Here is a 60,948-nt window from a genome sequence, read left to right on the forward strand (position 1 = left end):
AGGGGGGGAGCCGAATGTAGGAGGTGTGTGTGTCTGTGTGTGTGTCTGTGTGTGTGTAGGGGAATGTAAGGACTTGTTGGAGCTATATATGTTTCTAACGAGTGCCTCATATATTTTGTAATCTTTTTACTTAGTTTCATAAAACCAAATCCTTGTATTTGTTGCTGTGTGCAGCCTGAACATCGGCTCCTGTGAACTGATCTTTAAAAACTCGGCTACGAGATCAAACATCCAACTCCAGTAAAATAAAGCACAAGCATCTCAAATACCCAATTCATGCTGTGTTTGCTTTATTGCCGCTGCCAAAAAAGGTTTGACGTAACGGAGCAGAACTCCCGCTGCAGCCCGTCGCCAGACTCGCTCGTCCACCCGCTCCCTCTCCTTGCTTATGGCGAGGATTCCTCCGCATGTGATGTCAGTGTTCCTCGGGAGGTGAGAGGAGCGGGCGTGTTTACATCGCTCGCCGTACACAGCGCGTGGGCGTTAACAAACAAGGGCCTCTCCGGAAAAACCCAGACACCTAACCCTCGTGTGTGTTTACTCACGCCACTGTCAAACATCCACATCCCCGTCCAAACAGTGTCGGAGGGAAAAACCGCATCATCCCGCTCTGTTTTGGATTAGCATGGCGGCCTCTTCCTCTCCGAGAGCAGCGAGCGGAGAAGAGCCCAAAAACATCCAGAGTAATCAATCTGATGAGCAGCGGCTTACAGGGAGGACACGGGGGTAAACATCTTCTAAACTCTGCTGGATTCCCGTCTCATCTCCATCTCACTTTATTTCTCGTAGTTCGAGTTCCGAACCACAAACACCGACGTGCCGGACATGTCACAGTTTGTTTTTTCGAGCCGAGACACAGGAATATTTCTCCGAGTGGCGCCCGGCTCTCGTAAATGTTTTAACAAACGCTCTCTCTGTCGAGTCCGAGTTCCCGAACCCATGCGGTGCTATTTATAATCCATTCACGCTATATGTACAGTTTATGCTTTTACCAGATAATCCTGTGTTTGTAAAGAGCGAGTACACAGAAAAGTCACACATGGAAATACGAGTCTCCTGGTCTCGGTTTTAACAAGACTCCCTGTTTTTAATGGGCATATCCTGGTGTTAAATATCTGTAATGTGCTTTGCCTGGCTGTGACCACGCTCGGACATAAACATGCTATTCTTGCTCTGCCTATAATTGTTCTATTAATAACACCCATAATGTCTGAGTCTGGTTCTGCGTGGCAGCGTGCGGCAGCATTTATTGTGTGCAAACGCGACCTGTTTCCAGCTGCCACACGTAGTTAACATCTGGTTCCACCTCGGCCGGTCACAGGTCTGCAGGCGCTCGGCAGGCGGAGGGCAGACGGCTGCTGGTGCCACCGGTTTCCCTCGTGGTCACGGGGTCGCTGCTGCAGATCTGGCGCCCGAATCTTTACGATGAGGATGAAGAACCGGGGCGAGCAGAGAACAGGAGCCGGTCACCTCCAGAACCATCGAGTCCAGTTTGAGACCTTTAAGTATCACACAGGCCTCAGATACAGAAACACGTCTTCTGTTCCTGTGGCGTTGATGCTCATTCAGGAGCCTGGAGCTCAGATCATAACTCAGATATAGAGTCCGAGTCGTATAGATCCAACGTTTATTAAAACTACACCTGAGAGCCGAAGCTGTATTAATGCTTCATTTGATCCATCCCTGCAACACATCTCTCTAGGTCAGTGGTTCTCAGTCCTTTGCTCTTCAAGACCCTTTAACTCACACAAATTAGACCACAAACCCGTGTTTGGCAAGATGTTGGGTTTTAAATGTTTTATTACAGGACGTAAGCATGAAACTCAACTCACTTCCAGACGCATAACTCACTGCAGGAATTGAAAAAAATCGTTCCTTAGTTCATGTCCTATACCTCCACAAACTGTCATGGAAAAAGGTTGAGAGGTTTTTGAGTAATTTTGCAAACACCACTGTGGCGCTTAGGAAAGAGTGCCGGACGTCCACTAACCAGAAGTTCGGCGGTTCAATTCCTGTCTCCCAGGCCTACATGCACTGTATGAATCTGTGTGTGAATGGTTGGAGTGGTCATCAAGAGTAGAAAAGCACTTTATAAATACAGAACATTTACTATTTGCACCTTTATGATCCGTCAGTCTTGTAAATCCTCAGATTCCCTGAAGGTTCTTCTCAGACATGGAGGGTAAATGAAATTGTAATTGTATTCAAACCTTAATGTCCAAAATAAACTCATCACGACACAGGGAGACAAGGTGATGACATTCATCAGACGCATGTTGTAAGAAGTAGATTTTTCCCTCAGTCGTGACCGGTGAATTTCATTTAATCTCATTTATCTCAATGGGTTTATTGTTATTTTGAAATAAGATATAATCGAATGCATCCCTGGCTGAGGACTGAATCCTGCATACCTCATGTTATTAGGTTCAGGCCACTAAACTCCAAAAATGGACATGACTCAGCCTCTGATTTGACTTCATGACATTTAACAAAAAACTACAATCCTTTCTTAACCTGGATAAAGACGTTAGACTCATTTATTACACATTTATTATGTTGTTGTTGCCAAAAGTGAAGGAATTATCTTTTCGGGAGAGAGAATCCACAAAATGATACGAAACATGTTTGCAAACTATGAATTAATTTAATATTTGTACTTTTTTAATAATAAAAACATAAAAACTAAAAGTGCTGCCAAACTGGCTTCAACCATGAACTGGATCATGAGTTCTGAATGTTTGCTAATATGAGATTTCAGTTTTCGGACTTAATTCATTTATAAAAGTTTCAAAAAACATGTTTTCACTTTGTCAAAACTCACAATTTGATGACACACAATGTGTGCTGCAGTGACGAAGACGAGGGATCATGGGAAAATTAACCTCTGACAATAATATAAAGGTGAAGAGGCAAATCTGTCTATTTATTATAGATCAAATCCCTCATGGGCGTTTATATGCAAAATAGAGATGCTCTCTTTCTCAAAGTGAATAAAGATGGACGACGTGTCTCCCAAATTAAGATAAGTCTAAGGGGGAGGAGCCACAGTATCAAGGTCCTGCTGATGCATGCTCTTGACCAATCACAAGCCAGTCTCAGCTGTCTGTCATGATGTTTGTCCCAGTTTTTATATGATCAAATAACTAAATAAACCCAGAAATGAATACTTACATCTTACATCATACATTAGTGTATCTGCTAACATGGAGAAATAACTGCAGCCAACCACCAGGGGGCAATCAATACACCTTGGCTTCACTTGTGATAATAATATCCTTATTTACAACGTGCGAACATGCACAAAGACGAGAGAATAATGTGACAAAATGCTTCCTGGCCCATTAGCATCGTCTGTAAACCGCTGTTTCCTTTACGAACACGTGTTCATCACATGTTTCACACGTGACGAAGGCTGCGACTCGTCTTCATCAGCGTGAATCACCTCACGTGGTCTCAGGCGAGGAAACGCCGGAGGATAAAAGTGAAAGGTTGTGAGATGTAACAAACAGTGGAGCTTCATGTTGGTCAAAACAACACGTGTGTGTGTGTTGTTCCCTCTGTGCAGCAGCTGCTAGTCCCCCCCCCCCCCCCCCCCCGGTAAAACAACAACACAACAACACAAAGCAACATTCTCAGGTGTTTTCACTCTCGTTAGCGCTGCTGATTACAAGGTTCTGAATAAAGTACAATTACTGGAAAATGTGCCCGGACCAGAGGGAAGGAGACGCTGGTTCATTCAGACGTAAATCAAGACACCGATGCTTTTCAAGACAGGTGAACAATCGCGGAAGACAAAGGGAATGTTTTTCTTTATTCTGACACAATGATGGGAAGTGTTGTACATCGCAAAAACCACACACGCAAACATCCAGTGGTTATCTCCTGAGAAGCTGGGAAGAGGAAACCCAGAAGGTTCCAGGCTGGCGTCCTCACGGAGGTTTCTGGTGTCCGTTGATCGGGCTTCCTTCCTGAGGACAGACAAAAAGAAAGAGAGAGGGAAGTTGACCAAAGACAATAAATATAAAGTGAGAGAAAACACCTTCAGGATAAGAAATGTCCAGAGTGAGATGTTCATGCATTTTAATACCACAATAATAAGATTAAGTTATAGAGTAGAATGTGTATAAAGATGTTTATAACGATATCCAATTTTGCTGATACGCTTGCTCGACCAATCACGGGTCAGTCTTAGCCCTCGATTATGATGTTTTACCTTTCGTTAGATCTTTCAGCTTTTTAATGTTTTCATAACCAGATATTTGTTATTAGAGATGAGCCAAAATGTCGTCCAGACGGAAAACACCTGCAGACATTATCACTGTTTGTGTTTTGTGTGGAGAGACGTTCTGTAAACAGTGTCCATGAACTGGAGCTGGAGTCTCGGCCCAGATATCCACCGATGAGCTCAGAGTTTGATATTCAGATAAATAAATCATTGCTCTTCATGCACCAGGTCCAGTTCTTCCTCCCTCATATGTGTGAGCACGTAGCACCAGACCAAACTGTAGCTGAAACAAGTTCAAGTTTAAAAAATCCTCAAACTTTCCAACCAGATTCAACCCAAGTTTTTTGATTGAAGCTTCACAAACGTGATTCGATCTGCGAATCACAGAATGTTTCCAGTGCGATTCGGTTCCGTGTGGTTTTTATTTCTCTGGTCTCAGAACCAATCTTCTATCTACACGCTGTGAGTTTGCCGTTTGTGTAAATCATGTCGGAGCCACTAATGTGTTTTATCACGGCTGTTTCCTTCACGTCTCCGGCAGGCCCTGCTCCTCCAGCTGAATTTCCTCCCTCTCTCCGCTCAGAGGGAAAGAAAAGAGAGAGAGAAAACTCTGCATCATCTGCACTCAATCAGAATAATTATCCCAAGAAATGCAGAGCAGAGCCTGTGAGAGGTGAACCCCCCCCCCTCCAGTCAGTGTTAGTCATGTGTCTGCTGCTCTGGAGGAGTCGGAGGACGGGTTGGGACGAAGCCCTCAGCCAGACAGACAGACAGAGAGAGAGAGACAGACAGACAGACAGACAGACAGACAGACAGACAGACAGACAGACAGACAGACAGACAGACAGACAGACAGACAGACAGACAGACAGACAGACAGACAGAGAGACGGACGGACGGACGGACGGACGGACGGACGGACGGACTTGTCTCTGGGCCAAAGGTTTAACAGACTGAACCGGGTTAAACCATCTCCGTGTTTGGGGTTCCCTTGTATTTGTCTGTAAAGAGCCTGTTCATTTAAGATGAGAGGTTCTTCCTCGGTGGATTAAAGCTCCCGGGCTGAACAAGACATTCGGTCCCTCCTGGATCTTCATCACACAAATAGGCAACATGACAAAGATCAGGTTAAAAAACTGAGCTCTTCGTGTACCCACTAAATAAATCATGTTAATCCATTCTTCATGTTTATTTATTTAATGTTTTAACGGATGAATAACTTTATTTTCTGATTATGTAAGGACCAGGTTGAACTAAACCAATTTTCACTAGAGTGTAAAAGTTCATATGTTTATTTCTTATGTCCCTGTGAACCTAAGAGTTGCTTCCTGCAGCGAGAACAGATGTTTTCTTCTGGTTTTACTTTCAGTCTCTTTACTGAACCTTTTGGTCCGAGGACGTCATCGTTTATTCACTCGGTCTGATTCCAGAAACAGTTTTTTGGAGATTTTGCCACAGTTTTCAGACACTTTCATACATTCTTGGTTAGGTTCAGATCTTTGGACTTTTCTCTTTAGACTCAACCAAAATAACAGAATGTGTGAAAGTTTCCTCTGACCACGGACCAGACCAATCCTCCAACATTTAGTCCGACCAAAAGGTGAACTGGGTTAAACCAAATCTTCAGACACATCTTTTTACCACGGCTGTTTCCTCAAGTGTTTTGTGTATATGTGTGTTCTTTATATATATATAATTCATTTGTATTTTATTTCATCTTTCTTGTTTCTATTGTTTTATGATAATTGTCGTGATTATTTGCTTTCATATGCTCAGCACTTTGTGTTGGATTTCATACATTAATTGAATCAGTTACATACATATTTTCATAATAAACCAAACACCTGGATGAATTCAAACATTAAACCTGATAATGGAACAGGCCACAGGTCAGAGAACCACTGGAGTCATTAGAAAACATCCTCTGGGGACCATGAACATCTGTATAAAGCTTTATGACTAAAATCCACTAAATAATGAGCAGAATGGTTTTAGCCTGAGCCCCCTGGTGGCCGTTAGATGATGCTGCGTGTTCTTCCATCGTTCACGCTCCTCCACACTTTCTGTGCACAGCTGCAGGACACTTGCACGTCCTGGTTACAAAACGCAGCAGATAGACAAAATAAAAAACACCAATGGGACATCAGTGCTGTCGGAGCTGAAGAGTTTTGACAACTCCGGCACCAGAAGCAGCCACGGTGGACCAGCGGCTGGGCCACCGTGAATATTAGATCTCTGATAGTTTTCCCCCCGAGAGCTGCAGTTTACTGTGGATTTTTAAAAACACTGAGTCGATCCCTGTAAAATCCGAAGATGACAACCAACTAAAGGTCCAACCTGTGTTTATGATCAGCAGCAATTTGTGTAACGTTCCTACACCTCCTGCAAAAAGTCGTATCAAGCTTTTTTTAATGGAAAAGGAATCAATTTTTGAGCATTAGAGTTTTAATAAGTGTTCATGTTGTGAAATGCTTTTAAATGGTTAATTTCAGTCATAGATCAGCATTTGTTTCTTATTCTGAAATGTTTGAAGTGTTGTGATCATTTATACCACATGGGTTTCCTGAAAAGGTCTGTAAAAAACATTAACATAAACATAATGTTGATGAAATGATTGATAATCCATTAATTTCTCCAAGGATTTTGAAGGTTTGTTGCTTTCCCTTCGTTGTATATTGTCGTACATTGCATATATTTTGGTTTCAGTACCTTGAGCGGTTGGGAGATTCTCCTCATTTCATAGACTAAACAAGAAAATAACAGGCAGATTATTAAATAATGGAAATAACCACAGTCCCACTTCACATGTGAGAGATCTGAAGAAATCAGAATTTGTTATGGCTCCATATTTGTTTGCCAAAGAGTTTTTAAGTGAGCGTACGTCCACCTCAGATCCTCTTTCCTTTAAAGAGCCCGCAGCTGAAAGAAAAAACCCACTTAGACACAATCATCAAAGATGCACTGACGACTGCGAAGATGAACTCTCTGATGAATCGCTAATATTTCACCCTTGAGGTTTGCACGTGTTTCCTGCACAAAGATTTCCCCGAGACTGAATTGGGGCAGAGAGGTTTTAAATAAGCTTCATGCTGCAGAGAGGAAACAGAAGTAATGAAACGACCCTTCAGATGTTAAATGTTGAGTAAAGACATTAAAATGATACCTGGTTGAAGAGCTCCTCATACAACGTGTGGGACTTCTCCCCCGGAGACTCCAGCTCTGTCCCCTCGTCTGCGTCCCACGATGAGACGCTGCTTCAAGAGAAAAGAGACGTTAGCACTCACGTGTCTGGACATTTTCCTGAGTTTGTCTTTCACATAATGAAGAAGGGAGCAGGAGATTCTCCGGGTCAGACTTAGAAAAATGCCTGGAACGAGGGGGTGGAGCCTGGGAAGAGCAGCTTTTTGACAACTTTATTGCCAATTTGTTTTGCCAAAGGATGCCAGTGTTTTATTTGTTTCTTTGCCCTGTGAACCGAAGGCGAATGTTTGACTACTTGTGACCTGCTGTCGTTTCTTACCCCTCGCAGCTCTCTGTGTCCTGTAGGGGGCAGCACAGGCTCCGTTTGGGACGGACACCGCGTGACCTCGAGGTCAGTTTCTTTATTTTCTTCTGCAGCTTGTTGACCTGCTGCAGGAGACTGTCTCTCTCCTCCATCAGAGTCTGTTTGAACCTGCACACACACACACACACAGACACACACAGACACACACACACGTCTCTTAATGCACCTTCAAAGCTCCGACTCACCGAGCGATTAAAAGACGATAAAACCTGATTTAAAGAGCGATGGATTTCCTTCTCCTATAACTCGAGCAGAATGTTGACCTCAGATGTTCCTGATGCTCGATGAACAACAGCAGCGTTCAGACTGTAAACACTGAGCGGTGAAATACGGCTGATTGAACTACAAAGGAAGCTGGGAAAATAAAATCTGATCACATTGAATCTGAGAAAGGTCTTTTATTAGATCGGCCTTCAAAGAAATGTTTATTGCAGCGACTGTGCAAAGGGGAATTCTGATATTTACTGGGGAGATTTAAAATAGGTCGTTTTAGCAAAAAACTTCTTCTGCTTACGTGAACATAAAACTCGTGGTCCATAAAAAGAACGAGTATCCAACGTGCACAGAATAAAAATAGCACATTACCTTTCTAACGGTTAATTTAAGAAGAAAATCTGTTCAGTTCACTTATTGTTCTAGATTAATATGAAGGGTGAAAACAACATGAATAAACTGATAAAAGTGGAGGTGATGAAAATGCACATGAAGTGAAAAATTTATTATCAAGTGATTTGATTAATCCAAAGGTTTTGTGGATGATGAATGTGGAAACACAGCCCAGTTGATTATCAGAGCAAATACAGTTTAAAATAAAATTGTAATAAGTTTATCAAATCAAATGACAACATGTTATTCCATTATTCAATTCACAAGCATTTTCAACACCTCCATTTTTTCATTTAGAAGCTTTTTCATCACACTTATCTTGTGTTTAGTCACTTCCAGCCTCAAGGCTACTTTCCTTAAAAGATAAACTTTGTGTTGTGAAGGATAAATGATGAAATGTGAAAAATGATGTAACATGGTTTTGTTTTCATCTTATCACAACAGTTTTAATCAAATCTGCTTTAAATTAATCAAATTGTTTGACAATTCATCACTTAATGTTTCATTTCACTTCATTTTTCATTTCACATTCATCACTTTCCCCTAAATGGTGACTGATATCAACGTTTACCAACCCACTGTCACACAGTTAAGATCAGTGAGAAGTTAATTAACTGTAATTTTAATTCTATTTGCTTTTAATTGCTTCTTCTTCATTCTGACTATGTGCTGTTGTAAATGTGAATTTCCCCGGTGAGGGATGAATAAAGTTTTATCTTATCTCAGTGGTCGGATGTAACAAAGTACATTTACTTCACTACTCTACTTTCGTACTTTCTTCCTGTATCGATACTTTATTTAAGTAGATTAATATTCTGGTATTTTCACTCCACCACATATATCACTTTCTAATCCACGACTTTCTTACAAACCATTGCATGTTCACATTTTTTTTATAATCATTTCAAGACTGATGAATAATTAGAGGAGAAATAATCCTGCAGCATCACAGGTGAAGAAACACCTGTATATTTAAAAGCAAGTCATTTGTGTGGTACTTTTACTTTTTCCTGAGTACATGTCTATTTGTACTTTTACTAAGGTCAAATCTTTGAGTCTAACCTCCACCCCTGCTTCCAAATAGATATCAATAAGTAATGTTCTTCATGTTGTTCTCATCATAAAGAGAAGATGTCCTGTGCTCAGGTTCTTGTTGTGATTGGTGAGAAAGAACAAACCTCTTGACACAACACATCCAGTGTCGCTGCTGCTCACACAGCCACTCGAACTGCTCGGCTGTCTCCTGCAGTTTCCTCAGACCTCTCTCGTTCTCCTGCTGCAGCTCTCCAACCTGTGAATAAACAGGTCAGAGTCACTTCATCTCATCCACAACCAGGAAGTGACAACAGGAACAAGCAGGAGGTGAAATGTTCTGCACAAATCAGAAATCAAAACCTCCGACCCTCCTTGCTCTCATCTGGAGAGACGAGCAAACGCAGAGGAGTGGGACTTCATCTCCAGCTCCCAGGACTTCTCACAATCACTCACATCCTCCATCCACCGCAAATAAATGTTCTCATTAAGTTTCTCTGTCTGTCGCTCGGCTGGGTTTTTGTTCTCTTGGACTCTCACCGAGGAGATAATTGTGGAGCTGGATTGTTCTGCTGTCTGATGGAGCGGTTGAAGCAGAGGCCAGTGAGGGAGTGAGGCCTCTGAAGCCAAGTGTGAATTAGAAGGAGAAGAAAGTCCTGACAGGTACGGAGGAATGTCTCACTGATGCCCGGAGCCAACACACACTCACAGGAACCCGGCGCCAGCAGAATCTGAATTAGTGAGCTCTCCGGGGTGCGTGTAGCTTTTTTAAATTTGGCTCCGGTGTGTAAATTGGAACCTTGAGGTTTTATGTTTCATGAAGGTAATTATTCAAAGTCCAGCGGTGGCTGTTATTCACTGTGTTTCTCTGGCCCTCGGCCACGTTGACCAGAATGAGCCCGAGACGGAGAGGACAGTGTTGATCCATTACTGGAGCCGAGAGGAGCAGCTGCATCATCTCAGGAGGAGCTGACGAGGAGGAAAACTCCTTTTAAAACCATTAAGACTGCAGAAGTGTTCACTGGGAGGAGGAGGAGGAGGAGGAGGAGGAGGAGGAGGAGGAGGAGGAGGAGGAGGAGGAGGAGGAGGAGGAGGAGGAGGAGGAAAACTGTGTTCATTGGGAGGAGGAGGAGGAGGAGGAGGAGGAGGAGGAGGAGGAGGAGGAGGAGCAAAACTGTGTTCATTGGTAGGAGGAGGAGGAGGAGGAGGAGGAGGAGGAGGAGGAGGAGGAGGAGGAGGAGGAGGAGGAGGAGGAGGAGGAGGAGGAGGAGGAGGAGGAGGAAAACTGTGTTCACTGGGAGGAGGAGGAGGAGGAGGAGGAGGAGGAGGAGGAGGAGGAGGAGGAGGAGGAGGAGGAGGAGGAGGAGGAGGAGGAGAGTCGGATCCTGACACCTGCTGGACAGACATCACATCACATCTTTGTCTCAGAATTTAATCTATTTATTCCTGTTTGTTGTTTACGGTTGTTTTGTGGGATTTATGAAAGTGACGGCTGTGATACTGCAATGTGAATACATTATTTTTATTATTATATTATTATTTCATTTATTTTCTATTCTACTAATTTGTAACATCCATCCATCCATACCCCTTTCTTTCTTCCACTCTTTCTTTCTTTCTCTCTCCTAAGGTAATAAAGGTAGATTTTTTTTACGTACTTGTACTTTTAAAGTTAACTCAGTACTTCTTCGAACACTGCAAGGTTAAATTAAAAAAACTACCACTCTCCCACCACTGAAACCATCCACCGTACTGTTTGTTCTTCCACTGACAGACGTCATGATCACTTTAAAATCTTGGAATCAATGTGTATCAATCAATTAGTATGTGATCAAAAACAATTATCAATGTTTAAGTTAGAAAACAACCTGAAGAAGCTCTCCTGCTTCCCTCACCTCCTTCTGATGAGCTCTGCTCCGATCCTCCAGCTCCTCTCTCAGAGACGTGCTGACGTCTCTCTGCTCCTCCAGCTCCAGCGTCTTACTGTTCAGGACAGAAACACAAAGATCTCACGTGTGGACGGAGTCAGGACGAGGTTTACAAGCTGCTTAACACAGAAGTTATTCAGGTTTATAAAGCGATACACAGCTTTTATTTATAATCTGTTATTCTGTTACATTGTCTGCAGAGGAAACTCCACTTTTTCACCATTAATACAAACAGTAATTAGTCAAATGCATAAATAATTAGGAGAATTTGAAGCTGTCACTACATCTGTTTGCTTCCTGGATCGATCTTAACCAAAAACAGGTGCTTCTTCCACAGACGTGTCCATTAATCTGAAGCTTTATCTCCAGAACCCACAGGAGAAGAAAGTGAGATTTATTTGTGAAGATTGCATTAAGTATTTGATGTTTCTCAACTTTTTCTTCCTTCTTCTCGCTGCTCAGCTGCTGCGACGCTGAATCACCATCATGTGACTCTGGGGTTTTATTAAGTTGTTGAGCTTAAAGTTGTCTCCGCTTCACTTGGCTCAAGGTTACTCCCGATTGTCATCAAGCAAGTAAGGTTTTCTTATTGTTATTATTAACTTGGATGTTTCTATTCTCAGTCTGCGGCCTTATCTTTAATGTCACTGTTCATTTTTACATCAATAACATGTGTGTGGGTCAAATTATAGTATAATTGAATTTTCGATGAAATGACAATATCAGATGACTTGATAAAACTCTTAACTTTTATGTTTATAAGCTGCAACATGTGGATTATTTAATTCTCCATCTCCAGCACCTTGTTAGATGCTGTGGTCCTACCTGTGCAGCTCCGCCTGGAGGCCCTCCTTCAGTGCGGCCCTGCGCTGGGCCTCTCCATGCATCTCCGCCCTGAGACCCTCGGCCACCGCAGCCTCGTGCTGGGCCTCCCGGTTGAGCTCCTCCACCAGGCCCCCCAGCTTCACCTCGGAGCTCTGCAGACACAGCAGGTCCGAGCCGACCTGCCGCAGCAGCTCCACGTCCCGGCAGCTCTCCTCCACCAGGAGGACCACACGCTGCTGCAGCAGGTGCACCAGGTCCTGCACGACAGACACACACTGATACTACACAGATCCTCGTCTGATCACATTTCTATAAGCGTTCATACTTTCTGAAGCATCTTCTTCTATAAGTTCTGTTCTTATGACGACTTCATGCTTGCACTTGTTTCCATGAGACATTTTATAGCTCTGCATTCCTTCTAGTTCTCTTTTCCCTGCAGAACTGTATTATTCCAATGGAGCAATGTTCTCATTGCAGCTTGCACGCAAACATAAATGGCACAATACCAACCGTGCATCATTATCTTAAACGTTAGGATAATAGCATTATTATCTTGCTCAGGCAAATCTAAATGTAGGTCAAAGTGTTTGTGACAAGCCTGAACCTGAAACCAAATCCAATCTCTGGGGGGAAAGTGAGTGAGTCGCTAAGAAACACAACAGCGGTTTGTAGAAGAGTTGAAAATACTCATAAAGTCCCAGAATCAAGGAGTTCCCAATCTGGAAGGACAAAACTAAACAAGCAACATTTTGAAAATACGTAGATCCTGTGAAATATTCGTCTAAAAAGCATTAAAATGAAACAGCCTGAGAAACCAGAACAAGTCGCTCTTTAGTCAAACTGCTCGAACCTAAACAACTTGTGTGGAGCAGCCAAAAAACCCAGAGAAAGTCCTGGTGGCCGCTGCCAAAACCTCGGCTTTTACCGAATGTTAACACTGGCATTTACTGCTCGCCCCCGGTTCCAGTGTAATTACTGTAATTGTGGCCTCGGTGGCCCATTGGCCGTGTACATTTAAATTATGGGACTGTAATGAGGTTAAACACCACAAGGTTAAATGACACAAGTAAAAATAATGGCTCTGTGTTGCTCTGGGCTTCAGGTGAGTGTTTCCCAACAAGAGTCTAATTGCTGCAGCGACGTTAGAGGAGGAATTAGAGTTTAATGTTGTTGTTGGGAAACATTTTGATATCGATTAAAGTAAAATACTCTGACTGGCGTCTGAACCCAGTTTATACAAACTAGCCTGTTTTACTCTAGTTTTAAATTGTGGAACTTCTAGTTTAATTGTTTTAAGAGCCTGACCAATTAATCGGTTGGTTGATTTGAGCCTTTCACAGACACATCAGGTATGGTTGAGGCTGGAATCGTGTGCAAAAAACTCTGAGCTTCACAGGAGTGGTGGAAGATATGATTACTATTGAAAGGTTAGAACAAGGGTTAAAACAAGATAGTCAGCAGATAGAAGTAACTTTTTTCTTTTACATCTTTATAAAACGTACACTTACTGACTGATTTCTGAATCTTTTTTATTTTCCAATATCTGCATCAACCCCAAAAATCCACATTGTTTAGACTCTTATTTATATAAATGTTGCACTGTGAGTGAAGGACAATATATCATTTTAATCTTGTTTTTCCATTGAGTCTGTGATGTTTTTGGCTTCATGCATTTGTAAAGAGTCAAACCTGATTCAAGGATCAATCCAGACTTGTGTTAATGTCTCTGGACTTTATAAACATTAAGAGAGTTCCTCTGCAGGTTGATCTGTGAGGTTTCTTTCCACAGATCAGCTCCTGGTCTCACCTGCTGCTGGTGGATCCTCCCGCTGAGCTGGTCCTGTCTCATCCTCAGCTCCACGTTCAGCTGCTCCTGGTGGAAGAGTCGAGCCGTCGCAGCCTCCAGGTCGTTCTGCAGCCTCCTCTCTCTCTCTCTGGACACCAGGAACTCCCGGTCGAGGATTCCTGCAGCCGCACAGAACACCAGACCCGAGTCAGGAGGGACAACAACCACAGAACATCTGCTTTACACTTGGAAACGTGAGTTACAGGTACAAGATATCATGTTTTTGAGAGGCTCACCACTTTAGATTAGTCAATTTCAATTTTGATTTTGTTTATATAGTATGTTTAACATATGTTTGGGCAAATTATTTAAGCTCAATTATTCCAAAACACTACTAATCAAATACTTCTATAGGAGTTGTAGAGACAGATGGTGATAAATCTTCCCGTCGTGATTCCTCTGATGATTTAAGAGGCTCGATATTATCCAATGAGTGTACAAGTACATAGACGTTTTAATGGTTTAACAGATCTTAATGTTCAGCTCTAGATATCACAGGTACTAACACGTTCTGGTCTTAGCTCTTGACGCCTTTAGAACATATCGTTCAACATTCAGAGACGGGAAGTTATTCTTTTATTAAACTGACGCCTGACTTCTCGTTTACTGTGGTGATGTTATAAAAGGTTATTGTCACTTTCCATGGGATCATTCTGTTTTAGTTTCCCATCAACCATTGTTTTATTAAAGCAATAAATACAGACACACAGAGTTTTACTGTCTGTAAATCACATTTTCACTTTCAAGTCAAGACTTTGAACCAAGTCAAGTTTACTGTTCAACATCTTAGTACTTCTGGTATTTTCTATAAGTGGATCATGAAACTAATTTTAAACATTAACACGTTCAAATATCTAGTTAATAGCAGTGATGTCACTTTTAGATACAACACAATAAACGGTATATTACAAAACGTGTTTTTTAAAACCTTTTCTCTGTAGATATTCATCAGTCATTATGAAAGTGTAACTGAGTTTTGTGCTTTTCCTAATTAATCATTAAACTACCTCCAGTAAAATTAAAGAAATACAGGTTAAATAACAACAGAAATAAATCCTGCTGCTGCTCAGACTGTTTAAAGTCAATTCTGTCGGTGGATGTTGCACACAAGGTGTTTCTGTTATTGACAAAGTCGCTGTAACACAAATACAAACCAACAACACAACAAACTACAAACTCCATTATGATTATTTCACTTTCATTAAGTGCAGAGTACTGTTCAGACTGCAGTATAGTTTCACCTGGGTGTTCCTAATAAACTGACAGAGTGTAAAAACCACAGTGGCACGTAACACAAAGGTAAGCAGATTAAAACATTAACATGATCTTCTCTAAAAAGTGCAAATGTAAAAAACTACATTAAAACATCAGAATAAAAACTATGAACGTGGGTGTTTCATGTGCACGTGGGTCCATCTGACTGTAAGAACACAAATACTACACAGGTATACTATTAAATGTAGATATGATGGTATGGTGGTAGATAAACAGTGTGTGACTTCCTGACGTACCTTTATCATGAGCCAGGCGCGTGCACTTGGCCGTCAGATACTGGATCTGACTGAAGTCCTCGTCCCGCTGGGCGCTGAAAAACTTCCTCATGCTCATGTGTCTCCGAGCCGCTGTCCTCTCTCTAAAACCTCGTCCACCTTCCCATGATCCTCAGGGCCGGGTTGGACTGTCCCCCAGGTTCAGATAAGACCCCAACGTTTCCTGCAATATTTAACTCTCCCTATGCATGAAGACTTGGACCTGGAGCACGACCACAGAGGGCAAGTTAATCCAAGCTGCTGTTGTCATAACACAGAGGTGAGCTGCTGCTGCTGGTCTGTGTCTCTGTGTGTGTGTGTGTGTGTGTGTGTGTGTGTGTGTGTGTTCAGGCCTGAACTGTCCCTGCTGCTTGAATAAGAAGGAGACTCATGACTCATGCACTTATTGTCGGCTTCTTATACGTGAAGTTTCTGTATTAAAACTCTTCCCCGAGGCGGCGAGTGCTGCAGGAAGGAGTTGGTGCAGGTCAGACATGTTGGGTCTCGCAGGCCGGTGGCTTCACTGCTGCTGCCTCAGGTCTGTTCTGTCTTATTCTGTGTGTTCTACATAGAGGACGGCATCACTGGCATGTGCCCTCAGGCTATATGTGTGTGTGTGTTCGATCCAGATCCTGAGCTAATACTCCACATGAGTAAAAAATGATAAATCCGTGTTGTTGTTGGCGCTGGACGGTGTTTGTTGACCTGTGGTGGTGATTCTCTTGTTATTTCTGATACCTGCTATTACATTCCCCGTCAGCAGAGGGAGACAAATTAACTTTATTACTCTGGTTTCTGTCAAATAACAGATAAATCCCAGTAAAACTACCTGTCAGTTAAAGTGACAAAACACAGGCTGCATTTCATTTAAACAATAATAAAAAATACTAGTTATTACATTTAGATTATTTCAGTAAATTCTTAAACCATCTTTTATGACAATAAGAAACTTTATCCAACTTTTTTCATGAGTTACACCTGTTCATTCTATTTTGATTTATTTGTATGTTAAAATATGGTCATTTCCTTTTTAAATTATTGCCTGATCTGTGTGGATGCAGCAGCAAGATTGATATTTAATTGTGTTATACTTTGTGAAATGACAATTAAATAAATTATAATTGTATGTCAAAATTGCAGTATCATGACACATGAAACCGGCTTCCCCTCAATATAAGCTTGTTTACACCCGACACAATGAGATGTTTTGACCGTGAACAAACCACGCTGTGATATCAGTTCATCACCCTGTACAACACACTGCTCCATATACACTTACGTCACATCATATGTGATATGTGTTAATATAAACCATATTGATATTATATATCATTTTATACAATAATATTGTCTTTTGCACACTCTGTCTACATATTCTTACTCATATATATATTATATTATCTATTGTAGTCAAATACTTATATTTATACCTCTACTATATATCATATCATATTATATCATACTCTCTGTATATTCTTGGTATATATAAGTCTATATACACATATTTATACATGTGTACATGTTATAATTATTATTATTATATTACTATTATTATTATTATAAATACTGTTGCTGACATTACTATATACTGCTATTATATTGGTATAATTACTATCATATATAAAAATATATTATGTTATATTATATACTATATATATACTGTACTATTTTTATATACTGTCTAACAATAACATTACCATCATATCATCAGTACTTTTACCATCATCTTGCCACTGCACCTTATCTACCTATTTATCTTGTGTTTGTTTTTTATTCTTTCTACCTCAATATTTTTTATTTTATTCTATTGTATTGTATTTTATTTTATTTTATTGTATTCAAATATACCAGCTGCTATGACGACTTAATTTCCCTTCGGGGATAAATAAAGTAATCTATCTATCAATCTATCTATCTATCTATCTATCTATCTATCTATTAATTTCCCTTCGGGGATGAATAAAGTAATCCATCCATCCATCTATCTATCTATCTATTTGCTGTGAAGTCGAGTGAGGAGCCGCAGAGCGAATGTAGTCAGTCAAACGAGAGGATGTTCAGAAATGGCGTTTATTTAAAAAAGAAAAGAAAAGAAAAAGGAAAAACCACCCTGTTGGCTTCTGCTTCATTAACACAAAAGTTGTAAATAGAAAATGGCAAAGCTTCCGTTCAAATAAATAAATACAGCATCCTCCCGAATGTGTGAGAGGAACAAATCTGTGCTCAGAACAGAAACACAGAGAGGAACTCAGAAAGAATTCAGAAACGAAACAGGAAGTCAGAGAACGTAGCTTTAAAGGAAACTATCTGGAGTCACCCTGCTCACAGACGGGCTCACCGACCACCAGGGGGCCAACCTACTGTTAAGAGCTTTTTCTTTTAGATTCTAAGTGGTGTCACATAAATAATAAAAAACATGCACAAATCAATGTCAGTAGTTTTCAACATTTAAATACTGGTTGTTTTCAACAGAAATCAAAAAACCCGCCATTTTAATACAATCAATGCCTTCGCTGAGGTTGTGATCTCTGGAAGAATCAGGTGCCACACAGGAAGTGGTGCCACACAGGAAGTGGTGCCACACAGGAAGTGGTGCCACACGGCGTGGACGGCGAGCGCCGGTTCATCGAGCTAAGAAGCAGCCGTCAGGTCAGAGTGGGAGTTGTGGGTTCCAAATCATTCTCTCCTCGGAAAGAGTTTTTAGTTTAACATATTTTTAACAAATTTTCATTTTGTTCCTCTTGATAAAACAGATAAAATCTTTTTTATGCTGAATGACATGAAACTTACGTTGTAGTTAAGGTAGTTTGTAGTAAAAGTTAAATACACTTATTAACCACAACATATAAAACAGATTTAACTTTTAATGTTGTGGCTCGTTGGTAATTGTACTAAAACAACTTCTAGATAAATAATGGTTTACTCTAAAACCACAAATTTCAGTTTTAACATTTTAATTTCTGTGTGAATTAAACAGATAAGTTAACACATTATAACTTAAGGGATTTGAGTTTGAGAGTTTTTAACTTGAATCGCTTCCCGGCTCCTTCTCAGACTCAAAGTGAATAAACCTCCTGTATTTAATCTGATTTTCAACGACACCTTTAAAGCAAGTTTTGTAAAATGAATGAGTGCTTTTAAAATCATAGAAAGGGGTTTTTAACATTTGAGATGTTACAGTAACTGTGGAACAGAATCAGTGAAAACTATGAGCATCTTCAACACAATACAAAACTTCCATTGGAAATCTGCTGTGTGTGGAAACCCAACTACAAAAATATAATATAGAGCTGCAACGATTAATCACTTAATTGAGCAAATGTCTTGGTGATCGATTCATCGTTCGACATTTATCAAGCAAATTTCTGAAATGTGAGAATTTGCTGATTTTCTTTGTCTAAAATGAAAGTCGATTAAAGATTTGACGTCACCTTGTGCTCTGTGGTTTGAAAGTAGATGTTTTATGGACCAATTTATTAATCAACTGATCGAAAAATTAATCTGCAAAATGAATAAGTTGCAGCCCAAAGTGACAAAGACTTATTGAAAAGGACAAAATAATAAAAAAAGAAATGCTAACTCTTTATCTTCCAGAGAACACGTTTCCAAACAACAGAAAATAAAAGTCTAACATGTTCGACGCTTAATTCAATTAAACATAACGACACCGACCTGATCCCACAAGTGATTTAACAAACCGACGTACACATTTCCTTCACACAGAACGAGGAAATAAAACCAAAAACTTGAAAATAAAAAAAAGAAATAATTGAAACGTAACTTTTGTTTTTAATCCGGGGGGAAATGCTGGTGAGAGGAAAAAGCGACAGAATGAACTCAGAATCTGGATCTAATATTTTAAATCAATGACATGGCGTCTGGATTCTTTTATTTTGAAGGAGTCCAGGCAGGGGAGTCACATTTAAAAGCTTAAGGGCTGCTAGCGGCTGACCAGGCTGTCTTTATAAGTCGCCCAGGTCTTACCGCTGCTTGGCCGCTGGCCTCCAGCTTATCCTACGCTAGCTGGCAGATACTACTGGCTTCTACGTGCTCTCTTGACACTGCGAGGTTGACTCAGGCGTTTGGGGAACTGAGCGCTATCAGATGCAACGAATGAATAAGCAGCCTGCATCCTGTCGGCACCGGGGGAAATCACAGAGTCAGTTAAATTTGATCTGTGCAGTGGCCTGTTTGAATATAATCCTCTTCTCTGAGCTGAGAGGGAACAAACAAACCGCCTCTTTGTGTCATGTCACGAGAAACCGAGAGAACGATCACATGTTAAATTTACATTTTAAAAAGGTCTGAAGGTTGTGTGTGAATAAAAAGACAGAGTTTCCAAACGTCTCCATTTAAGCGGCTCTAGAACTCCGGGGCAGTGAGGACAGCAGGATCGCCTGCAGCTGAGTTCAGGTGTGGTAGTGGAAACTCATGCTTCTCTATATGGAACAAAAAACAAGCTTATTCACAGTATTTTCAGCGAATCAACTAGATTAGAAGCCAGATAATGACCCTGTCCTTTTGGTGAGATCATATTTTAGTGTCCTAGACGTTCAATTTGTTCTTTGTTTCACAGATAACGTAATATTGTTCAACGTTGCTCAAAAACGAAAAAAAGCAGAAGCACAGATGGAGAAAAACGCACAGAAGTCAGAGAGCAAAATTCAAAATGTGGAAGGATTTAAAATCTCTGTCAGTTTTCCATCCCACTGTAACGTCAGTTCAACAAGATGCAGGCAGTAAAAGAAAAGAAAAGAAAAGAAAAACAGCGTATTGCACTGGTTTGGTGTGAGTCTATTGATGGGTGGTGGTCATCATATAAATAACAACAACGGTAATACCATAATAATAATAATAATAATAACGCTAATAAAAACAGTTCAGACTAAGGTCCCCTCCCCCCCCTGTTCCCCTCCCTCCGCTGCATTACCACTGCTGCCAGCTGAAGTCGTCGTTGGATCCGAAGACGAGGAAGAAGCCCAGGATGGTGCCGAAGATCACCATGTTCCCCGTTAGCACGAGCGCACACGCCCCCCAGGCGATCTGTGAACCAACGCCACAGGAAGTCGGTCATTAACGAGATCCAGGTCAAAACCAACCGCACCAGTTAACAGAAGAAATGCAATTCCAGCCACCAGTGACAAATGGTTTAAAGTTAAAGCTATAAAGCTATATCTTGGTAAAACAAAGAAAACGGAGGAGGGGCCACAAAGCTCCGACTACAGCGACTTACGACTTCAGCTCTGGCGAAGACGACGGGCAGGCCGAAGGCTGAGATGACGATGCCCGTCGTGAGGAAGATGGCGAGCTCTTTGCAGGCGTTACTGGCCGAGTCTGTGTCGTCAATCACCCGCCGCGAGATGCAGTACGGGATCGGAGCCAGGATGTAGAAGAAGAGGAGGAACAAAGGCCAGTATTTACTGCAGACGGGGAAAAAAGAGGAAGAAATTAATTCCCACAAGGTTTAAACTGACACGATGTAGGAGATATGGTGCTTTTTGATGCCGATACGTCAATATTTATACAAAAAATATAAGATATAGCAATGGAAATTGGATTGTTTTAAATATATACTCGATTTAAGGTGCAAACTTGTGTAAAAACTGAATTCGAATAAGCTGCACTATCAATAATAAATAATGAAAAAGCAAGTCCTCCATATGGACCAGCCTGTATTATTAACATGTTGAAATTGGCAGATGATATCAGTGAGGCTCCACTGATCATAAACACGTATTGCTTCTTCTCCTCCAGGCTGCTGCAAATACACAAAGCCTTTGTTTGAATTCCACTGATCGATCAGATCCCAGTGCATCAAAGGCTGGATTACAAGCTGACTGTCAAGAGGCTCCTGAGAGACTCAGCGGTAGTTTAATGATGATTTGTGGTAATTGTATAAACTGTTAATTTCTCCTCCATTTACATCAGGACCCAAAGCTAAGTTGCTGTGAGGCTGTGATTCTTAATAACTGAGCTGAGACCTGGAACATTCAGTGTTATAAAATATAATCTGGCAAAGGCAAATATCCATCATCTGTCCATCAACAATGAAAAACCTCTCTGCCACTCGCAGCAGCTTATTTCCACTCAGGGTTTGTTCTGCTTCATCAACCAGAGGAACAAATTATACAGCTTCTGTGTGTCGCTGGTTTTATAACAGGTGAGTTGAAGGAACATCCCATAATATCTCAGTAAGTTTCATTTGACATGAAAACCAAATAGACTCAGGTTTCACTTTCACTCTTCTCTTTCTGTCAACACACACTTCCCTCTTCCCGCTTCTTCCTGATGCTGCTATTCATCGGGAATTAACTTAATTCATGATCAATGTTGTGTTGTGTTGTTGTGTTTGTTGTGTGTGTGTGTTGCTGGCACTTACTCGTACACAGGGAGGGCACATCCCAGCATGAGGAACATGAGACCGATGGCCCCTCCGAAGGACAGACTGATGAGAGCTGCAGGACAGACAGAGGGAAGACATCATCATCATCATCATCATCATCATCATCATCATCATCATCATGAGGGACAAAGCAACACACACCATCTGTCTGATTCATGTGTGGCCCCCAGGACCCCCCAGACCCCCCCCCCCCTCCTGGACCACCCACCCCCCCATTAGCAGCAGCAGGACCCCTGAGGAGCATCATGTGAGGAATCAGCTGATGTTCACAGCTTCACCAGCAGAGGAAACCACAGTGATGATGATGATGATGATGCTCACAGTGATTTAATCCACTTGCATCAATCACAGCGTCACAATCACACACACAAACACACACAGACACACACAGACACACACACTGCTGTGACACACTCCTGTTAAACACTGTTTCTCACACACTAAACACTGATTAAAGGAGCAGCTCGTATGAATGTGTGTAATTGTTGATAACCATGCTAATTGGTAAGCTAGTGCTAGCATCATGCTAACGCTATGACGCTATGGCCCCGGCAGCATCATAGCATCATGCTAATGCTATATGCTGCTAGCTAGCTTAACACAAAAACCCGGTTAGCTCGCTTAACGTGCAGAACGCGCCGGTTCGTGTACGTGTTGGTTCTAACGGAGCTGCTGGAACCCTGGACCCGGGTTAAGAGGGGTTTATCCCGGGTGAATGAAAGGGAATCGAACCTTTAATCCCGGCCATGGCTGCTGGAGACGAGCTGGAGACACAGTGACAACACTTCCCCCTCCGGTCCGCCGTGCTGCCTTCAGGGGCCGCCTCCTGCAGCGGAGATATCAACACTCTACACACAGACACGGTCATACACACGCTATAGAGATATTATAACAAGAATATAATAACTTTATTTGTGTAGCACTTAATCTAAACTAGGTGACAAAATGCTTCACAAAATTAAATCCATGGCATAAAAAAGAAATCATTATAATAAAAGGTATTCAGTTTAGTTCAATTTTAAAGGCAAGATTATAACATAATAAGGTCAAGACTTTATATTTTAAAAAGAAACACAACAGTTTCCACATTGATATGAGCTATATTTGCCATGTATGTGTAAACAATACACAAGCAGACATGCAATTAACATTACACTATAAGAAACTAGCGACGTAAACATAATCTACTATGTGCAAATAGAGTTAAACTGAACAAGACAGAAGTGCAACAGGAAACAAGATGTGCAAGGTTGGATTTAAAACCTTTAATACAACTTAGATATGGTGGAAATGAGACCAGAAGACAATAGTGCAAAGACGTTCTAACAAATAACGTACAGGTTACTTATACTGTATGAATGAGGTATATGAATCATATGGTGGTAGTTTGCAAATATGCTCTCACAATGTACAGGATGTATGTATACAGAAAAGGTAGATGAATCTTATGAAAGTAGATAATTTGTATAATGTACAGTATTTACAGCTCACTTTGATTTATTTTGCCAAAATATGTACATACGTGTAAACCTGAAGTTAATAGGAATAGAATTAAAAGGCTAAGGCACATGGATATTTTCTGCCAGTTACTCTGGACTCCAAACCACATTCTGACTTTTTTCACTTTCCATATTCTTTTTTATTATTGTAACGTTATTGTTCTGATAATGATGATCGGAGCTGCATTTTTACGGTATCTCATTGTGTCAATGAACGCACCGTAAATCTGCGACAAAGGAAAATAAAAACTTTATATTTAAAAAATGTCAACTTCATAAATAACTTTTAAGAAAAACCTCATGAACTCTCTTCAAACTTCTATTTGCGTGTTTGAATTTATTTACAATTAAAAAAGATTTATCTCGCTGAACCGGAAGTGAACCCGGTTCTACTTCCGCTCGTCCCAGAACGTCACACGGGCCAAGATGGCGAGCGGAGGAGTGTCCGTGGCTTCGCTGTGGACCGAAGTGAACCGCTGCGGGCAGAATGGAGACTACACCCGGGCCCTGAAGGCTCTGACAAAAAGTAAGGAGCCTTTGGTGATCATGTGGCCATCGAGCAGTGTCGGAGCTGTGGCCAGGCAGCGGGCGAACCGGGCTTTTCTCCGGGCAAGCAAGCGGGCTGCACTGGGCCAGCTGTTAGCATGTGGCTAGGCTAACCGCAGCTTTCCTGCAAGACCTCTCAAACCTCGACTTGTGGATCGAACTTCTCCCCTGAGCTGCACACGTCAGAGTCCCAGTGACCTTTTAAACTGGTTCCTGTGGGTTTATTGTTTTTAGAAGGTTTAATGCTCTGCCTCGGATCACCTCCTCCGTGCTCCTCTGACCACTGACGTGTCCCTAGCCGGGATGCTAGCTCCTCAAGGCTGGCAGCTGATCCGCTTCCAGTGAGCTGCTCTAGTCTGGAGGAACCTTTAAACTTCTCTTTATCCTGGTTTAATGCAGTTAAACTAGTATTTAGTCAATTAGATGAGAAAGGAAAACCGAGCAAAGCCTCAACTCTATTTTAAACTCACTTTCTTTCCTTCTTTGCATCTGAGGAAACATGGAAAAGGATTAAAACAACAAACAAAGTGTTTTATCCTCTAATCAAATCATGCTTCTTATAAAGATTCCTATTGATATTATACAAATATATTACAACTGACTGTTTTGTAAAAGTAAGCAATAGAAGTATAGATAAAGTTCTTTGGTGAATTCTAAATAAACACGAGGTAACACTTGTGCAAAGAGTATTCAAGTGATTGATGTAGAAGAGTATGATAAATAACCAGTATAGACCAGTATATCCACATTTACCCAGGAAGGTTAAACACGGTGCAAAACTTTGTGTCAGATTTCTGAAACTTATATTTCATTTATATCTTTAACTCCATCTAGACCAGATCCCGCCTGCAGTTAAATCACCTTTTTCTGTTTTCACAAATGAAATGTTTTAAAAAATCAGAATCACTGAAGTGGTGCAAAAACTGGAGAAGAACTAAAGTGATGTATGTTTGGAGAGCATTGAATCAGTGTTGTTGTTCTTCCTTAACATGCATCACTGAGTGTGTTGTAATGTGTGTTTTATCTTCTGTCACAGTTTTGCAGGATAACAGGGAAGATGTGACGGCTCTTCAGTGTAAAATCGTTTGCCTTACTCAGAACGGCAGCTTCAAAGAGGCTCTGAATGTCATGAACACTCACACAAAGATGCTCGGCAGGTAAACAACAACCACTTATTTCACTTGACATTAACTTCTCCCTCTTGTGTTTGGTCAACATTAATTCCTGCTGTAATTAGAGCTTAACGCTGATTTGACATCATTTCATCACTGAGATCATTTTTTATTTTCTCTTGTCCGTCAGTGAGGTGGTGTTTGAGAAGGCGTACTGCGAGTACCGGCTGAACCGAGTGGAAAACGCCTTGAAGACCATTGAAAATGCTCCGGAACAAACTGACAAGCTGAAGGAGCTTTATGGTCAAGTGGTGAGGATTCCTGACCAGTAGCATAGATATAATATTCCTGGAGGCTGGATGTGTAGTGTTAGATATTTTGTGGAAAGGAAAACATATACTCTCAGGTTTTTACTTTGTCTCTTCCTCTCCTAGTTGTACAGACTGGAGCGCTACAACGATTGCAAGTCCGTCTACACAGATCTGATCAGGAACTCCCAGGATGAGTACGAGGAGGAGAGGAAGACCAACCTGGCTGCTGTTCTGGCTGCAATGAGTCAGTGGGAGAAGGCCCCTCTGGTAAACAACACACTGACAATACTTTTTGCATTGTTGATCACATCTGGGCTGATGTTTTAGTTTATATACTGATTCTCTTACAGCATTTCTATTGCCTCACTTTATGTATTTTAACTGTGCATTAATTTGAGATGTGTTTCCCCCTCTGCAGGAAGATCTCGGTCTCCCAGAGTCGACCTATGAGCTGTGTTACAACACTGCCTGCGCTCTGATTGGCCAAGGACAGCTGGTGGAGGCTTTTAATAAATTACAACAGGCAGAAGGTCGGTCACAGCCATCGGACCTTTTATCATCAAGTCCTTTTCAGTCCTGTTGAGAATTAATATTAAATTCTTGTTGTTGTTTTTTCTTCAGAGCTTTGCAGAGTCTCGCTGGCAGATGATTCTGTAAGTGGCATGACTTTGTTTTTTTGAAATATGTTTGTTTCAATTATCAAATTGGACTTGTATTCTGGCCTTGATAAGCTTTGGGAAAGTCACAGACATTTCTGAAAGGGATTAATCCTGTCAATAACAAATTTAGTCATGAGGGTGAGAGAGTTTGAGTTCTCCCCAGAATAATCACTTGTCGTTCCTGGTTTGTTCGCTTGCAGGATGTAACTGAAGAGGACATTGAGTCGGAGTTGGCCGTCATTCATTCTCAGATGGCTTACATCATTCAGTTACAAGGTCGGACAGATGAGGCGCTGCAGCTCTACAACCAGGTCATCAAGCTCAAGTAAGGATGTGTGAGGAATATAGAGGAGAAGAAAGAAACTAGGGTTGAAATGATGTTGTCGGAGTGAAGTTTGAATGTTTGTTGTGACGGTACAGATCAAGATCTAAAGGAAATGGTTTCAGAAGCCATTCAAAAGGCTGTATCAGAGTTTTAATTTTAATGTGTGATTGTTTGATGTATTTCCAGACCGTCAGACGTGGGGCTGCTCGCTGTGACTGCCAACAATATTATCACGATAAACAAGGTGGGTGGACTGCGAGCCTGCCAATGTCTGTGTTTAATGAGCTTTAATCAGCATCGAGACATAACAGGAAACCTCATTACTTCATTCTTAACCAGGCTCATCAAGCCTGATTCCAACTGGAGCAAGAGATGTTTTCATTAACGCTCTGTCTGTTCCCTCAGGACCAAAACGTGTTCGACTCGAAGAAGAAGGTGAAACTCACCAACACTGAGGGGGTCGAGTACAAGTTGGCGAAGAAGCAGCTCCAGGCCATCGACTTCAACAAAGCTCTGCTGGCCATGTACACAAATCAGGTACGGTGATGGAAACATAAACCCCAGATGTGACTCAGAGGAAACTAACGGTGATGACTGACGTTGCTGTTTGTCGTTAACAGGCCGACCAGTGCAGGAAGCTCTCCTCCAATCTCCAGTCTCAGAACCCAGGTCACCCTCGACCGGTCCTCATCCAGGTCGCTCAGCTGTGCAGAGAGAAGCAGCACAGCCGAGCCATCGAGCTGCTCCAGGTACCAATGAGTTCATGTCTCATTCCCACACTTTAAAACACCCTGTCAATGACTTTAACTCTATTTACCAAATTAAGCTAATTTAGCTGTTGTGCCTGATGTCTGTGGCTCTATAAATGTTGAGATCTATTAAATGTAAAACATGATCAACTCCCAGCTCTTTATGGTTCCATTCATCCGCAGCTGCTACAATCAAGTGTGTTTGTCTAAAGTGGGATTCTACACAGCAATGATGAAAGTGTTTTTCATAACGTTGTCACTATTGTATGTGTGCATTCAGTGATTTGTATTTCCACACATCTTAAACTGCCTCTTCCTGTTTTCCAGCAATTCTCTGATCAGCATCCAGAGAGTGCATCTGGCATCAAACTGACAATGGCACAACTATATTTAGTACAAGGTACTGTTGTGTTTTTATTTGGTTCATGATTGGAAGCGTTCGGACAAATTCTAATGTCTTTGCATAGGAAGTAATTCTCCATATATTAAAGCTCTCAGGAGCTGAATTTGAGTCGTAACACTTTGTTTAAATTACTTGTTTTGGTCCTCAGGTCATGTGACAAAAGCCTGCGATGTCCTGAGGTCCATTGAAGAGTTCAAGCACAAATCAGGGATGGTAAGTCTTCAAAAGAAAACAACATTGTGCATTTAAGTCATTAGGTAGTGTTGATTTCATACTTTTAACTGTGTAAAGTAATTTCTCATCACATTGACTCTACCTGTGCCTGTCACTCCTCAGATTTCAGCTCTAGTCACGATGTACTCCCATGAAGAAGACATCGACAGCGCTATTGACGTCTTCAAACAAGCAATTGAGCATTTCCAGTCTGAACAGGTATTGTATTGACAAATGTATTTAAAAAAACTAATAACCACTTATAGTCTTAACTGTGTGTGTGTTAAGACAATCTGATGATAGTTCCTGAACATGTTTCCACTGGTTAATGTTCCTGTTCTTTGTCTTGCTTCCTCCGCAGCCGGGATCTGCTTCCCACTTGGCTCTCGTACGAGAAGCTGCCAACTTCAAACTGAAGTACGGACGGAAGAAAGAAGCCATTAGTGATCTGGAGCAGCTGTGGAAGTGAGTCACAGCATGAGGGGATTAGCAGAGTTACACATGACGTGCATCTCAGAGGATCTCTCTCAGCTGCTGATTTATCAAACTTGATATTACTTCATGCTAACAAATATTGTTTTTTTTCTCTTTAAACAGCCAGAACACCAAGGACATCCACACGTTGGCACAACTCATCTCAGCTTATTCCCTGGTGGACACAGACAAAGCCAAATCGTATCCTTTTCACCTACATTTGATTATTATTCTAGTAGTGGATCAACAGAAATAATGAACAAGCATTTTTGTCTTAATTAATAGTTTAATCTTACTGCTGTTATTGGCTCTGGAAAAACTAGCAAAATGTTCTACCATTTTTGACATTTTAGAGGAATAACAATCAGTTGTTTGACCAAGTAAATATCTGGCAGATAAAATTATACAAGAAAAAGTTCTTTAAAGCCCCAGAAGACCAAACGACAGATGGTTGATCTAGAATCTGGAACGATGGAGTGCAGGTGAAGTGTCAGAACAACAATGTTTCCTTAGCATTCCTCTCCAGCCTTAGCAAACACCTTCCCTCCGCCGAGGCCATGTCTCTCAACGTGGACGTGGACGAGCTGGAAAACTCACACGGGGCCACGTATGTCAGGAAAAAAGCCGCTAAAGCTCCGGGAGAAAATCTTCTTAAAGAACAAGGGTGAGGCCTCCAAGTCGGATTCATGATTTTCACATTTCTTATATTATTTTTATAGAAGCTGTTGATTTAACCTACATGTCTGCATTTCCTTTACAGCCAAGCTGAGATCAAGAAAAAGAGGAAGAAGAAGAAAGGTACATTGTCACTAGTTACCTTATATTTTATAAAGTCCTCTTATTGAGGTAATCTTTACAACACTAAGTAACGTTTACTCAGCAACAGCGCCCCCTGCTGCCACACATGGTGCTTTACTCTGTCTGAGCAATAAAGCATAATGACGCATACTCTCATTTCAGGCAAACTACCCAAGAACTGCGACCCTAAAGCAACCCCCGACCTCGAGAGGTGGATGCCCATGAGGGAGCGCACCTACTACAGAGGCAAGAAGAAGGGAAAGAAGAAGGAGCAGATCGGAAAGGGAACACAGGGAGCGACGGCAGGAGCTTCAGCCGAGCTGTGAGTATGAGCATGTGCACGTCACCTGAGAGACAAAGAGCCGTCTGGGGGCAATTTCCTGTAATTTGAACCTTGTGATCAACTCTTCTAATGGAGGAAAAGCTGCAGGAATTGTCCTTTTTATTTCTCTGCCAATGAATCCTCAGTGGAGACCTCCAGCTGCTGTGCAGGAGAAACTGCACATGTGGTCTCTCGGCCAAAATAAAGTCGGTCTAATGAAAAGTCCATCTGTTAGAATGAATGTCTAACTGCTTTAACACGAGATGTTAAGATATCGGCTTTCAATTCGTCTCTTTATGAGTTTTAATCTCACACAGGAATTGTAGAATTGGGTTTTTTGTAAGAATCCATAAATCATAACTTTTCTATGTCGATGTAGAAGAGTTTTGTTGAAACAGTTGATGAATCAGTTAGATGTTTTACTTTGAGAACAATCTGTGACACCATTGGTTTTCTCTCTCCGCTCCAGGGACGCCAGTAAGACGGCCACCAGCCCCCCCACCTCCCCCAGACCAGGGTCTGCGTCCGGCTCCACCTCAGCCGCCGCCGCCGCCAGCAACGTGGTCCCGCCGCGGCAGCAGAAACCTGCCGCCCCGGGGGCCACACGCAAGAAGGCACCACAGAAGAAGAAGAAGAGCGGGAAAGGAGGCTGGTAGAAGGAAGGAAGAGAGAGCCACGGGATATATCGACCTCCGTGTGGCCGACAAATCACCAAGAGATCATAAACTCTCTTTTTTTTAATGTTTCAACTTTCATTTAAGTTTTGTTGTTGCCGTTCATTTAAATGTCTCAAACCAAAACTTCCCCTTTTTCACTGAATGTTTAAAGGACAGCGTCTCTAAAATGAACTTTTAGTTGCTCTTCAAAAGCGGAGATTTCTCTCAAGTTCATGAACTTTGAGGTGAGACGAGAATGATTAAAAGAAAACCTCCTCAGTCTGTTTCCTCAAGTTTTCCTCCTCTGGAGAAGTCTGATATGAAGCCGGCTCCTCCAACCGAGCTTGAATATTTTTTATATCAAATCATGCATCTTTCTCCCCTTTAACATGTTTCACAGACGCGTCTTCCACATGTGAGGTTGCTGTTTGCAATCAGCCACAATGTTGAACGTGTGCATTTACATCCAATAATTAAAACAAGAAACTGGAAAACACGGATGAGTTTAAGGACCTTTTTTGGAAATACGCTGCTTTTACGATGTAACTTGAAGTTCTGATTTGGGAGAATTGTCTTTTAATATTTTGTGGTCGGACGTCACACTCTGCCTCATCTCTGAAATTGTCCCTTTACTTTCAGTCGACCATCGACCTCTGAGCATTGGATGAAATGTTAAAGAGTATTTATTTTTTGAATTCCTGTGTTGGTCTTAATTCAAGCGAGAGAGAATTTTAACTCTTGAGTTTAATTCTGTCGAATGCATGTTTTAGGAAATGAGGAAGGAGACTATTTTGGCCAAACAGGTTTCCAGTTTTGTTAAATCTTAATAAAACTATTAACAGCAACACAAAGACCTTGTGTGTTACTTGTGACGGTGCTATTGTTGACGTTGGCAGGAGAGAAGATTTTAATGATCAGGTTTGTATTTCTAGTTTTTCTTTTAGCTTATAAATATTGTTTAGCTTATGGATCCAGCCATTAGAATAGAATCAAGGGATATAAAGGCAGTAATATTGCATTCAAGTATCACATTAAGAGTAGTTTCTATAATGTCAAAATAATGAACGATGCATATAATCTACTTATTAAGACTAAAACAGGATAATATTTAGTTTATGACCAGCTCTTATTAGCTAATGTTCAGTTTTTGTGTGCAGGGTTTTTCTCAAACCAAACATTCTCATTAAGGATTTCCTTTAATCGTATTTATAAACAGATAAATAAATGTAAGAATATATAAATAAAATAGTGTAGAAATCCGAATGAATAGATGTAGAAAAACATAATAAAATGTATATACACATTTATGTATACATTGAGAAATGCATGAATTAATTTCTAATTAGATAAATGAACATCCAAATTCATGGATTTTTTTCATTTATCAATTCATTTAAACTTATATTTATATAAATATATGTATTGTTATATTTAGATATGGTCTTTTTCATCCTTCAGTGGAGACGTTCGGTGACATGTGGACAAACAATGTCCGCAGCAGTTCTCTTGATTAATTAATTGATCTGATTAGCCCCGCCCACTCCTAGACCCAGCTCTCAGCTGATTGGCTGAACTTGCCCCTCACCTGTCTGGACTCTCCTCCCCTCATGTGGTTCTTAGCCGAGCTCCTCCTCTGATGATCTGCAGCTGCTGAGTTGTGAGCTGTTGTGGACACGATGCCTCGTCTTCCTCCCATCTACACCGACTTCTTCTTCCCCCCCCTGACGGAGGACGTGGAGGAGCTGCTCGCTCGCTTCCAGCAGGCCGACTCGGTGAGGTACGAGGTGTTCTCAGCCATCTGGAGGAGCATGGGCCTCTCTGATGTCTTCCTGGGCTGCCCAGGTGTGGGTGAGAAGAAGAGGTTCAGCAGAGTGACACTAGCCACAGCCGTGAAGTACTTCCTGTCTCCGTACAGCTACCAGATCCGAGTGGGAGGCCTGTACCTGATGTTCGGGTTCTACCACACGCAGCCCGCTGTTCCTCCTGTGAAGATCCGACTGGCCCTGCAGGACTGGGACCAGGTTCAGAAGTTCTTCAAGGATTCTGTGGAAGCTGGGCATCACGATGTGCTTTACGTCTACAAGAAGCTGGTGTCCATCAAAGCCATACACTACACGGCCATGCCTCATCTCCTCTCCTTCATAAAGCAGAGGAAGCCGAAGAAGGAGCCGGTGTGTGCAGAGTTCCTGGGGAGGGCCACGGCCGTGCAGGAGCTCGTCTCCCCAGAGTTCCTGGAGGAGATGACCAACGTCCAGGCCCAGTATGAGAAGCTGAAGGAGGCCACGGTGGAGGTCAGCAGCCAGGTCACCATGACCCAGCAGGACTTCGCCTCCCACCTGAAGGACACCTTGTCAGAGTTCCTCACGTGGCAGCAGAAGATGTTCTCGCAAAACGGCAAAGACAAGATCTCTGGAGACGAGGAGGAGGAGGAGACAGCAGAGGAGGAGTGCAGCAGCAGGGCCAGGCTCCTGAGCTCCATCAAGAACAAGAGCTACAGCGGCGTCCAGGAGGTGACCAAGGGCCGGAGGCACCGCCAGACCCAGGTGGTGGACTCCTCCAGGTCCAGGGCGGAGCACGGCCAGGAGACGGGGGCCGGCCACAAGAAGAGACCCCCGTCCCTGAGGGCCCGGACCAGGCAGAACCTCAAGGTGGAGCCCGAGGAGTACAAGCTCAACGCCTGGCTCCTCACTGCTCCGGAGAAGCCGACCGAGGACCGGTGAAGAGGAGACGACCAAAGGAGGGATGGACGGGTTTCATAATCTGTTCTCACAGGTTCAACTGGGCTTGGTTCATTTAAAATAAAGAGTTTACTTTTCTATAGAGCTGGATTTGACTTGATTTGTTTGTTCAGTTATTGTGTAAAATATATTGTATTGGGATCCTTTTCATTTCTAAATAAATGTACTGATCTGCTGATGTTTCTCAAATTCCTATTTAGTTTTAATGTGGAATGACATCACTTTGATAAGTCTTATTTAAAAAAACAAAGAATAAATGAGAGATAAAAATCCTTTTCTGTATTTGAAAGTATTATAAATGGAATATCTGAAGATGACGTTTGATCTAAAATAATAACTCAGTTTTGTAACAGTGGAAAAACAGTGATTAAAATATAATAAAGTGTATTCAGGCCTTCAATGTTGTATAAAGTTGTCTTGATTTAAAAGCTTTAATATCACGTTAAAACAATTCAAATCTGAAATAACAAAAGGGAGTAGAAATGTTTAATTTCCTTTATTTTTAATTTAATGTCTTTATTTGATTTTCCAAGAAAGCTTATATCAGTGTAGTTGAACATCCACCATCTCTAAAGATAGTAGAAACATTTATATTGATTAATATGAATATAGATTTTGAGTCCAGTTGATATGATGGTGAAGGGGGAAGCTCTCGCCCCCTGGTGGTCAGCCTGAGGCAGCGCATCAACAAAACGCGGGTAAACAGACCGGAAATGGTTTCCCTTCAGCTTCCGGTTCGTTAATCCACTTGTTGAGGAGCTGATCCGCAGCAGGAGGCGAATTTCAAACTTCCCCCGGAACAATGTCCGCCTGAGTCCGAGCAGCCAAGCCGCCTGTCGAGCACCATGGTCGGCTGGAGAGAGGCCGGAGCCCTCGGTGCCTCCGCGGCTGTAGCGGGGGGCGTCGCGTTCCTGATCTGGAAATACACGTCCTTCCCCGGGCAGGAGACGCCTGAAGCCCGGGGAGGAGGTGGTGGAGGAGGTGGTGGAGGACAGGAGGGAGAAGACAGGAAGGAGGTGGATGGAGAGAGGAGCAGGAGGAGGAAGGAGGAAGAGGAGGTGATGAAGGTGACCGAACATGTCTCTGCAGCAGCTGCTCCTCCGCCTGTTGCTGCGGTCAAACCCCCAGAAACACCCCAGGTAAGAGGCGTGTTCCCCGGGCTCCAGCTGCTGGCGACCCCGGCTGGAGGCTGGAGGATGATGGAGGGTTTAGTGTTCTGTGGAAATATTAAAATCATATAATAAATATAAAATAATCTGTCATGTAACAGGGGCGGATTGGGGCCCTGGGCACTGACATGTAAAAGCCCTCCCACCAACCATGTTGTGTCTCTTTCTATTGGGATTGTGTCTTTGTGTTCATTTTGTTTTTGGTTATTATGTGTCTTGTTTTTTGTTTTTGTCGGTTCTTCAGTCATATGTTTTTAAAACTAAGCGTATGGATCCAGCCATTAGAATAGAATCAAGGGATATAAAGGCAGTAACAATGCATGTTGTGTGTCCTTGTTTTTATGTTGTGTGTCCTTGTGATTCTACCGATCTCTGTATTTGTTTTGTGTGTCGTTATACTCATTGTGTGTCACCTCTGAGTCATTCTCTGTCTCTTTGCAATCGTTTTACTTCTCTTTGTGTTATAATAATCCACTTTTACTTCTATTTTTGAACAGATTTGTGTCTCCGTGACTCATCCATGCCACCAAATAACAAATACTGTCAAGAGCAACCTTCAATTTAGAATATTCAGCTTAACTTCACCTGTCATAAGGACTGATATTGAATTTAAAGGTTGTAGAAAATCATTTCTAAACTAATAAATAGCTGCTTGGTATTCTGGGAAATGTAGGAAATCACCCAAGAAATTAGCAATTCACCTCATAGCCATATAACGTCAATACATAATAGACATGATTTGTAGTTTTTGAGTTAATAGAAATTTCTAAATTGTCTCTGAGCAGGAAACAGTTCAGAATATATATATATATATATATATATATATATATATATATATATATATATATATATATATATTAACTTGTGTGGTCTCTGGTTGACAAAGCTTAATCCCTTAGTATCATGTAAGCGTTGTGTTTTTTAAACATTCAAACGATACCCAGGATTTATCTGACGTGTACTGTTCTGTGTGTGTGTTTTTGTGTGTGTGTCTGTCCACAGCCCAGGCCGAAGGGGACCCAGGTTCTGGTTCTGGGTCTGGACGGAGCCGGTAAAACCAGTTTGCTTCACTGCCTGAGCACCGGCAGCCTGGAGCAGGACATGCAGCCGACTCAGGGCTTCAACGCCGTGTCCATCAACAGAGAGGACCTGCACATCGAGTTCTTAGAGAGTGAGTCACACAACACGACATGTTAAAGTCGTTAAAGCCACATGATTCAAATGACTCAATAGTGATTGTGTTGATCTGTTGTGTGTCTGTTGTGTGTTTCTCAGTCGGAGGTAAAGAGGACCTGCGGCCGTACTGGCAGAAATACATGTCCAAGGCTCTGCTGCTGGTGTTCGTGGTCGACTCCTCCCAGCCAGAGCACTTCCCGGTTGCTAGGGAACATCTACACGCGCTGCTGACCTCTGACCCCTGCCTGCCGTTGATGGTGCTGGCCAACAAACAGGTGAGTGTGACAGAAACCACTCGAGATGCTTTTCAATTAAAAGCCTGTGAGCGTCTGTGTTCGGTTTGAAATCTGTTAACGCAGCTTCACTTTGAATTCAGATGATTTTTATTCAGATGAGATATGATTAATTATCGATTAACGTTCTGATGATAGATCAATAACTTAAAAATGTTTATCAATAGATGGTAAATCACAGTTTCCCAGGGTCTGTGGTGTCTTCTGTGAATTTTCATTTAGCTTTTTCTTCAAAACCCAAAATATATTCAGTTTGATTTTTATAAAAACTTTAATTTCCAGAACATATTTGGGGCGTTTTTATATTAGAAATTACTTCTACAATGTCCTGCTGTGTTCTTCATAGGTAAAAGAGCAATATGGAAAATGTCTGTACTAGGGCTGTGCAATTAATCAAATTTTAATCGTGATTTCGATCTCCAAACTCACATAATCGAGTTGAAACCATTTATTTGGCATTTTTTTTAAAGAGATGGGGACATTTAATAATGAGAGGAAAATCTGGGAAATTTAAACTCCAGGATAACAGAAGGGAATTCCAAAGTATGGGATGACTATTTGATCATTTATATAATATAAAATATGTCATTCATATCGTTTAAAGTCATTTTTCAGAGTGTTTCCTGGCACGATTCTCAGTTACAAAGTGTTTTTTACCGAGAGAAATACTGAATAAATGCAAAAATCATGTTTTGAAAACTCAAAAGTAATCGTTTGAATAATCGTAATTTCAATATTTTCCAAAATAATCATGATCAGAATCTGCTCATGTGTCAGAACACGGCTGTAGAAAGTGGTTTCCTCTGTCTTCACCAGAATCTAAGACTCAGATGAAGAATCCCCTTATTCCTTAATAACATATGCACCTCTTGTTCCCAGGACCTCCCGGGCGCCTGCAGCATCACCGACCTCCACGACGCTCTGTCGCTGTCCGAGATCGGCGAGCGCAAGCTGTTCCTCATCGGGACCCACGTGAGGAGGGGGGAGGCGGAGCTAAGCTCGGGGGTGCAGGACGCCCGGGACCTGATCGTCCAGATGGTCAGCGAGAGCAGATAAGACACGTCGGTCACAGCTCCTTTGTGGTCTTCACTTCATCCTGTGTTTTCTTTGCACTTCTTCACTTTATTGTTTTATTCACGACACCAGCTTTGGCTGAAAGTCTTTTTTTTATTTATTTGTGAGAAAATTTAAAACGTTTTGTTTTGGTACGTTAGAATAAGGATTAAAGAAAACACGCTTTTTATTTCACAGTCACCGAATCACCAGATCTGAAGACTGTAATCATTTAGAACTCGTCTCTTCGGTTCAGTCTGTTCACGATGAGACACGAGCATCATGTGCGGCCTTCAGTGATTTCATTTCACTCTAGAGTTTAAAGCTTTATCACCAGCAAAGTTAGTTCACATCACGGTTTTTATTTTATTTTGAGTGAATGCAAACAAACACATAGAAAGCACAGCTGTAAGAAAAGGTTATTTTTCTAATTTCATAATCTACATAATATCCATACCTCAACATTGACTCCTTCAGACCTGGTGTTAACTTCTGTCCTGAGGCCATACCAGGTCTGAACGGGACCTAAAAGAAGCTGAACTGGGAAGAGAATAAACATATCAGGCTCCGACACCAACTGAATATTACATTAATCTACTATTTGGTCATAATTGAATCTGTGCTGTTGCCAACATTTCAAAGCAAAGCACAAAATCTGAAGAAAAGTGCAGAGACATGATGTCTGGGTCTTTAAATTTCCATTTTTCTAACACCGACCCTCCACTGGAGCTGCAGACACAATAAATATTAATATCTAAAAGCATAATTTCAACAGGAAACCACCAATTGTTTAATATCTAAATAAAACAGATGATAAACGGAGCAGGTAGACATTATATTGTGATTTTAATCAACGACGTAACCAAACCGACGTGATATTGTTTCTCACTGGAGCGTCCATGTTGGTTTACAGCTTTAAAATCACTGTGACTGTTACGATACGACGTCATTTCCCTGTTTGAACTTTGTCTTAATCTTAAAAAAGGGAACTGACTTTTTCAATAAGAGAAATTAAACCACAGGTGTTTTGCTTTATTTTTTTTTTGAGGGGGAGGGGTAAGCTTTATGTTACCACTCAGCTTTTGACTCATTATCTTTGTCTTATTTCTTATTTCATTTGATGAAATCAAAGTTGAAATCACTTTGGGATAACGCCTTCATGTGTAACACTGTTTGAAGAATGTAAAACGTTTTTAACAGCATATCCAAAGTTTTTCAAAACCAAACCATGTCCAGTTGAAAGTTAAAAAGTTGAAAGTATTTTGTGTGATACGGTTCCTCCCAGTTTGATGTAGATTTTACCAGAAGAATTTTGGAAAGTTACACATTTTTCTGATCTGCAGATTCCGAGCTCGTTCAGTTTAAAATCTAATAACAGACGCTACATAAAAGTCTCAGCTTTAATTTGACTTCACTGTTTAATACTTCCTGCACAGTTCTGTCCTCATATACTTATTCATATATACTTAAATATATATTCAAATAATAAAAGTTCTTGTTACAGTTTAAGAAGATTTATTTTGTCACTAAATGATACACTAATAATCGTTGCTCTGTGTTTTGCGTACATTTGAAACCCTAAACATTTGCCACTATGTGTTAAACTCCTACACAGTTATTTCCTTATTAATATAAACCTTTTCAAATTAAAACAGAGACTTGCTGCTTTAATATCATGTCCAATATATATTTCAAACTGAACGTGCAGAAGCTCAGAACCTTGAAGATCAAAAATTGTGTAACGTTCCAAACGCTTTCTCATGGTCCGGACTGTTTGTACTGTTTTTCACATTTAAATAAAATATTTCAAGTAATTGTCTGTGGAGTTTTCTTTGTAGTTTGTAGTTATTGAGCAGATCACACGCACAGGGACAGTCTCTATATTTCCCATCAGCCCACACAAGCAGTGACATCATGTGGTTAAAACTAAAACACAGTTAAATCTGAGAATGCAGATAAATTACAAACATCTGGAATCTGATCAGAACACACAGCTGCTGCCGACATGTCCACCGACCTCCTATCACTGTCTTCATGTTTGAATCCTTGAGGAGGAGGAGGAGGAGAGGAGGAGGAGTCACGGCCGGTGAAACCGTCCAGACTCCAGTTTCAAGGAGGCCTCAGGTGTGGCGCTGCTTACAAAGGACCCTGGTTGCCATAGCAACAGCAGGAGATCAGTGTGACACCATCGACAGGAAACAGGTCGACTGAGGCTGCGAGTTGAGATGGTGTCTGAACAACAAGGTGAACACAACAGCTCAGTCTGCAGATGTGTGTTGTCTCTTGTTTTCAGTCTCATGTGTTGTTGTTGTTGTTTGCAGGAGTCCGGTCCAGATTCGGTCCGTCCACCAGGTGACGTAACTTCACTCTTTATCCAGTTAACTCTTTCTGATGCAGCCGGTCGATCTGAGCTGGAAGATGAATGCTGATGTTTCTAGATCTGTTATTATCATCCCTGTAAATTCATGTTTCTCTATATGTAGAGATTAGTGACTGAAGTGACATTTAGACAAAAAGGAAAGACGTTAGTGAATATGGTGGGAAATGGGTCATTTGATGAGTGATGCTCGTGCAATAGTATTTTGAGAATGATATAATAATGATCATCATTTTATTTGTAAAGCAATTTTCAAAACAGCCGCTACAAAGAAGAACAAATCAAAATGACTGAAAGTAAATATCAGCAAACAAACAGTCCATTTAAAATGCAAAACAACAAATCAAATAATACAACCTAATTTAAAATCAAGACAAGTTTAATAGCACATTTAAAAGTACTGGTAGAAACATGAAAGTAATGGATTACACAACGTTTTGAGAGATTTACAAACTGTGACATTTCAAGTCTGAGTTCAACCGGTGAAGCTTAAAGACTTTTACTTGATGGAAACAGGATTAAAACATTTCAGGTCGAAATAGGATCAGGGAAGAAAATGATACAGTAATAAAACACATCAAATCATTCATAAAATAGTGATAAAATAATAAATCAGACAAAACCTGTATGTAATAAAATGATGCACTAGGATCAAATATGTTGAGATGTTACAGACACTAATAATAATAACAATAAACACAAGGTGCTTCAGAAGTTAATAATTAAAAATTGATATCAAAACATTGTGAAGATTCCTCAGCGATGGAGCACAGATTAATAAAGAGATGCAGTGACTCCACTGAGTCACGAGGAGTCACTGGACGGATTCATGATAATAAAAACAACGTGACTCCAGCGTTGTGGCCTCTTCAGTCACCGGATCTCGACCCTGAGTTCTCTCCATCTCCTCCAGACGAGGGAACATCTTCAGGAAGACTCGTGTTTCCATCCCTTTGAAATGAAAAGCTGCTGCAGTGAAAGTTAACGACTCAGATCCAGTTGTTTGATTAGTGGTCACGCTGAGGTTGAACGCTGAAGAGAAGCAGGATCAGGTTCTTTGGAGGTTGCAGCTCTGCCAGAAAGTTGAAAAAACCCTGGACAGAAACAAGGAAACCCGCAGAGTGATTACATGTTTCCTCCTCTGAGCCCAAAGTGCCTGAATATACACTTGTGTGCGACGCTGATTTGTGTCCTCTGTGAATACTTGTTTTCTCTTCTGCAGGATCTTGGAGCTGGCGCGGCACAAAACCTCAAAAACAATCTGGGCTACGACTCCTTGGTGAGGAGCTCGAGTCGTGCAAACGTCTGGAACTCTTTCCTGCTCGAGTAAAAACAAACAGAACAGGAAGAGGCACAATGGCCTCTGTTCCGCTCACGTTTGTTCTTTTGCAGTTTCTCGGCCTCTGCTGCTGCATCACATAAGATCTAATGTTCATTGATCTGCTGTGAAACTTGAGTCTTTGAGTTTCTCAGTGAAGTTTCCCCCAAAAACCACGTGATTAAACTCAGATGTTTGTTTGTTTACAGATGTTATGTTTGAGTACTGAACAGAGGTCACGTTTGATTGACAGCACCATTGTCTCATTTTAAATTAAACGACATTTAAATTCAAAATGAGCTTAATTTGGTCAATAAGTCTTAGTTTTATCTTCCCAGTGACAATATTTCAGTGTAAAGCAAAACTACAATTGACCTTAATTCATAGTTACATGACATTTAAACAGAAACTTACACATTTAAACCAAAATGGAACAAATCGATGCTTTAAACATCTGCATTGCAGCGTCTTGCAGTCAAATTGTATATATGTGTTGGTCCCATAGTCTGTATACAACAAAAATATGTATAAAAACCCAAACCCATGCATTAATACATATACTCGTCTTACTTTCATTTATTATATCAATGTATATGTCAACCAGTAAATAACAAGATGTGTCTGTACAGCGAGAAACACAGTTTACATTATTTGTCCACTAGAGAGCACTGACTGGTGTGTTTGGACAGTTCTCAGTTTATTAGGAACACTTTGCTAAAAGTAGTGTTTTATTTAATACGACAAAAACGATGTAATATGTTCAGTTTGTGTGGATTGACACTGAAGTGATTGTTTGACAAAATATAATATTAGGAACAGCTGTCAGAATAATACACAACTTTTTTAATTTTACCTCAACACTTTCTTTATATGTTTATGTTTTCAGAATTGATTTTAAATAATAACCCTGCTATCTGTCTTAACTAGTTTTATTATAATAATAATAATCATAAAATAAGTTTTTTTTAAATGAAATTTAAACACAAACTTTCATATTCAAACCCAATGTTTACATTTTTTAACCTTGAGCAGTGAACAAAACGATGCTTTTAAAATCTGCATTGCAGCGTCTTGTATTCAAATTATATATATATGTTGGTCCCATAGTCTGTATACAACAAATATATATACATATACATTTGCCCACTTGGAGAAAGTTTTGTTTTCTTAATCCCAGCTTCTCATCGTTGTCTCTATGGATCAGTGAGAAGCTGAGTTGGGGAAACCAGGAGCCGGTTTGGCCCGTCGGCGCTCCGGCGCTCGGATTCTTTCCAAGTGCAAGAACCCAAAACCTGGCCGAGCACAGGAGACGCCTCTCAGCAAGGGACGAACCCGGGAGGTAACTGGAGCCGGGCTTATTGATGACTCTATCAAAAACTCATGAGCATGGGGGTGGTGTTGTTTGTGTACACAAGCTCTTTACTGATTTGCTGCGTTGGCATATCAGGGGAAATGTTTGCAAAGCCAAAGGGACTAATAACCTCCAAGTCGATGCAGGAAACTGTAAAGTGATGATCCCATTCCCCCCCATCACCCCTGAGAGCTGGAGATGTGCTGCTGCTGGAGGTAGTTACTTTTATTTTGATACCGCCTAAGTGTTTCCTGACTCAGCTGTCAGATTAAAAGCCCAGCAGCAGTGTAACTCAATCAGAAGCCCACACAGGAAGTGCAGCTCCCGGGGAAATGATAATAAATCTGATGATAATAGAGTTTTATTGACGATGGCAGTGATCACCTGCTGGTTCCATCACCAGAGATTCACTCTGTGAAATATAAACAGCACAAACAAACTCGACCTTCTGACCTGGGGAAAAATGTATTTACAGGTTTGTTAATCACATCAGATCATTCTGTGCATGTCTAATCAAATTGTTCTGCAGATGAACTTCCTGCTACACTATTTATTTCAATTTAAATGTCACAATATTATCGGTGTAATTTCCTCAAGATCAGAAATGTGATCATATGTGAGGACGACTTTATTCTGGAGGGCTGCAAAGAAATAGTTTCATTATCAGTTAATGATCTGTGTTATTTTTATATGAATCAAATACTTTATTACACATTAAAGAGTTAAAATCCCAAAGATTCAAAAATGTTAATGATCTATCTACATATTTGTCTGTGTCCATAGGTTCCTGCTGAAGATTTACTTTATATTATATAATTACATTTCTGTAGTTTTTATCAAGTTTTTGAGTCAAAGTAACACAAATAACGTGTTGTTAGGATCAATAAATTGTTCTTTTTAGTCTTTATGGGTTAATTCAACAATAAGATAAGATTCTATTTATCAGTAAACGTATTCTTTACAGTTGGAATTGGTCCGAGAGGATTTTGCACTTTCCCTATTTGAAACGAAAAGGAATGAATGTACATGTTTGTGTGGTTGTAGATCATTTTCCAGTCGTGCGTCAGTGAAGCTCTGACATTAATCCATTGTCTGCCCCCCCCTCCTTCCTTCTGCTGGGAGACATTGTTTTGTCCCAGTCTCTCTCAACACAACCCACGATAATCGACTTGGTAACAGCTTCCGTTTTCCTGCAGGAAGGACGAGGAGGCGAAGACCCAGCGTCCTTCCTCCAAGACGTCCCAGTACCAGAGCTCCGTCCGCCTGTCGACTCCCAGAGGCCGGAGGAGCCACAGCTCCCAGGAGGCGCGGTAACAGACCAGTAGAGTAACAGACCAGTAGAGTAACAGACCAGTAGAGTAACAGACCAGTAGAGTAACAGACCAGTAGAGTAACAGACCTCATTAGATAAACCACAACCAGTAAAGTAACAGACCAGTAGAGTAACAGACCAGTAGAGTAACAGACCAGTAGAGTAACAGACCAGTAGAGTAACAGACCAGTAGAGTAACAGACAAGTAGAGTAACAGACCAGTAGAGTAACAGACCAGTAGAGTAACAGACCAGTAGAGTAACAGACCTCATTAGATAAACCACAACCAGTAGAGTAACAGACCAGTAGAGTAACAGACCAGTAGGGTAACAGACCAGTAGAGTAACAGACCAGTAGAGTAACAGACCAGTAGAGTAACAGACCAGTAGAGTAACAGACCAGTGGAGTAACAGACCAGTAGAGTAACAGACCAGTAGAGTAACAGACCAGTAGAGTAACAGACCAGTGGAGTAACAGACCAGTAGAGTAACAGACCAGTAGAGTAACAGACCAGTAGAGTAACAGACAAGTAGAGTAACAGACCAGTAGAGTAACAGACCATTAGAGTAACAGACCAGTAGAGTAACAGACCATTAGAGTAACAGACCAGTAGAGTAACAGACCAGTAGAGTAACAGACCTCATGAGATCAACCACAACCAGTAAAGTAACAGACCAGTAGAGTAACAGACCAGTAGAGTAACAGACCAGTAGAGTAACAGACCAGTAGAGTAACAGACCAGTAGAGTAACAGACTAGTAGAGTAACAGACCAGTAAAGTAACAGACCAGTAGAGTAACAGACCAGTAGAGTAACAGACCAGTAGAGTAACAGACCAGTGGAGTAACAGACCAGTAGAGTAACAGACCAGTAGAGTAACAGACCAGTAGAGTAACAGACTAGTAGAGTAACAGACCAGTAAAGTAACAGACCAGTAGAGTAACAGACCAGTAGAGTAACAGACCAGTAGAGTAACAGACCAGTGGAGTAACAGACCAGTAGAGTAACAGACCAGTAGAGTAACAGACCTCATGAGATCAACCACAACCAGTAAAGTAACAGACCAGTAGAGTAACAGACCAGTAGAGTAACAGACCAGTAGAGTAACAGACCAGTAGAGTAACAGACCAGTAGAGTAACAGACTAGTAGAGTAACAGACCAGTAAAGTAACAGACCAGTAGAGTAACAGACCAGTAGAGTAACAGACCAGTAGAGTAACAGACCAGTGGAGTAACAGACCAGTAGAGTAACAGACCAGTAGAGTAACAGACCTCATTAGATCAACCACAACCTGTGAAGTTAAACCCAGTTGAATCTGTGTTTTTAGTTATTTATATTAGAGCTGCAGAGACCAGTGAGTTATTGATTTGGGTGATTTTCTAATTCAGAGACATTTAATTTGAAACTGAGATTGATTTGGTCAATAAGTCTTAGTTTCATCTTCCCACTGACGATATTTCAGTGAAAAGCAAATCTAAATTTGACTTCAATTATCAGTAACATGACATTTAAACACAAACTTTCACATTTAGACCAAATTTTTTAACCTTGAGCAGTGAACAAAAAGATGCTTTTAACATCTGCATTGTAGCGTCTTGTATTCAAATTGTATATATGTTTTGGTCCCATAGTCTGTATACAACAAATATATATATAAAAAGCAAAACCAATGCATCAATACATATTAACGTCCTACCTTCATTATATCAATGTATATGTCAACCAGTAACTAACAAGATGTCTTTGCACAGCGAGAAACACAGTTTACATTATTTGTCCACTAGAGAGCACTGAGTGGTGTGTTTGGACAGTTCTCAGTTTATTAGGAACAGCTAGGATGTAATATGTTCAGTTTGTGCTGATACACAGTGAAGTGATTGTTTGACAAAATATTGGGAACAGCTGTCATAATAATACAGAACTTTTTAAATTAGACTTTTAACTCTACACTTTCTCTATAGGTTTATGTTTTCAGAATTGATATTTGCTGATGTTATTTGTTTTAAATAACTTTTGCTATTTGTCTTAACATTTTGCTAACAACTCAAAAGAAGGAAGGAAGGACCTTTAGCTTTAACTAGTGTTTGAATATTTAGTCAAGTAATCAATTTGTCATTTGTGAGAACATTAATTATATAAATCATAGAAGAGGTTCCTTTTAAAAAGCCTTTTATGTGAGTCTTTTCTGTATTTCAGTTTTATATGATCCCAAATGGAACATCTTTGATTTCAGACCACACACACACAGACCCTGGAATTTAGGATTTTGAATCAAATCACTGCTAAATAAAGAAATATGAACTGTTTGTTCTGCAGCTTCATGTCTCGTATCTGTTTTAAAGATAAAGTCCACATCCAACTCTCCACCAAACCTCCACATCTCCAGCCTTTAGCCGCCGTCGTCCAGAAACCAACTGCAGAGTAACAAACGTATCATAAAGTAAAATATGAGAAGAGGCTGATGTCCAACACTAACGTCTCCCCTCGGTGTGAGGTAGCCAGGATTGGGACATGTGTTATTTCAGTGTCAGACTGTGGGAGAGCGAGGAGCGGAGACAATAGAGCTCATTGTCCCGGGCTCAGGACCCCTGGGACCCCTGGGACGCCTCAGACAGCCGCGGAAGTCTTTTTATAAAATCAGAAACACGCTGCAGCAGCCGCAGAACATCGTGCTGTCGAGCATGTGCAGACTGAGACTCGTCCAGGGTTTAGATCCTGAGCTCAACACACACACACATCAATATCTGCTGCTGCTGCTGCTGGGATCTGAATATGATGCTGATGTTTTGACATCCTGCACAAAAAACAATAATAGTCACAAGCAAAGAAACAACACATCAGAAAAAAGGGAAATAAAGAAATGAATCAGAAAAACTTGAGACAGAACAAACCACAAACATCAGACACTTCTGAAACAGATTAGAGAAACCCTTTCAAATCGGAGGTCCACACATTCTTCACTCAAGTAGAATCCAGATGTGTTAGAAATGTCTTTAACTAGAAGAAAGAAGAAGAAGAATGACAGTGTAGATACAGATGGGAAACTGTAAGGCAGAGTGGTTATTATAATAATGATAATAAATGATATATATATATATCACCCTTTACAACACAGCGACGAGATGCTTTATAAGTTGAAACAGTTAAAAACAACAATTTGAAAGTAATTTGATTACACACAAAATAAAAAATGTTACAGAGGAGATGAGAGGAAATGTATGAAGCAAAGATCCAGAATCAAACCAGAGACGTCTTATTCAGGATTTTTGTAGAATGGTAGTTTGGTTGGAAGCTCCATGAAGAGCAGAGTAAGATGTAGATGATTGACCACAGATGTTTTCTTTATCATAAATACTCTAGAGACAGAGATATACATCAATTATACATGATTCTGATGTTGCTCTGTTGTTTTCCTCTCTGTCCTCAGATGAAACCTTAAGTTCAGACGTGTCTCCTGCATGTGGATCCCTGTCTGTCTGAAAGTTGACTTGTGTGTCTCTCTGGTCGTCTGTCCCTCAGGTCTCCTCACGCTCCTCAGTGTGAGATCAACTGTCCGATCTGGCACGTTGATCCCAGAGTGAAAACTGCAGCGATCGCACCTCGACTGCTGCGGCTCGCCGGCGCCAAACAGAACCACCCGGAGTTCCAGAGCAACAGAGAGGCGAGAACCTTTACTCTGAAAAAAACACAGAGGAAATGTTGTGTTGTTGTTGTTGTTGTTGCTGTTGTTGTTGAAGACATATTCTGAGGCAGAACACATGTTTTTATTGTACTGTTCCAATGCTGGTTTCAGATTTACTGAGTTTTATTTTAATGGAATAAAACACCTTTATTGTTTGGAACGGATGCTCTTGATTATTTTATCTTTAGATACATTAAAAAACACTACCACTTGTTTCCAGGTGCCAATACATTAGACAGCCTAACCTCTTTTAATCTTTAAGTTTTTCATTTATTGACTATGCTTTAATATTTTTGTCTTTAAATGCTTCTTGTTGAATGTTATCTTGTTTTTATTTCTCCTATGCTCCTGTAAAAAGATAATTTTCCTTCTTAATTCATTCATTCTAATTTAAAGGAGTTTAAGTCTGAAGTCCCTCTGTTTGCTCCACAGAGCGTCTGGTCCACCGTGTCCTCAGCGTCCAGAGGAGCTCGAGTCTCTCAGCGACTCGTCCAGCTGTCACTGCCCCGACTGAGAAGGAGCAACGTCTGCAGCGAACTGGGACGTCCGGAGGAGTCGGTCTGGACGGTGAGATCAACTCGCTGACATCTTCATAAGCAACGATCCTGTGTCTCTGGTTGCTGTGTTTTCAAAAGACGCCAGTTAGATATCATTAGAAAGATCAAAATTCAGGAACTTCAGGCTCTTACTTTTTGGGAACTGTGCCTCACGAAGTTTCTCAACATGAACAAACACAAAAAACAGTTTAAATCGTCCTGTGTGTTCAACATAAGAAACAAAGGAAGATGTTTTCCAATAATTTTCAACATGACAAATTGTTCATTGAATTAATCGTAGAACTTTCAACCTAATGACTGTTTGATGCTTCCTCTGCTTTCCAGCAGATTTTAAAACATGAGTTTTGGTTCATTACTTTCTGACTTTTCTGCCCAAACTTCCTTCAAACTTTGCTGAAGTTAGAGTCGATACATTTTCAACCTCAGGGCCAAACCTCTGATTTCTGATCTCAGGTGTCAAGGGCAGCGAGAAGAGCGACGCCAAGTTCTCGAGTTGAAATGCTGGCGACACCGAAGGAACTGTCCAAAGACTACATCGCTCCACGAGAGGCAGAGTGGAGAAGAAACTACGTCCTGTTCCCCTGAACCTCCGTCAGCATCACAACCAAGTCTCTGATACTGCTACTTCTGAAACTTATTCAATGGGATTGATGGAAAGTAGAAGTTAGGATGAAGAAAGAGGCTTTGAAATGAATCTGCAAACATTCATAGATCTTGATGAGTCTTTAACCTGTCTGAAGATCTGCAGATTCAATTTTGGTCAAATTCTTTAGAGCTTTTGTTCCAGCCTGAGTCGTATGTTTATAAATGTGCAATGTTTCCAGACTCTGAGCGAACTCCCAGAGAAATAAATTCAGCCTTTTATCGGTGAAAAAACACTGGAAGTGACATTTTGTGGATTGTTGCATTTGCTCATTAAGATGAAATTGTAACCACAGCCACCGAAATACCAGAATTCCTCTTTGAACCACAAACCAAGAGAGAGGCCCTTCACCTCGGTGCAAACCCAAAAGACGAGGAAAGGAAACAGACTTAAAGTAAATAATAAGAAAAGGAAATTCTGAAGAAAACATTTAAATTCTCCAAGGATTTGAAAATGTGTTGAAATTCTCAGTGTGAGGGATCTGGAAGAGAAACGTGTCGGAGATCGATTCCCGACGGTTGCGTGTGTGTCTCCGCTCGTGTGATGATGTCATCGCCGGGCGCTGGAGCCATTAAACCGGTTATTTCTGGATTGCGACATCGTGATTTATGAACGATTGCTGCTTTAAATCTCCGATGTTTTGGCAGAATCGGTGAAAGATGTCAGAAGTAAAAAGCTGATGTCGTGATCCAGGAGGTTTTTCCTTTGCAGTGAAGCTGGATTTCATGTTTATATCACAACCATGTGTGTTTGGATGCTTGTCCCAGCGCTGGTTTTGAATCCACTGTGTATTTTAACCATAACCGAACCACTAAATAAAACCTTTGTGAATTTCAACACCTGCTTTTGATTTGGGACAGATGTGCACAAAGAGAGGTTCACGTTGAAGATGACATCAGTCGAACCCATTCAGAAGCTCACCCTCTCTCCTCTGAAAGGTCGCGACCCCGTGGAAAGAACCACAGTCTGGCCTCAGTCCAGCTGACAAAGGGGTTGTGGGGCCTCGGTCTGGGAATCCACTGTAAAACCCAGTGTTTCCATAAGAAGCGGTCACGGCTGATGTGTGCAGAGGTGGAGGCGCGGTGCAGTAATCAGGGTTGGAGCCCTGCGGGCGGGGGGGGGGGTGGAGACCAGCGCAGGTCTGTGGTGCGGCTGGAGGCCGAGGAGCAGACAGGCATCTGAGGAGGAGGCTGAACCCAAGTCCTGCTGGGAGGATGATCTGGGATTAACCTGCTGTGATCGGGAACCTGTGAGGAGGAGGAAGAGGAGGAGGAGGAGGAAGAGGAGGAGGAGGAGGAGGAGGAAGAGGAGGAAGAGGAGGAGGAGGAGGAGGAGGAGGAGGAGGAGGAGGAGGAGGAGGAGGAGGAGGAGGAGGAGGAGGAGGAGGAGGGAATATGAAGAGAAGAGTTTTAACTTCAGATTGACTTCAAGATAAAGTTCTTTGAGTCCTGACAAATGTGGATGTGTCTCCATTGTGTTACAAACACTTTGAGGTTTGTCTCTTTAGAAATGTGAGTTTCTGTCATGAATAATCAGAATTTTGATAATGATTCAAGTTACATATCAAACCAACATTCTAATATTCTCATTGAATATTAATATTAGCCTCTTTTCTGTGTTTGATATGACTTCTGATCGAATATTGGCTTCACAAAACAGACAATTTGAAAATGTCATGGGCGCTACAGCAACTTGTGATTCTGACAAGTGATTAATAAAAACAAAAAGTCATTCCCTCTGAATATTATTGAATCCAGATGTTGTTTTGTTACGTCCACACCCATGTGTATATCAGATCAGCAGTAACCATGTCTGTTTGCTCATCTTCACACAGGATGTTTCCTTTATCTCACACCTTCTGCTCACACAGGAAACGGTTGAATCATGTTTATGATGTGTATGGTTCAATATGAGAGTTCATAGCTGAGGTTGCTCTTGTTTTTTTATTCCTTCCTGCTCTAAGTGCTACGGCAACAGTTCATTGATCAAGAGCCAACTGTCATTTAAATCAAATAAACCCGGTTATGATCCGTCTCACTGTTTGATTCGTTTTCAAGAGTTCAAGCAAAACACTACACAACTCTTTTACCTTCAGGAACAACCTCTGTTGCTCCACAAAAGTTACAAACTCTCTTCACTTGATCCCTGGTTTCATTTTTCATTTGCATGGAGCGACTCTGCAAACAAACCGTGTGAGGGCGGAGTGACAGGAGCTCGTTGGTGAATGTTCCCGAGATGTGAGAAAACGTTGCTGCAGTGGGTTTGGACTCGAGTCAGTTGTAAATAAATAAAGTTTGCAGAGCGAAGTCCTTTATTTATTTAACCACCATTTGTGCAGCATACGGTAAAAACCACAGCTTTAATTTGCCGTTGCTTCAGTTTATTTGTGCGTGTAAATGTTTTCGAAACAGGAGAAACAGAAGAGGGAGAAGTTTGGAGGCTCCAGAGTTTCAGTTGGAAAGTAAAACCCAGTTCGTTAAAGAGGTTTTTACTGGTTTCATTGGCACAGTTAGTTTGTGTCTTTCTCACATGAAGCTGGATCTGAATTCATGAAAACTAATCAAAGGTAGAAAACTGTCGACTCCAATAAAGTGTGTTTAGCCTTTAGGACCATGGTGTATATGGAGATTTATCTGTATATCTTTATGAATCCTCACGCTGCAACTAATGATAATTTCAACTATTAATTAGTTTGCCAATCATTATCATTTATTTATGTATTTTGATGCACCATGCTGAGTTATCTATTCTCGTTTTTTCCCCAACTTTCCTCTTTTTTCTCATGTTTTTCTAGATTTTTATAATCTTGCACCATCTTGAAATGACAAATCTTCAAACTTAAATTGATCTTCATTAGAGTTAGACTTTTTAAATTATCAGAAAATCGATTGATTGTCTTTTCTGAAAGGCTAAAAATGCAAAAATCTAAACTTGCAAAGATTTCAGAAGAATTTATTTTGGCTTCTTTGTATAAATCCATTATCAACATTACTGGCTAATACTTTTTGCAGTCGATCAACAGTTTGTTTCAGTTCTAATGTGCACAGAAAGCTGCAGATACTTTATGAACAGAGTTGAAGAACTTGTAAGAATCAATGACAAACACAAACAGTTCCAGGTGAACAGACTTAAAGTCAAAGGACGATTATGAGCGGAAGTGAGTAAAGTAAAGATCTAGTTGTGCTCCTGTGGTTAACCGGTGATGAGATGATCGGTGTCCCAGCAGAAAGTCAAGCAGCTGAAAGTCAAGCAGCAGAATCCTGGCAGCTCCTGGACGACAGATTCCTCACAGCGCTGCAGAGTTTTCTTAGCAACACACAAAACAAGACTCCAATTCAAATTCTGCACACACGCTCAGCATCACACACCCGGGACGTCCTCTCACTGGAGGGACTCCAGGACGGACGGCTGAGGAACAGTGTCCACGTCAAGCTTCATCAGTGAGGAAGAGGAGGCCTCTGTGACCCCTGACCCTTAACACTTTTAATTACCTGTATTGTACTTAAGGTTAAGGTCTTATAAAGTCACAGTAATAAGATGTTATATAAGCTGTAATAACATAATCTTTCTGCTCTTTTCACAAACTAAACCATAAAGGAATAACAGTGTGTGTAAGGATTGTGTGTTTTGTTATTTCTACACAAAATCTTAAACGCAAATGTCAGTGAACATGTGTGTCAATACGTGCGTGTGTGTGTGCGCGTGCGTGTGTGTGTTTGTGTGTGTGAGTGTGAGTGTGAGTGTGAGTGTGAGTGTGAGTGTGAGTGTGAGTGTGAGTGTGAGTGTGAGTGTGAGTGTCTGTGTGTGTGTGTGTGTGTGTGTGTGTGTGTGTGCAGCTGATGCCTGTTAAATGGCAGCGTGTGTAACGAGCGGCTGATCAACCTGTTGGATCAGTGTTGGTTTCGGTTGAGCTGGTTGTGAGGGCGTTCCCACCATCTCTCTCTCTCTCTCTTTCTCTCTCTCTCCCACCTTCCTCTGTGTCTTAGTGGAAAGTATGACATGAGTAATGCAGATGTTGATTAAGTAGAATAGCTTCAGTATCAGACTGACTTTACTCAGTTGTTGAATAAATTAAATCACAAAATCAGGATTGCAAAGGATTCTAGAGATCCTGAAGGTCGGAGGTGAAGAGGTCACCTTCCTCTGAACTCTGTCTGGAGGCCACAGCGTCAGACCGCTGCTCTACATCACAGTTTGTGCACCAACAAACATTTGGACATCCCAGTTTAGGATGTTGACCTTGAAGTTGACCTCTGGCCGCTCGTTCCTCAGCCCCCAGCTGGTCAGTGAGGGGAAGTGCAGCGCTGGTCTCTGTCTGTGATCACATCCTCACGAGTCGGAGCAACAGACGCTTCCCTCTCTGGACCTGGACTCGTGTCTGTATTCCTTCCAGGTTGTTGTCAGAGCTCAGAGACGTTTAGCAGATGAATTATTCTCCAGTTCTCTGGAACGCACGAGCATCTCTTTCTCCTTCTGGCTTCGGCTCCGGTGTCTGGACTCGGCTCAGGACTCTGGTTTCCTGCTGGAACCTTTTCTGGAGCTCAGCCTGCAGCCGCCTGTCTGCCTCCTTGACTCCAACTCCAGTGAATTCCAGTCTAATTCATCCAATCCTCTTTTATAAAGTACTTTGTTTGACTACTACTGCTATGTTTGACTAATTTCTGAAAAGAAAACTCTTAAATGATGTCACCTCAGTACTTTGATATGCTCCGATTTGTTTCAGTAATAATAATAAGACTTTTCTTAATCTGACTAAATGCTTTACGATGAACAATGAGAATAAGGACAGAAAACAAGCAGAGGAAACAGAACAATTAAATAAATAGATTAAATTAATTAAATAAAGAGGATGAGTCCGTGTAGAGTCATCATGACAAGCAAACAAATTTAATTGAAGCTTGACACTTTACAGTTTAACCATGAACTTCATCATAAATATGCATAATTGCAAATATCATAAACTATTATGTTGTCTCTCATGTTAACGCTAAAAGAAAAAAAAACAAGTACAGCCAGATATATTGATATGTTAATATAAATAAAGATATATGAACTCTGGAAACTCTCTTATCAGCCTCGGTTTCTAATAACTCAACCGGGTTCTGCTCGATAAATGTAAAAATATGAAGAACTTCTTGTTTTGATGGACTGATTTATATTTAAGAGATGATCACAACCGTTCTGCAGAGGACAAAGGGACAATGTAATGACATCACCCGCCCCCCCCCCCCCTGTCCTCTCTCTCCTGAAAACCTTCCAGATTCGTCTCTGGAAGTTTTCCTGGATCCCGGCAGCAGATTCCAGCTGCGTCTATTGTAGCTGCAGCGCTTCCTCACTTCCTCCAGCGCCGCTCGCCGCTGACGGACATGCGTGTAAACAAAGCCTGAAAACAAAAAGCTCAACCCCCCCACCCCGCCCCCCCACCCACCACCACCACCCTTTCTAAAACCTCATCCCGCCTTTGTGTAGCTCGGCTTCCTCCCTGTACTCGGACCTGGGATGTTCAGTTTTCCTCAAAGCACACTTCAGTCGGTTTAACTTATAATAACAATAATGTTTATTTCTGTAAACATGGCGGTTAGATCGTTGGCAACAACACACAAACACCTTCACATTCTGTAAGTTAAAAGAGCTTCATGGGTACAAAAGAGAGAGGTGGACGCGAGGAGGAGGAGGGGAGCGAGGAAGAGGAGGGGAGGTCTTCTGGTCCGAGGTCAGCGGGGTCAGCTCAGAGGTCAGCTCAGAGGTCGGGACGTCTCAGTCCAGCACCGAGCCGTGTTCGGCAGGAAGACCCTCCGCCCGCCGCCACTTGGCGTTCCGCTGCTTGAACCAGACCTGAGGAAACAGAGAGAAGGAGGAAGGTCAGAGGTCAGGTGACAGGTCAGGTTAGAGGTCAGGAGACACGTTAGGTGACAGGAGGTTCGCTGACCACACGTGCGTCTGAACACAAACTGAAACAGGAGAGCGATGAGGTCACTGGACCCGGCGACTCAACACAGTCATGACATGAATATTCCTGAGAAGGTGGAGTTCTGCTTTTGTCAAGACGGATTTGAACCAAACACGGTTCTGTTGTTCTGCTTCTTCTCCTCCTCGGGCCTCAAGGCTCCACTGACACAATAACTCGACACAATAAGTTAACGGTTGGCCCGAGCTCTTTATATGAATCATCAACGTGCAACCGAGTATCCTGTTTACATCCATGTGCTGTGGTTACGCTCAAGTAAGACGTAACATGGGCTGAACTAAAGTACATAGTACACATCAAAGAGTTCTCACTGCACAAAACAGGTTGGTTTAGTCTTTCATCATATTCATAATATTCATAATATTCATAATATAGAAGTGAAAAGCTTCGACATCTGGTTGAATCATTTACACTTTAACATTTAGAGTATTTACACTGTTTTCGCTTAATTTCTGAGAGTTAATAGATCTATATAAATAAAATCCAATGCTCAAGTTATGCTACGTTCCATTAAACCCCGGAGCTCGGAATCACCGAGCCAGTCGGATTCAGATAGTCGGAGGAACTTCACCACCCCCGACTTTGAAATCCAAGATGGCCCCTCTGTGCGAAGTCTGACTGTTTATTAGCACTTCTGTCGTTAAATTTGTCGTACACACTTTACTTTTCAAATACTGTCTGTGGACGTTGTACTATAGTGTTATTATACATGAATTACTGCGTTATGTGTTATTATCAACTGGTTTTATTAAAGTTTATCTGCTGGTTAACGTAAACATTGTTCCTCACTCCACTCGGGTTATAGGGTTGTGATGTCATTCCGAACTCGGTGTAACAGAACGCAGAATAAGATTCTGTCCAGAATTAAATAATGACGATGTTTCAGGCTGGTTTGTGTTGAACATGAGAAACTCTCTTGTTATTTCGAGACGTGAAATCCTCGACGTCCTCGACCGAGAAGCGAGAGCAGCGTTCTGCTTTCCTTCACGAGAATCATCATCTTCATAACGACATTAAAGTCGGATTTCTTCGGCGTGCGAAGGCCGCCTGTGGTCAGTGACTCATGCAGGCGCAGCGTTGACCTGGAGGCGGCTGATCGGAGGAAACCACACAAAACAAAAGTCTCTGTGTAATTGCAACACAGGATTTCTGGCAGCGGCCGCTCCTCTGGATCCAGTTCTCCCAGCGCTCAGCTAACGACTGCTGCTCTGAAAGCTGCCGGCCAGATGATGACTGCGCCGGGCGCCGCGACACACGCCCGTGACCTGCCGCCTCGCTGTGTTGCGGCTGGCGTTGTCAAGGGATCCACAACAACGCTGACATCATCTGGATAACGCCGGTGGGGGGGGGGGGGAAGGGAGGGATCCAGCTCTGCAGCTTCAGGACACGAGGCCCGAGCTGGAGGCGTGAGACGAGAGCCTGGCAGGACCAACACGTCCTCACCACATCCTCACTGGAGACATCTGAGATCCACATTCAGAGTTTTCTGGGTTTTTTTCACTTCGATGTAAGAAGTGGTTTCTGTTGTTCCCTGAGTTTCAGAACATCGGTTTCAGGAGAATAATACATTTTAAAGTTCTTCTCTTCGAACGACGGTCCAGGTTTTAGAGGTTCATCGGGTGAAAGAGCGTTTCTCTCTTCTCCAGCGTTTGAATGGAACTCAAAAGTTTTGCACTTTCTTTTGTTTCCGAAGCACAAAAGCTCTTTGAAGTCTGCTAAAGCCATCACACACATGCTATTTCTGAACAATCATGTCAGGATTTATAATCCCGCTGACGCACACAATGGCGCTTGTGTCATTTTCCCGCCCATTGACTCTACGAGTGGATTACATAACGAGGTCTTTCACCCTCCCTCCCCTCCCCCCCCGCTCCACCTTTAAAGCATTGAAAGCGGTTGAAACGTGTGAAAGGAGCTGGAACATGCTGCCCAGCTGCCGCCTGCACGTCGGAGGAGCTGTTAATGTGGAACAGGGAGTGGAAGCCGGGGCGTGTTCCTCCGGCTCAAGCTTCTCCAATGAGAGCTTTGTTAACTGATCCAGAAACACTCAAAGTGAGGCAGGGCCAGGAGAGAGAGAAAGGAAGGGAGCTGTTTACCCCCCCCCCACACCTCACCTCACCCTGCCTGGACCGGGCTTCACCTGACAGCTCATACACCAGGAGGAGGCAGGAAAGATTCTAACACAGGTTTAGGCAGAAAATCTGGATTTAATCCTCAGTGGGCAGAGCTAAATAAACTATTTCACTGAGTGACGCATCCTGAAACCCTGAAACTCATCTGTGCACACCCACCGGGATGATGACAATTTATGATCTGAGTCATTTCTACTCACTTTATGAAGTTGTTTAAAAAAATAAAAAGGCCCATTTTGAAACCTGCATCCTGACAAAGTCCATGCTTCAACTCGACACACTCTTTAACTGAGTCATCAGACACACAACAACCAATCATATGGATTCAGGATTGAAGATTTCCCCTTATTCTCCCTTCTTATTAATTAAAAACATTATTTTCTTGGGTAATGGATTAATAATCTGCCTACAAAACATTGGCAAAATGTTGAAAATGTCTTTTGCTCTTTCCTACAGCTCAAGGTGATGTTATATCTTACATCTTATTTATTATGGCTGACATATTAAATCAACTACAATTCCAATAAACAAAATTTTATCTATATAATAATTTTTTCCATGTGAAATAAAAGGCTAGAAATCAAAGTAAAGACAGGACAAATCAGCAAAATCTACCAATTTAAGAAGCTGGACCTTGAAAAGTGACTTAAAACAAAGTTTTACAAAGTGATTATTAAAATAGCTGCAGAACAATAACTTTCCTTCAGTTGATTAATTAATTAAAACACTATACAACAGTGTTTGACTAAAGCTGCTTCTGCTTTGTAGACAAAGTGAAACCAGCCAGAACGGCTCCTACAAAATAAAACACCTCACGTGACTTTTCTTTCTGAACGAGAGGAAACTACACGATGCACCTGTTTGCTCCTGAGGGTGAAACCTGTTGTTTCTGCAGCTCTGGGTGAAATCTGGAGGAACCTGCTGGAGGAGTCCAGGTGGAACAACCCAGCGTCGGTCTGACGTCCACAAGTTATTGATTGGTGAAGTGTTTGCACTGGGAGAGCTAATTATGAAGAGGACACGTGTCTCAGGCCACGTGAGAGCTCCGCCTCTCCTCAACCACAAAGCAAACGCAGGAGCGAGGATTTGCCTGTGAAATGAACCTCAAGTTACAGAATTTACATGAACAGCCTCCGAGCAAATAATCAGGTTGCTCTGCTGCCGGATCCCGAACAGGAAAAACAACTCAGACTTTATATTCCGGAATGAAACGTCCAATCGTTTGAAACGGTTGCCAGTGACTCTATCTGCCGCAGGAATGCTACTGGAGGTGCCTGCATAACTTCAGCTGCTGTTATCGCTGCGCTGAGGCTTCACATCTGGATCCTGATGTGAACGCTGCTGCAGTGGAGCAGAGGACATTCCTCAGATAGAGGCTGGGTGGGAGTGCTCACACGTGGGACAGGAGGCCTGAGTCATAAAGGGATGTTTCATTTCATTAAATGATGGTTTTCTATTTTTGAATCACGGGTTATAACAACATCCTTCAGTCTAACTCCACTTCACAAGTTGTTTAAAGGTTTCTGCACGACTCTGTGTGGTCATGTGCTGATTTATAAGCTCATTGATGAAGAGAAATCGAATTAAGCTGGTATTTAATGTTGTCTAATAGAATATCGAGATCATTAATATGCTTTTTGTCGTTTACATACATCCTGAACTTTGTCTTCTATCATGATATGATGTGATTTCTCTCTCAGAAGCTTCACAGTCAACATCACGTCGTTAAACTCCAGTTGTCAAAGTCAACGATAAACTTTTACACTTAAATGTCAGAATTCGACTGTTGTAGTAAGAAAAAGCAGAGCTGCAACTTCATTATTCATAAGTCTGTTGTTTACGTTCTCATTTAAATCACTTGTTTTGTCTATTAAACGGAGATAAATACTAAGATTGTGTATTTTCATCGTATTTGTATCATGTTGTTTGTATATTGTTGGTTTAATTTTTGTGGAATTGTGTTTAGAACCAGTTTAAACCAATACTACTTGTCCTATTAGAAATAAAGAAAACATAATGGCTTGTTTTATCCGAGGGACAAGTGAGTATTTGTCAATTCTTTCTTGAAAAATCTCTCAACAAATGAACTCATCATTCCAGCTTCACATATGAATACGTTGCTCACTGGAGCCAAACAGATACACTTGGTCTTTCTCCTCCTTATGAAAGAAGTTGAAGTAACTGAAGAACTTTTTCCCACATGAACACATGACCTCTGTGAGCTCGGTCCTGAACAGATGAACGAGTGTTCCTGAGGAGGAGCTGAAGGCAGCAGGAACCTGGAGCCTGAGTCTCTGAGTCCGAGAGGCAGAAACAAGCTGGAGCCGCTCGGCTGGCGACCAGCGGGGGGGCGCCGCCTTTGTCATCAGTGTTTGTTTGCACACAAACGAGGATTTATTCTTCCCAGTCCACAAACCGGATCTATTCAGCGTCAGCACAGCGGCTCCAGGTTTGACTCGGCACATGTTGAGTCTCACTTTGTTTTCAGAAAAGACAAACACACATGTCCCCTCGGCTTTTGTCTCCACAGCAGCGATGGGTCACTTCCCCTCTGAGGTCACTGGACTGAAAACAATCCTCACTCGTAGAGTATTTACACAAAGTTACTAAAGTTTCCTGAGATTGAAGAAAAACCTCTGAAACTGAACAAAAGTAAAGTAAGTAAACCCTAATACTGTAGTTAAGTAGTTTTTAGTTACCATTCTCAAGTATTCTATTATTCAAAAGTCACATTAACATAAAAAATACCTATTTTGTACCACATATAGTATTTTAATTCATAGTACTCTGGTTAACAGACAGATACTAAAATCACAAGCTGGCAAAATTACTCATGTTTTGAATGTATATTCAACCTTTATCCTTCATTATTAAGTGTATTTGTAATCAATAACTTACACAATGTAGTTGTAATGAGGTAAAAGTTTGAATACTGGACTTTTATTTGTACTGGTACAAGTATTTCTTGGCTCTAAAAACATATTCTAGTCCAGCACTTTCTATTAGAAATGTTTGTGAGACTCAGTGGCTCCTATATGAGAATAAGTGATATTATAGCTTATAAATATCATAAATAATAAATCTAAACTGGGACTATCACAGAAACACCTCAGTGAATCTAGAGAAGAGAAACATCAACTAGAGACTAAAACTATAAAGTGCAAAGTTCATTATTTGAAGAAAGTTGTATCTGATCAGGATGAAAACCTCTAAACCAGGAGTTACAAACATCTGGGAAAGTTAACACCAGATGTTTTCAGCACTTTATCACACGCACGCACACACACACACACACACACTCTCTCACACACACACACACACACACACACAGGGACTCACCAGTGTGTCCTCCTCGGACAGTCCACATTCTGCGGCCACCAGCATCAGCGTGGTCCCGTCCGGGTAGCGACAGCCTTTAAAACATTCCTCCAGAACTTTGACCTGCTCCTCGGACAGCTGCATCAGCTCGATGGCCTGGGAGGCCATGGTGCTGGTCCTGGTCCTGGTCCTGGTCCTGGTCCTGGTCCTGGTCCTGATCCTGGTCCTGGTCCTGGTCCTGGTCCTGGTCCTGGTCCTGGTCCTGGTCCTGGTCCTGGTCCTGGTCCCTGACCGACACGGAGCTCCGGAGAGGAGAGCGCAGGATGGAGCAGCGTGGAGCGGAGGACTGACAGCTCGCTGGGAGTGTGTGTGTCTGTGTGTGTGGCTCTGTGTGTGTCTGTGGGCGTGTGAGTGAGTGCGTGTGTGTGTGGAGGCTTTACTACTGTCAACAGAGGCGCGTCATGAGGACAGTCCCCCCCCACTCCTCCCAGCAGGACCCTCCCACAAACACAAACTGGAGGAGGAGGAAGAGGAGGAGGAGGAGGAGGAAACATCCAGCAAACAGGCCAATCAGGAAACAGCTCGTTAATATAGATCATAGACAGAAGTTTTTATTATGACTCAATAATTCAGCTTTATATTCATATATTAAATAACAAACCACAGATTCATTAATATCTGCTGGAACATTTATTTACGTAGCCGTGGAATAACAATTAGTAGAAAAATTAATGAATTAATCAATTAATTAATTAGCTTAACTTCCTTTAAGGTCCAGTATTTAAACAGTTTTGTATTTTATAGTCTTCTACCACCAGGGGGCGTAAAAACAAACTGTTTTCAGATGTGAACTCCGGACTTTCTCTGGAGTTTCACAGATAAACAGCAGAAGATTCTCCACTAAGGAGAAGAGAAGAGAAGAGAATAGACTATATTCACAAATTCTTCCTTTTTCTTCCTGAACAACGAAACATCCAAAGTGTGAATCTTTCCCAAGATGCAAAGCGTGTCAGTGACGAAAACGTAAGCTACTGACACAAATATGAAAGATGTGACGGTTGATAAAGACGATAACCGATGTTTTCTAGTCAACAAGTTCCACCTCGTTTACTCCATTCAGACTTGTTGGTCCAAACAGGAAACCAGAAGCTTCCAGACCAAACATCTCGTCTCTCACCTTCTGTATGTTCTGTTTCTACAGATGATCTCATTCCAGATGTGTAAAAAACTACACAGAAAACAAACCAAGCTGCTGTTATTACACACAACAGACACGTGTTGACGTCCCAAACTGGAATGTTACAGGATCTCTGAGGTGTTGCTAAAATAAGAAACAAGGATAAAGGAATAACTCCACCTGATTCCATCTTTACTTTCATCTCAATCCGACTCTTGTTTCTCTTCTGACGTCTTCACACAGAACACGTCGAGTCACCTGTTCAAGCACAGAGATAAAATTCTCCTTTTAAACCATAAATCCCCGAGAGAATCTTAACTATACAGAAACGATCGGACTATTCACACGCAGATCAGATAAATCCCGGCTGTTTTGGTGATTCTGCAGCGAAGGAAACCTCCTGACGCAGTTTGTTGAAGTTCTCACAGCAGGAGCAGTAAACACAGGCCTGATAAAGTTCCCGGAGCCTCAACGCACTCACAACACACACACGGCTCCTCCTGATGATATCTTTAGATTTCCATTAGACCCGTAATTATGTGGCTCTCTCACTGAGAACTCCACTTGAGCTACTGCAAAGGCTGATTTCCTCCCGTCTGCAGAATAACACCACGCCTGCACAGATCCATGCAGAAGCCTCACCTGAAATACTCTCAGC

General features: G+C 41.6%; 5 protein-coding genes across 6 annotated transcripts; 3 read left to right on the top strand and 2 right to left on the bottom strand.

Annotated features, from left to right (window-relative positions):
- Positions 1–17,608: 17,608 nt before the first annotated feature.
- Positions 17,609–22,742, bottom strand: LOC133011747 (leptin receptor overlapping transcript-like 1). 2 transcript variants are annotated; one of them, XM_061079609.1, is made up of 5 exons: positions 22,692–22,742; positions 21,936–22,011; positions 20,790–20,976; positions 20,487–20,599; positions 17,609–19,995 (listed from the first exon to the last, which is right to left on the bottom strand). In XM_061079609.1, coding segments are annotated over exons 1-5 (393 nt in total). In that variant the 5' UTR covers positions 22,708–22,742; the 3' UTR covers positions 17,609–19,994. The 2 variants fall into 2 exon arrangements, with proteins under 2 accessions (XP_060935592.1, XP_060935591.1); XM_061079608.1 differs by lacking the exon at positions 17,609–19,995 and having other exon boundaries at positions 20,483–20,599.
- Positions 22,743–23,874: 1,132 nt separating this feature from the next.
- Positions 23,875–30,873, top strand: srp72 (signal recognition particle 72). The gene is made up of 19 exons (XM_061079001.1): positions 23,875–23,984; positions 25,041–25,161; positions 25,307–25,427; positions 25,551–25,694; positions 25,846–25,957; positions 26,049–26,080; positions 26,287–26,411; positions 26,598–26,655; positions 26,817–26,948; positions 27,032–27,160; positions 27,488–27,560; positions 27,712–27,776; positions 27,900–27,995; positions 28,138–28,241; positions 28,374–28,451; positions 28,777–28,914; positions 29,011–29,048; positions 29,211–29,370; positions 29,840–30,873. The coding sequence occupies exons 1-19, from the start codon at positions 23,885–23,887 to the stop codon at positions 30,024–30,026; spliced, it is 2,013 nt and encodes a 670-aa protein (XP_060934984.1). The 5' UTR covers positions 23,875–23,884; the 3' UTR covers positions 30,027–30,873.
- Positions 30,874–31,702: 829 nt separating this feature from the next.
- LOC133011488 (snRNA-activating protein complex subunit 1-like) lies at positions 31,703–32,746 on the top strand. Its single transcript, XM_061079214.1, has one exon. It carries the CDS (start codon positions 31,703–31,705, stop codon positions 32,744–32,746), a length of 1,044 nt encoding a protein of 347 aa, XP_060935197.1.
- A 742-nt stretch (positions 32,747–33,488) lies between these two features.
- On the top strand, positions 33,489–37,120 carry arl9 (ADP-ribosylation factor-like 9). The gene is made up of 4 exons (XM_061079506.1): positions 33,489–33,903; positions 34,936–35,104; positions 35,209–35,384; positions 36,282–37,120. The coding sequence occupies exons 1-4, from the start codon at positions 33,610–33,612 to the stop codon at positions 36,456–36,458; spliced, it is 816 nt and encodes a 271-aa protein (XP_060935489.1). The 5' UTR covers positions 33,489–33,609; the 3' UTR covers positions 36,459–37,120.
- A 16,108-nt stretch (positions 37,121–53,228) lies between these two features.
- On the bottom strand, positions 53,229–59,535 carry hopx (HOP homeobox). Its single transcript, XM_061079907.1, has 2 exons — positions 59,135–59,535; positions 53,229–53,530 (listed from the first exon to the last, which is right to left on the bottom strand). The coding sequence occupies exons 1-2, from the start codon at positions 59,279–59,281 to the stop codon at positions 53,453–53,455; spliced, it is 225 nt and encodes a 74-aa protein (XP_060935890.1). The 5' UTR covers positions 59,282–59,535; the 3' UTR covers positions 53,229–53,452.
- Positions 59,536–60,948: the final 1,413 nt, after the last annotated feature.

This window comes from Limanda limanda, chromosome 10 (genome assembly GCF_963576545.1).
Source record: "Limanda limanda chromosome 10, fLimLim1.1, whole genome shotgun sequence".
Taxonomy (NCBI): domain Eukaryota; kingdom Metazoa; phylum Chordata; class Actinopteri; order Pleuronectiformes; family Pleuronectidae; genus Limanda; species Limanda limanda.

What these genes read in the sequence shown, in the direction of transcription:
- LOC133011747 (XM_061079608.1), bottom strand. An exon ending in TGTGCCCTCCCTGTGTACGA is followed by an intron (nt 20,977 to 21,935) that starts GTAAGTGCCAGC and finishes CCCCGTCTGCAG; the next exon opens with TAAATACTGGCCTTTGTTCC. An exon ending in TCTTCGCCAGAGCTGAAGTC is followed by an intron (nt 20,600 to 20,789) that starts GTAAGTCGCTGT and finishes GTTGGTTCACAG; the next exon opens with ATCGCCTGGGGGGCGTGTGC.
- srp72 (XM_061079001.1), top strand. Translation starts at nt 23,885, where the DNA reads ATGGCGAGCGGAGGAGTGTCCGTGGCTTCGCTGTGGACCGAAGTGAAC. An exon ending in AACCAGGTCATCAAGCTCAA is followed by an intron (nt 26,412 to 26,597) that starts GTAAGGATGTGT and finishes ATGTATTTCCAG; the next exon opens with ACCGTCAGACGTGGGGCTGC. An exon ending in ACAACTATATTTAGTACAAG is followed by an intron (nt 27,561 to 27,711) that starts GTACTGTTGTGT and finishes TTTGGTCCTCAG; the next exon opens with GTCATGTGACAAAAGCCTGC.
- LOC133011488 (XM_061079214.1), top strand. Translation starts at nt 31,703, where the DNA reads ATGCCTCGTCTTCCTCCCATCTACACCGACTTCTTCTTCCCCCCCCTG.
- arl9 (XM_061079506.1), top strand. Translation starts at nt 33,610, where the DNA reads ATGGTCGGCTGGAGAGAGGCCGGAGCCCTCGGTGCCTCCGCGGCTGTA. An exon ending in AACCCCCAGAAACACCCCAG is followed by an intron (nt 33,904 to 34,935) that starts GTAAGAGGCGTG and finishes GTCTGTCCACAG; the next exon opens with CCCAGGCCGAAGGGGACCCA. An exon ending in TGGTGCTGGCCAACAAACAG is followed by an intron (nt 35,385 to 36,281) that starts GTGAGTGTGACA and finishes TCTTGTTCCCAG; the next exon opens with GACCTCCCGGGCGCCTGCAG.
- hopx (XM_061079907.1), bottom strand. Translation starts at nt 59,281, where the DNA reads ATGGCCTCCCAGGCCATCGAGCTGATGCAGCTGTCCGAGGAGCAGGTC. An exon ending in TGTCCGAGGAGGACACACTG is followed by an intron (nt 53,531 to 59,134) that starts GTGAGTCCCTGT and finishes CTGTTTCCTCAG; the next exon opens with GTCTGGTTCAAGCAGCGGAA.